The sequence below is a fragment of the Oncorhynchus keta genome, chromosome 10 (genome assembly GCF_023373465.1).
Source record: "Oncorhynchus keta strain PuntledgeMale-10-30-2019 chromosome 10, Oket_V2, whole genome shotgun sequence".
NCBI lineage: Eukaryota > Metazoa > Chordata > Actinopteri > Salmoniformes > Salmonidae > Oncorhynchus > Oncorhynchus keta.
In genome coordinates, this window is record NC_068430.1 from 75624476 (window position 1) to 75696413 (window position 71938).

Consider the following 71938-nt stretch of genomic DNA (forward strand, 5'->3'; position numbering starts at 1 on the left):
CCTGGGGACTAGAGGCTGAAAACATCCCTATTGGTTATATGTGCTATATAACCTATACATTATATTAGAAATATTCCATGAATGATGTTATAGATATTGATGTTGTATTTACAGTATATACTTACTAAAGGCAAGGGAACCCGTTGGAAAACCAGGGGACGTCTCCAGCAGCACCTCAGGAGAGAAAATAAGTCAAGAAAAACAGTGAAAAGGAAAGACTGGGTTGAAGAGAAGGAAAGAGATGCTGGTTGAAGGAAAGAACAGGGGAGAACTAATGAGCTGTATCCTCATCCTCAGCCTTCTCACACCCACTGCAGAGCAGCCATCCACAGAAGGGGGAAATTGCAGAAAAATGAGAGGGGGAAATGTTTGGGGATCGAAGTTGACTTTCTGCGGTGGAACTGGAACAGAACATGAATCTTGTAAAGGCTAGAGGAGAGGAGAAAACATGGCTCAACCAACCAGAGGTCACAGTCAGAGTTCTACTGTTGCCCCGGGAGACCGGAACCAGAGGAATCCATTTCGGACAGGGAGTGGAAGACACAGGGGTCAAGATCTTAGGAGCAGACAGGGGGAAGCAATACCAAAGTAGGGTGGGTGGGTCTGTCTGTCTGTCTGTCTGTCTGTCTGTCTGTCTGTCTGTCTGTCTTTGTCTTCCTATTTCTACTCCTCATTTAAACAAAGCATAGCACATAACTAATGAAATTACAGTTCATGAAAATGTGCTCTTAATCCAGTATAAACTAATGTACAGAATTTGTTATAGAAGAGACACAATTCACAGATTCTACAGCACAAGGTCAGAGTCATGTCTTAAGTGCAAAACTAACAGTAGCTTTTTTATTCAAGCCTTCTGGAAGTCCTGTAAAGTTGTAAAGTTGGCTGTCAGAAGTTGTACAATATAAATGTACTTTGAATCTGTCTATCTGCATACTTCAAGACATGGCATATGAAGGTGTGGTGAGACAGCCGATGGGTTTGACTGTACATTTTTCCTCAATCATTCTGGAAAAACTTTGCTTAAAAACTGAGAATCTAACGACCCTCCATCGTTAAGATAGTGGATGAATCAATTGCATTATTATCTAAATATTGAGCAAATGTGGGCTACAGAGAGAGGCAGGATAGTGCAGTTTGAGAAATGAGAAAGTATGTTGGGAAACAGCAGGATGGGAGAGGTTACAGTGAGAACGTGGTTCTGTGTGAGGACATTAATGATTGTTGAAGTGTGTGTATGCTTGTCTATTGTTTTTGTTTTGTAAAAAAGTTCAATCAAATCTCTCTTTCTCTCCTCAAGTTTCCTCCCTTCCCTCCTTCCTCCCTCCCCTCCCTCCTTCCTTCCTTCCTTCTCCTTCCTCCATCCCTTGATGTCTCAGTGCTCTACATTGCCGTGGGTAACTCACCTCGTCCATCATCAATGTGTATCCACCTTGTAAAACAGAACAATAACCACATAACAATAGAGACTAACTACAATATGCACTGACATTTACAACATTATTAGATCCACTATTAAACATGCTGTGATGAACAGAGAGGGAGACGGACACATCTATCTCTCTCTCTCTCCCTCTCACTGTGTGTGTGTGTGTGTGTGTGTGTGTGTGTGTGTGTGTGTGTGTGTGTGTGTGTGTGTGTGTGTGTGTGTGTGTGTGTGTGTGTGTGTGTGTGTGTGTGTGTGTGTGTGTGTGTGTGTGTGTGTGTGTGTGTGTGTGTGTGTGTGTGTGTGTACTCCGTCCTACAGCTAAAAACAATAGCCATTATTCAAGTCTGTACAAACACACACATCATTCTGTACATTATACAGCTTCTTCTTCAAACAGAAGGTTTCCACTGGTTCTTCTGACAGGACGGATGGGATGTCTGTAACAGTGAATTCTACAGCAGGATGGGATGTCTGTAACAGTGAATTCTACAGCAGGATGGGATGTCTGTAACAGTGAATTCTACAGCAGGATGGGATGTCTGTAACAGTGAATTCTATATAATAATAATATATGCCATTTAGCTGACGCTTTTATCCAAAGCGACTTACAGTCATGTGTGCATACATTCTACGTATGGGTGGTCCCGGGAATTGAACCCACTACCCTGGCGTTACAAGCGCCATGCTCTACCAACTGAGCCACAGAAGGACCACTACAGCAGGATGGGATGTCTTTAACAGTGAATTCTACAGTAGGATGGGAGGTCTGTAACAGTGAATTCTACAGCAGGATGGGATGTCTGTAACAGTGAATTCTACAGCAGGATGGGATGTCTGTAACAGTGAATTCTACAGCAGGATGGGATGTCTGTAACAGTGAATTCTACAGTAGGATGGGATGTCTGTAACAGTGAATTCTACAGCAGGATGGGATGTCTGTAACAGTGAATTCTACAGCAGGATGGGATGTCTGTAACAGTGAATTCTACAGCAGGATGGGATGTCTGTAACAGTGAATTCTATATAATAATAATATATGCCATTTAGCTGACGCTTTTATCCAAAGCGACTTACAGTCATGTGTGCATACATTCTACGTATGGGTGGTCCCGGGAATTGAACCCACTACCCTGGCGTTACAAGCGCCATGCTCTACCAACTGAGCCACAGAAGGACCACTACAGCAGGATGGGATGTCTTTAACAGTGAATTCTACAGTAGGATGGGAGGTCTGTAACAGTGAATTCTACAGCAGGATGGGATGTCTGTAACAGTGAATTCTACAGCAGGATGGGATGTCTGTAACAGTGAATTCTACAGCAGGATGGGATGTCTGTAACAGTGAATTCTACAGTAGGATGGGATGTCTGTAACAGTGAATTCTACAGCAGGATGGGATGTCTGTAACAGTGAATTCTACAGCTAGCAGGATGGGATGTCTGTAACAGTGAATTCTACAGCCGGATGGGATGTCTGTAACAGTGAATTCTACAGCCGGATGGGATGTCTGTAACAGTGAATTCTACAGCAGGATGGGATGTCTGTAACAGTGAATTCTACAGCAGGATGGGATGTCTGTAACAGTGAATTCTACAGCCGGATGGGATGTCTGTAACAGTGAATTCTACAGCAGGATGGGATGTCTGTAACAGTGAATTCTACAGCAGGATGGGATGTCTGTAACAGTGAATTCTACAGCAGGATGGGCAACGCGTTGGTTAGGGCAATAGAATGTGATGATATGCAATCGACACGTACACACGTATACACGGCATCTCTGGGCATGACTTAGTAAATATTCCCCGTGTGTCTTAGTAAATACTGTCAGCTTGTAGTAGTTAGGATGTCCGTCTGTGTAAACTGTGTAGTTGATAATAGAGCCATTCATTGCATATTCCCACCCTGATAGGCAGGACAAATCATTAAGGTCATTACAGTAGCTATGTGAATGGATAGAGAATAGAGAGGAGAGAGATGTCCATTACAGTAGCTATGTGAATGGATAGAGAATAGAGAGGAGAGAGAGATGTCCATTACAGTAGCTATGTGAATGGATAGAGAATAGAGAGGAGAGAGAGATGTCCATGACAGTAGCTATGTGAATGGATAGAGAATAGAGAGGAGAGAGATGTCCATTACAGTAGCTATGTGAATGGATAGAGAATAGAGAGGAGAGAGAGATGTCCATTACAGTAGCTATGTGAATGGATAGAGAATAGAGAGGAGAGAGAGATGTCCATTACAGTAGCTATGTGAATGGATAGAGAATAGAGAGGAGAGAGAGATGTCCATTATAGTAGCTATGTGAATGGATTGAGAATAGAGAGGAGAGAGATGTCCATTACAGTAGCTATGTGAATGGATAGAGAATAGAGAGGAGAGAGATGTCCATTACAGTAGCTATGTGAATGGATTGAGAATAGAGAGGAGAGAGATGTCCATTACAGTAGCTATGTGAATGGATTGAGAATAGAGAGGACAGAGAGATGTCCATTACAGTAGCTATGTGAATGGATAGAGAATAGAGAGGAGAGAGATGTCCATTACAGTAGCTATGTGAATGGATAGAGAATAGAGAGGAGAGAGATGTCCATTACAGTAGCTATGTGAATGGATTGAGAATAGAGAGGAGAGAGATGTCCATTACAGTAGCTATGTGAATGGATAGAGAATAGAGAGGAGAGAGATGTCCATTACAGTAGCTATGTGAATGGATAGAGAATAGAGAGGAGAGAGATGTCCATTACAGTAGCTCATTAGAGAGAGAGAGCGAGGGAGAGAGACGGAGAGACAGAGAGACAGAGGGCACGGAACACTAGGCACAGAATAAGCCACACTATCTATCTACTGAATGGTTGTGGCAATGACTCGACCCTCTACATCGGGTCTAGTCTGGATAGAGGCCAACCAACCACAGACCTACTCTAAAGAACATGAAAATATGACTTTCCCTCCCGGCAGGCAGCACAAAATTACCACTGCATAAAACCCCCTGAGTCGGTCAGATTTGAGGCAGGGGGACATAAAGAGCCAATGAAAAGATTACTTATTTATAAGAATGGTTGGAGGAGAGGAGGAAAGGCGAATCAGCAATGCCTGTGAGGATGGGATGGTGTGTGTTTTCTGATTAGTTGCATTGCGACCTGGCAGCTCTACTTTAATGGAAGGACTCTGTTCCTATGCAGGTAGCCAGCTGTCTGCTGTCTAATTGGTGTTTTCCTGAATAACAGTGTGAACTTTTTCTTTATCGCCCAGCCTGGGCCAGAAAGCCCCAAAGTTACTCCTGTTTGGTCTGAAAAAACAATGGATGCCACAGACCAAATGTCAGGCACTAATTCTCAGTTAATGAATTGGCAGGGAGAGCAGTGAAGGGCTCGCTCTCAGTCTGCCTGACTGCCTGCCTGCCTGCCTGCCTGCCTGCCTGCCTGCCTGCCTGCCTGCCTGCCTGCCTGCCTGCCTGCCTGCCTGCCTGCCTGCCTGTCTGTCTGCCTGTCTGTCTGTCTGTCTGTCTGTCTGTCTGTCTGTCTGTCTGTCTGAGAGAGGAGAGGTCATGAGCAGATGAGCACCTGCATTTTTCAGCATGTACTATAAAAAATATAAATTTAGAGTTAGATAAACTTGGATTTTTTTTGTCAGGAACATATACAGGATGCTACCCTCTACAACATAACACTCCAAATCAAAACTCAAAACCTACAGCCTGATTTTGGATGGAATTACAGAATCACCTGGAAGGCTTCAAACTAAATATTTTTATTCCACAGCAATACAGCAAATTCTCTGGAAAACAACAGAAACCTGAAAACACCATCCAACCTGGAACTGAGTGAGTTATGTTTAATCTGAAGCTATGTTTTGTTTCCCAAAAGCCAAGAAGACAAATACATGACATTACTTTATAAGGACTGAATGCTAAATTAAGACTACCAAGCATGATACAACTTCAATTAGCACTGACGGGTCAAGAGAGAGGTGTCAAAGCCCAACAATGGCAGTCCACTCCAACCAAATGAGAGGTGTCAAAGCCCAACAATGGCAGTCTACTCCAACCAAATGGAGAGGTGTCAAAGCCCAACAATGGCAGTCTACTCCAACCAAATGAGAGGTGTCAAAGCCCAACAATGGCAGTCTACTCCAACCAAATGAGAGGTGTCAAAGCCCAACAATGGCAGTCTACTCCAACCAAATGGAGAGGTGTCAAAGCCCAACAATGGCAGTCTACTCCAACCAAATGAGAGGTGTCAAAGCCCAACAATGGCAGTCTACTCCAACCAAATGGAGAGGTGTCAAAGCCCAACAATGGCAGGCTACTCCAACCAAATGAGAGGTGTCAAAGGCAGTCTACTCCAACCAAATGAGAGGTGTCAAAGCCCAACAATGGCAGTCTACTCCAACCAAATGGAGAGGTGTCAAAGCCCAACAATGGCAGTCTACTCCAACCAAATGAGAGGTGTCAAAGCCCAACAATGGCAGTCTACTCCAACCAAATGGAGAGGTGTCAAAGCCCAACAATGGCAGTCTACTCCAACCAAATGAGAGGTGTCAAAGCTCAACAATGGCAGTCTACTCCAACCAAATGGAGAGGTGTCAAAGCCCAACAATGGCAGTCTACTCCAACCAAATGAGAGGTGTCAAAGCCCAACAATGGCAGTCTACTCCAACCAAATGAGAGGTGTCAAAGCTCAACAATGGCAGTCTACTCCAACCAAATGAGAGGTGTCAAAGCCCAACAATGGCAGTCTACTCCAACCAAATGAGAGGTGTCAAAGCTCAACAATGGCAGTCTACTCCAACCAAATGGAGAGGTGTCAAAGCCCAACAATGGCAGTCTACTCCAACCAAATGAGAGGTGTCAAAGACCAACAATGGCAGTCTACTCCAACCAAATGAGAGGTGTCAAACCTCAACAATGGCAGTCTACTCCAACCAAATGAGAGGTGTCAAAGCTCAACAATGTCAAACCAAATGAGAGGTGTCAAAGCCCAACAATGGCAGTCTACTCCAACCAAATGAGAGGTGTCAAAGGCAGTCCAACCAGTCTGGCAGTCTACTCAACCAAATGGTCAAAGACCAACAATGGCAGTCTACTCCAACCAAATGAGAGGTGTCAAACCTCAACAATGGCAGTCTACTCCAACCAAATGGAGAGGTGTCAAAGCTCAACAATGGCAGTCTACTCCAACCAAATGGAGAGGTGTCAAAGCCCAACAATGGCAGTCTACTCCAACCAAATGGAGAGGTGTCAAAGCCCAACAATGGCAGTCTACTCCAACCAAATGGAGAGGTGTCAAAGCTCAACAATGGCATTCTACTCCAACCAAATGAGAGGTGTCAAAGCCCAACAATGGCAGTCTACTCCAACCAAATGAGAGGTGTAAAAGCTCAACAATGGCATTCTACTCCAACCAAATGAGAGGTGTCAAAGCCCAACAATGGCAGTCTACTCCAACCAAATGAGAGGTGTCAAAGCCCAACAATGGCAGTCTACTCCAACCAAATGGAGAGGCATTAGAAGCTGCCTCACATTGTTCAGAGGTAATTAAAATACAGTACACTGTGTATGTAAAGAATGATAAGACAAGAAAAGAGCACAAAATGAAGCTCCTTATGGAAAATCAAAAGACACTTTTGCTGACTATTACAAAAATGTGAACATCAGCAACCTCATCTTTTACGCAGACCATCCCCTGGTACAGTGCTATATTAACCAGACCATCCCCTGGTATGGTACAGTGCTATATTAACCAGACCATCCCCTGGTACAGTGCTATATTAACCAGACCATCCCCTGGTACAGGGCTATATTAACCAGACCATCCCCTGGTACAGTGCTATATTAACCAGACCATCCCCTGGTACAGTGCTATATTAACCAGACCATCCCCTGGTACAGTGCTATATTAACCAGACCATCCCCTGGTACAGTGCTATATTAACCAGACCATCCCCTGGTACAGTGCTATATTAACCAGACCATCCCCTGGTACAGTGCTATATTAACCAGACCATCCCCTGGTACAGTGCTATATTAACCAGACCATCCCCTGGTACAGTGCTATATTAACCAGACCATCCCCTGGTACAGTGCTATATTAACCAGACCATCCCCTGGTACAGTGCTATATTAACCAGACCATCCCCTGGTACAGTGCTATATTAACCAGACCATCCCCTGGTACAGTGCTATATTAACCAGACCATCCCCTGGTACAGTGCTATATTAACCAGACCATCCCCTGGTACAGTGCTATATTAACCAGACCATCCCCTGGTACAGTGCTATATTAACCAGACCATCCCCTGGTACAGTGCTATATTAACCAGACCATCCCCTGGTACAGTGCTATATTAACCAGACCATCCCCTGGTACAGTGCTATATTAACCAGACCATCCCCTGGTATGGTACAGTGCTATATTAACCAGACCATCCCCTGGTACAGTGCTATATTAACCAGACCATCCCCTGGTACAGTGCTATATTAACCAGACCATCCCCTGGTACAGTGCTATATTAACCAGACCATCCCCTGGTACAGTGCTATATTAACCAGACCATCCCCTGGTACAGTGCTATATTAACCAGACCATCCCCTGGTACAGTGCTATATTAACCAGACCATCCCCTGGTACAGTGCTATATTAACCAGACCATCCCCTGGTACAGTGCTATATTAACCAGACCATCCCCTGGTACAGTGCTATATTAACCAGACCATCCCCTGGTACAGTGCTATATTAACCAGACCATCCCCTGGTACAGTGCTATATTAACCAGACCATCCCCTGGTACAGTGCTATATTAACCAGACCATCCCCTGGTACAGTGCTATATTAACCAGACCATCCCCTGGTACAGTGCTATATTAACCAGACCATCCCCTGGTACAGTGCTATATTAACCAGACCATCCCCTGGTACAGTGCTATATTAACCAGACCATCCCCTGGTATGGTACAGGGCTATATTAACCAGACCATCCCCTGGTACAGTGCTATATTAACCAGACCATCCCCTGGTACAGTGCTATATTAACCAGACCATCCCCTGGTACAGTGCTATATTAACCAGACCATCCCCTGGTACAGTGCTATATTAACCAGACCATCCCCTGGTACAGTGCTATATTAACCAGACCATCCCCTGGTACAGTGCTATATTAACCAGACCATCCCCTGGTACAGTGCTATATTAACCAGACCATCCCCTGGTATGGTACAGGGCTATATTAACCAGACCATCCCCTGGTACAGTGCTATATTAACCAGACCATCCCCTGGTACAGTGCTATATTAACCAGACCATCCCCTGGTACAGTGCTATATTAACCAGACCATCCCCTGGTACAGTGCTATATTAACCAGACCATCCCCTGGTACAGTGCTATATTAACCAGACCATCCCCTGGTACAGTGCTATATTAACCAGACCATCCCCTGGTACAGTGCTATATTAACCAGACCATCCCCTGGTACAGTGCTATATTAACCAGACCATCCCCTGGTACAGTGCTATATTAACCAGACCATCCCCTGGTACAGTGCTATATTAACCAGACCATCCCCTGGTACAGTGCTATATTAACCAGACCATCCCCTGGTACAGTGCTATATTAACCAGACCATCCCCTGGTACAGTGCTATATTAACCAGACCATCCCCTGGTACAGTGCTATATTAACCAGACCATCCCCTGGTACAGTGCTATATTAACCAGACCATCCCCTGGTACAGTGCTATATTAACCAGACCATCCCCTGGTACAGTGCTATATTAACCAGACCATCCCCTGGTACAGTGCTATATTAACCAGACCATCCCCTGGTACAGTGCTATATTAACCAGACCATCCCCTGGTACAGTGCTACCATTAACCAGACCATCCCCTGGTACAGTGCTATATTAACCAGACCATCCCCTGGTACAGTGCTATATTAACCAGACCATCCCCTGGTACAGTGCTATATTAACCAGACCATCCCCTGGTACAGTGCTATATTAACCAGACCATCCCCTGGTACAGTGCTATATTAACCAGACCATCCCCTGGTACAGTGCTATATTAACCAGACCATCCCCTGGTACAGTGCTATATTAACCAGACCATCCCCTGGTACAGTGCTATATTAACCAGACCATCCCCTGGTACAGTGCTATATTAACCAGACCATCCCCTGGTACAGTGCTATATTAACCAGACCATCCCCTGGTACAGTGCTATATTAACCAGACCATCCCCTGGTACAGTGCTATATTAACCAGACCATCCCCTGGTACAGTGCTATATTAACCAGACCATCCCCTGGTACAGTGCTATATTAACCAGACCATCCCCTGGTACAGTGCTATATTAACCAGACCATCCCCTGGTACAGTGCTATATTAACCAGACCATCCCCTGGTACAGTGCTATATTAACCAGACCATCCCCTGGTACAGTGCTATATTAACCAGACCATCCCCTGGTATGGTACAGTGCTATATTAACCAGTGCTATATTAACCAGACCATCCCCTGGTACAGTGCTATATTAACCAGACCATCCCCTGGTACAGTGCTATATTAACCAGACCATCCCCTGGTACAGGTACAGCTATATTAACCAGACCATCCCCTGGTACAGTGCTATATTAACCAGACCATCCCCTGGTACAGTGCTATATTAACCAGACCATCCCCTGGTACAGTGCTATATTAACCAGACCATCCCCTGGTATGGTACAGTGCTATATTAACCAGACCATCCCCTGGTATGGTACAGGGCTATATTAACCAGACCATCCCCTGGTACAGTGCTATATTAACCAGACCATCCCCTGGTATGGCACAGTGCTATATTAACCAGACCATCCCCTGGTATGGTACAGTGCTATATTAACCAGACCATCCCCTGGTACACAGTGCTATATTAACCAGACCATCCCCTGGTATGGTACAGTGCTATATTAACCAGACCATCCCCTGGTATGGTACAGTGCTATATTAACCAGACCATCCCCTGGTACAGTGCTATATTAACCAGACCATCCCCTGGTACAGTGCTATATTAACCAGACCATCCCCTGGTACAGTGCTATATTAACCAGACCATCCCCTGGTATGGTACAGTGCTATATTAACCAGACCATCCCCTGGTACAGTGCTATATTAACCAGACCATCCCCTGTTATGGTACAGTGCTATATTAACCAGACCATCCCCTGGTATGGTACAGTGCTATATTAACCAGTCCATCCCCTGGTATGGTACAGTGCTATATTAACCAGACCATCCCCTGGTATGGTACAGGGCTATATTAACCAGACCACCCCCTGGTATGGTACAGTGCTATATTAACCAGACCATCCCCTGGTACAGTGCTATATTAACCAGACCATCCCCTGGTATGGTACAGTGCTATATTAACCAGACCACCCCCTGGTATGGTACAGTGCTATATTAACCAGACCATCCCCTGTTATGGTACAGTGCTATATTAACCAGACCATCCCCTGTTATGGTACAGTGCTATATTAACCAGACCATCCCCTGGTATGGTACAGGGCTATATTAACCAGACCATCCCCTGGTACAGTGCTATATTAACCAGACCATCCCCTGGTACAGTGCTATATTAACCAGACCATCCCCTGGTACAGTGCTATATTAACCAGACCATCCCCTGGTACAGTGCTATATTAACCAGACCATCCCCTGGCATGGTACAGTGCTATATTAACCAGACCATCCCCTGGTACAGTGCTATATTAACCAGACCATCCCCTGGTATGGTACAGTGCTATATTAACCAGACCATCCCCTGGCATGGTACAGTGCTATATTAACCAGACCATCCCCTGGTATGGTACAGTGCTATATTAACCAGACCATCCCCTGGCATGGTACAGTGCTATATTAACCAGACCATCCCCTGGTATGGTACAGTGCTATATTAACCAGACCATCCCCTGGTATGGTACAGTGCTATATTAACCAGACCATCCCCTGGTATGGTACAGTGCTATATTAACCAGACCATCCCCTGGTATGGTACAGTGCTATATTAACCAGACCATCCCCTGGTATGGTACAGTGCTATATTAACCAGACCATCCCCTGTTATGGTACAGTGCTATATTAACCAGACCATCCCCTGGTATGGTACAGGGCTATATTAACCAGACCATCCCCTGGTACAGTGCTATATTAACCAGACCATCCCCTGGTATGGTACAGTGCTATATTAACCAGACCATCCCTGGCATGGTACAGTGCTATATTAACCAGACCATCCCCTGGTATGGCACAGTGCTATATTAACCAGACCATCCCCTGGTATGGTACAGTGCTATATTAACCAGACCATCCCCTGGCATGGTACAGTGCTATATTAACCAGACCATCCCCTGGTATGGTACAGTGCTATATTAACCAGACCATCCCCTGGCATGGTACAGTGCTATATTAACCAGACCATCCCCTGGTATGGTACAGTGCTATATTAACCAGACCATCCCCTGGTATGGTACAGTGCTATATTAACCAGACCATCCCCTGGTATGGTACAGTGCTATATTAACCAGACCATCCCCTGTTATGGTACAGTGCTATATTAACCAGACCATCCCCTGGTATGGTACAGTGCTATATTAACCAGTCCATCCCCTGGTATGGTACAGTGCTATATTAACCAGACCATCCCCTGGTATGGTACAGACCATCCCCTGGTATGGTATATTTAACCAGACCATCCCCTGGTATGGTACAGTGCTATATTAACCAGACCATCCCCTATGGTACAGTGCTATATTAACCAGACCATCCCCTGGTATGGTACAGTGCTATATTAACCAGACCATCCCCTGGTATGGTACAGTGCTATATTAACCAGACCATCCCCTGGTATGGTACAGTGCTATATTAACCAGACCATCCCCTGGTATGGTACAGTGCTATATTAACCAGACCATCCCCTGGTATGGTACAGTGCTATATTAACCAGACCATCCCCTGGTATGGTACAGTGCTATATTAACCAGACCATCCCCTGGTATGGTACAGTGCTATATTAACCAGACCATCCCCTGGTGGCACAGTGCTATATTAACCAGACCATCCCCTGGCATGGTACAGTGCTATATTAACCAGACCATCCCCTGGTATGGTACAGTGCTATATTAACCAGACCATCCCCTGGTATGGCACAGTGCTATATTAACCAGACCATCCCCTGGTATGGTACAGGCTATATTAACCAGACCATCCCCTGGTGGTACAGTGCTATATTAACCAGACCATCCCCTGGTATGGTACAGTGCTATATTAACCAGACCATCCCCTGGTATGGTACAGTGCTATATTAACCAGACCATCCCCTGGTTATGGTACAGTGCTATATTAACCAGACCATCCCCTGGTATGGTACAGTGCTATATTAACCAGACCATCCCCTGGTACAGTGCTATATTAACCAGACCATCCCCTGTTATGGTACAGTGCTATATTAACCAGACCATCCCCTGGTATGGTACAGTGCTATATTAACCAGACCATCCCCTGGTATGGTACAGTGCTATATTAACCAGACCATCCCCTGGTATGGTACAGTGCTATATTAACCAGACCATCCCCTGGTATGGTACAGTGCTATATTAACCAGACCATCCCCTGGTACAGTGCTATATTAACCAGACCATCCCCTGGTATGGTACAGTGCTATATTAACCAGACCATCCCCTGGTATGGTACAGTGCTATATTAACCAGACCATCCCCTGGTACAGTGCTATATTAACCAGACCATCCCCTGGTACAGTGCTATATTAACCAGACCATCCCCTGGTACAGTGCTATATTAACCAGACCATCCCCTGGTATGGTACAGTGCTATATTAACCAGACCATCCCCTGGTACAGTGCTATATTAACCAGACCATCCCCTGGTACAGTGCTATATTAACCAGACCATCCCCTGGTATGGTACAGTGCTATATTAACCAGACCATCCCCTGGTATGGTACAGTGCTATATTAACCAGACCATCCCCTGGTATGGTACAGTGCTATATTAACCAGACCATCCCCTGGTATGGTACAGTGCTATATTAACCAGACCATCCCCTGGTATGGTACAGTGCTATATTAACCAGACCATCCCCTGGTATGGTACAGTGCTATATTAACCAGACCATCCCCTGGTACAGTGCTATATTAACCAGACCATCCCCTGGTGGTACAGTGCTATATTAACCAGACCATCCCCTGGTATGGTACAGTGCTATATTAACCAGACCATCCCCTGGTATGGTACAGTGCTATATTAACCAGACCATCCCCTGGTATGGTACAGTGCTATATTAACCAGACCATCCCCTGGCATGGTACAGTGCTATATTAACCAGACCATCCCCTGGTATGGTACAGTGCTATATTAACCAGACCATCCCCTGGTATGGTACAGTGCTATATTAACCAGACCATCCCCTGGTATGGTACAGTGCTATATTAACCAGACCATCCCCTGGTATGGTACAGTGCTATATTAACCAGACCATCCCCTGTTATGGTACAGTGCTATATTAACCAGACCATCCCCTGGTATGGTACAGTGCTATATTAACCAGACCATCCCCTGGTATGGTACAGTGCTATATTAACCAGACCATCCCCTGGTATGGTACAGTGCTATATTAACCAGACCATCCCCTGGTACAGTGCTATATTAACCAGACCATCCCCTGGTATGGTACAGTGCTATATTAACCAGACCACCCCCTGGTATGGTACAGTGCTATATTAACCAGACCATCCCCTGGTATGGTACAGTGCTATATTAACCAGACCATCCCCTGGTATGGTACAGTGCTATATTAACCAGACCATCCCCTGGTGGTACAGGGCTATATTAACCAGACCATCCCCTGGTATGGTACAGTGCTATATTAACCAGACCATCCCCTGGTATGGTACAGTGCTATATTAACCAGACCATCCCCTGGTATGGTACAGTGCTATATTAACCAGACCATCCCCTGGTATGGTACAGTGCTATATTAACCAGACCATCCCCTGGTACAGGGCTATATTAACCAGACCATCCCCTGTTATGGTACAGTGCTATATTAACCAGACCATCCCCTGGTATGGTACAGTGCTATATTAACCAGACCATCCCCTGGTATGGTACAGGGCTATATTAACCAGACCATCCCCTGGTACAGTGCTATATTAACCAGACCATCCCCTGGTACAGTGCTATATTAACCAGACCATCCCTGGCCTGGTGCTATATTAACCAGACCATCCCCTGGTACAGTGCTATATTAACCAGACCATCCCCTGGTATGGTACAGTGCTATATTAACCAGACCACCCCCTGGTATGGTACAGTGCTATATTAACCAGACCATCCCCTGGTATGGCACAGTGCTATATTAACCAGACCATCCCCTGGTATGGTACAGTGCTATATTAACCAGTCCATCCCCTGGTATGGTACAGGGCTATATTAACCAGACCATCCCCTGGTATGGTACAGTGCTATATTAACATTTACATTTACATTTACATTTAAGTCATTTAGCAGACGCTCTTATCCAGAGCGACTTACAAATTGGTGCATACACCTTATGACATCCAGTGGAACAGCCACTTGCATCTAAATCTTTTTTTTGGGGGAGAAGGGGGTGAGAAGGATTACTTACCCTTACTTACCCTATCCTAGGTATTCCTTGAAGAGGTGGGGTTTCAGGTGTCTCCGGAAGGTGGTGATTGACTCCGCTGTCCTGGCGTCGTGAGGGAGTTTGTTCCACCATTGGGGGCCAGAGCAGCGAACAGTTTTGACTGGGCTGAGCGGGAACTGTACTTCCTCAGTGGTAGGGAGGCGAGCAGGCCAGAGGTGGATGAACGCAGTGCCCTTGTTTGGGTGTAGGGCCTGATCAGAGCCTGGAGGTACTGAGGTGCCGTTCCCCTCACAGCTCCGTAGGCAAGCACCATGGTCTTGTAGCGGATGCGAGCTTCAACTGGAAGCCAGTGGAGAGAGCGGAGGAGCGGGGTGACGTGAGAGAACTTGGGAAGGTTGAACACCAGACGGGCTGCGGCGTTCTGGATGAGTTGTAGGGGTTTAATGGCACAGGCAGGGAGCCCAGCCAACAGCGAGTTGCAGTAATCAAGACGGGAGATGACAAGTGCCTGGATTAGGACCTGCGCCGCTTCCTGTGTGAGGCAGGGTCGTACTCTGCGGATGTTGTAGAGCATGAACCTACAGGAACGGGACACCGCCTTGATGTTAGTTGAGAACGTCAGGGTGTTGTCCAGGATCACGCCAAGGTTCTTAGCGCTCTGGGAGGAGGACACAATGGAGTTGTCAACCGTGATGGCGAGATCATGGAACGGGCAGTCCTTCCCCGGGAGGAAGAGGAGCTCCGTCTTGCTGAGGTTCAGCTTGAGGTGGTGATCCGTCATCCACACTGATATGTCTGCCAGACATGCAGAGATGCGATTCGCCACCTGGTCATCAGAAGGGGGAAAGGAGAAGATTAATTGTGTGTCGTCTGCATAGCAATGATAGGAGAGACCATGTGAGGTTATGACAGAGCCAAGTGACTTGGTGTATAGCGAGAATAAGAGAGGGCCTAGAACAGAGCCCTGGGGGACACCAGTGGTGAGAGCGCGTGGTGAGGAGACAGATTCTCGCCACGCCACCTGGTAGGAGCGACCTGTCAGGTAGGACGCAATCCAAGCGTGGGCCGCGCCGGAGATGCCCAACTCGGAGAGGGTGGAGAGGAGGATCTGGTGGTTCACAGTATCGAAGGCAGCCGATAGGTCTAGAAGGATGAGAGCAGAGGAGAGAGAGTTAGCTTTAGCAGTGCGGAGCGCCTCCGTGATACAGAGAAGAGCAGTCTCAGTTGAATGACTAGTCTTGAAACCTGACTGATTTGGATCAAGAAGGTCATTCTGAGAGAGATAGCGGTAGAGCTGGCCAAGGACGGCACGCTCAAGAGTTTTGGAGAGAAAAGAGAGAAGGGATACTGGTCTGTAGTTGTTGACATCGGAGGGATCGAGTGTAGGTTTTTTCAGAAGGGGTGCAACTCTCGCTCTCTTGAAGACGGGAGGGACGTAGCCAGCGGTCAGGGATGAGTTGATGAGCGAGGTGAGGTAAGGGAGAAGGTCTCCGGAAATGGTCTGGAGAAGAGAGGAGGGGATAGGGTCAAGCGGGCAGGTTGTTGGGCGGCCGGCCGTCACAAGACGCGAGATTTCATCTGGAGAGAGAGGGGAGAAAGAGGTCAGAGCATAGGGTAGGGCAGTGTGAGCAGAACCAGCGGTGTCGTTTGACTTAGCAAACGAGGATCGGATGTCGTCGACCTTCTTTTCAAAATGGTTGACGAAGTCATCTGCAGAGAGGGAGGAGGGGGGGGGATTCAGGAGGGAGGAGAAGGTGGCAAAGAGCTTCCTAGGGTTAGAGGCAGATGCTTGGAATTTAGAATGGTAGAAAGTGGCTTTAGCAGCAGAGACAGAGGAGGAAAATGTAGAGAGGAGGGAGTGAAAGGATGCCAGGTCCGCAGGGAGGCGAGTTTTTCTCCATTTCCGCTCGGCTGCCCGGAGCCCTGTTCTGTGAGCTCGCAATGAGTCGTCGAGCCACGGTACAGGGCTATATTAACCAGACCATCCCCTGGTACAGTGCTATATTAACCAGACCATCCCCTGGTATGGTACAGTGCTATATTAACCAGACCATCCCTGGCATGGTACAGTGCTATATTAACCAGACCCATCCCCTGGTATGGCACAGTGCTATATTAACCAGACCATCCCCTGGTATGGTACAGTGCTATATTAACCAGACCATCCCCTGGCATGGTACAGTGCTATATTAACCAGACCATCCCCTGGTATGGTACAGTGCTATATTAACCAGACCATCCCCTGGCATGGTACAGTGCTATATTAACCAGACCATCCCCTGGTATGGTACAGTGCTATATTAACCAGACCATCCCCTGGTATGGTACAGTGCTATATTAACCAGACCATCCCCTGGTATGGTACAGTGCTATATTAACCAGACCATCCCCTGTTATGGTACAGTGCTATATTAACCAGACCATCCCCTGTTATGGTACAGTGCTATATTAACCAGACCATCCCCTGGTATGGTACAGTGCTATATTAACCAGACCATCCCCTGGCATGGTACAGTGCTATATTAACCAGACCATCCCCTGGTACAGTGCTATATTAACCAGACCATCCCCTGGTATGGCACAGTGCTATATTAACCAGACCATCCCCTGGTATGGTACAGTGTTATATTAACCAGACCATCCCCTGGTATGGTACAGTGCTATATTAACCAGACCATCCCCTGGCATGGTACAGTGCTATATTAACCAGACCATCCCCTGGTATGGTACAGTGCTATATTAACCAGACCATCCCCTGGTATGGTACAGTGCTATATTAACCAGACCATCCCCTGGTATGGCACAGTGCTATATTAACCAGACCATCCCTGGTATGGTACAGTGCTATATTAACCAGACCATCCCCTGGTATGGTACAGTGCTATATTAACCAGACCATCCCCTGGTATGGTACAGTGCTATATTAACCAGACCATCCCCTGGTATGGCACAGTGCTATATTAACCAGACCATCCCTGGTATGGTACAGTGCTATATTAACCAGACCATCCCCTGGTATGGTACAGTGCTATATTAACCAGACCATCCCCTGGTATGGTACAGTGCTATATTAACCAGACCATCCCCTGGTATGGTACAGTGCTATATTAACCAGACCATCCCCTGGTATGGTACAGTGCTATATTAACCAGACCATCCCCTGGTATGGCACAGTGCTATATTAACCAGACCATCCCCTGGTATGGTACAGTGCTATATTAACCAGACCATCCCCTGGTATGGTACAGTGCTATATTAACCAGACCATCCCCTGGTATGGTACAGTGCTATATTAACCAGACCATCCCCTGGTATGGTACAGGGCTATATTAACCAGACCATCCCCTGGTACAGTGCTATATTAACCAGACCATCCCTGGTATGGTGGTACAGTGCTATATTAACCAGACCATCCCCTGGTATGGTACAGTGCTATATTAACCAGACCATCCCTGGTATGGTACAGTGCTATATTAACCAGACCATCCCCTGGTATGGTACAGTGGTATGGTACTATATTAACCAGACCATCCCCTGGTATGGTACAGTGCTATATTAACCAGACCATCCCCTGGTATGGTACAGTGCTATATTACCAGACCATCCCCTGGTATGGTACAGTGCTATATTAACCAGACCATCCCCTGGTATGGTACAGTGCTATATTAACCAGACCATCCCTGGCATGGTACAGTGCTATATTAACCAGACCATCCCCTGGTATGGTACAGTGCTATATTAACCAGACCATCCCCTGGTATGGTACAGTGCTATATTAACCAGACCATCCCCTGGTATGGTACAGTGCTATATTAACCAGACCATCCCCTGGTATGGTACAGTGCTATATTAACCAGACCATCCCCTGGTATGGTACAGTGCTATATTAACCAGACCATCCCCTGGTATGGTACAGTGCTATATTAACCAGACCATCCCCTGGTATGGTACAGTGCTATATTAACCAGACCATCCCCTGGTATGGTACAGTGCTATATTAACCAGACCATCCCCTGGTATGGCACAGTGCTATATTAACCAGACCATCCCCTGGTATGGTACAGTGCTATATTAACCAGACCATCCCCTGGTATGGTACAGTACAGTCCCCTGGTACTATATTAACCAGACCATCCCCTGGTATGGCACAGTGCTATATTAACCAGACCATCCCCTGGTATGGCACAGTGCTATATTAACCAGACCATCCCCTGGTATGGCACAGTGCTATATTAACCAGACCATCCCCTGGTATGGCACAGTGCTATATTAACCAGACCATCCCCTGGTATGGCACAGTGCTATATTAACCAGACCATCCCCTGGTATGGCACAGTGCTATATTAACCAGACCATCCCCTGGTACAGTGCTATATTAACCAGACCATCCCCTGGTATGGCACAGTGCTATATTAACCAGACCATCCCCTGGTATGGTACAGTGCTATATTAACCAGACCATCCCTGGTATGGTACAGTGCTATATTAACCAGACCATCCCCTGGTATGGTACAGTGCTATATTAACCAGACCATCCCCTGGTATGGCACAGTGCTATATTAACCAGACCATCCCTGGTATGGTACAGTGCTATATTAACCAGACCATCCCCTGGTATGGCACAGTGCTATATTAACCAGACCATCCCTGGTATGGTACAGTGCTATATTAACCAGACCATCCCCTGGTACAGTGCTATATTAACCAGACCATCCCCTGGTATGGTATGGTACAGTGCTATATTAACCAGACCATCCCCTGGTATGGTACAGTGCTATATTAACCAGACCATCCCCTGGTATGGTACAGTGCTATATTAACCAGACCATCCCCTGGTATGGTACAGTGCTATATTAACCAGACCATCCCCTGGTATGGTACAGTGCTATATTAACCAGACCATCCCCTGGTATGGTACAGTGCTATATTAACCAGACCATCCCCTGGTATGGTACAGTGCTATATTAACCAGACCATCCCCTGGTATGGTACAGTGCTATATTAACCAGACCATCCCCTGGTATGGTACAGTGCTATATTAACCAGACCATCCCCTGGTATGGTACAGTGCTATATTAACCAGACCATCCCTGGTATGGTACAGTGCTATATTAACCAGACCATCCCCTGGTATGGTACAGGGCTATATTAACCAGACCATCCCCTGGTATGGTACAGTGCTATATTAACCAGACCATCCCTGGTATGGTACAGTGCTATATTAACCAGACCATCCCCTGGTATGGTACAGTGCTATATTAACCAGACCATCCCTGGTATGGTACAGGGCTATATTAACCAGACCATCCCCTGGTATGGTACAGTGCTATATTAACCAGACCATCCCCTGGTATGGTACAGTGCTATATTAACCAGACCATCCCTGGTATGGTACAGGGCTATATTAACCAGACCATCCCCTGGTATGGTACAGTGCTATATTAACCAGACCATCCCCTGGCATGGTACAGTGCTATATTAACCAGACCATCCCCTGGCATGGTACAGTGGTATATTAACCAGACCATCCCTGGCATGGTACAGTGGTATATTAACCAGACCATCCCCTGGTATGGTACAGTGCTATATTAACCAGACCATCCCCTGGCATGGTACAGTGCTATATTAACCAGACCATCCCCTGGTATGGTACAGTGCTATATTAACCAGACCATCCCCTGGCATGGTACAGTGCTATATTAACCAGACCATCCCCTGGCATGGTACAGTGGTATATTAACCAGACCATCCCTGGCATGGTACAGTGGTATATTAACCAGACCATCCCCTGGTATGGTACAGTGCTATATTAACCAGACCATCCCCTGGTATGGTACAGTGGTATATTAACCAGACCATCCCCTGGTATGGTACAGTGGTATATTAGCACACTACCCCTCTGTACCGAGGGGTGGAAACTCAGGATACTTGACAGCGAGGACTCTAATATAAATCTCTATACGTCTGGAACAGTATTGGTACAAAGAATTTCAGCTGGACTTTCACCTAATCAAAGAATTAGCTCAGCAGGAGAAGCTCTCCCTTGAGAAAGATACCCCCACCCCGAGCGGGTCAGACCAGACCTCTTCATTATATAACCCCACAGAACAACCCCAAGTGGAAAGTCAACCTCCCAGCACAGAGTACTACTCCCTCATTGAAATGAAGGATACATTGACCCAGCTGGAGGTAAGGCAGGTGGAGCTGGAACAGCAGGTGAACACACTCCAGTCAGCACAGACCCAGACAACAGTCCAGCACAACAACACCCCCTTAACCAGACCCGGAGAGCTGGAGGTGGACAGAGACATATCTGCACTCTGGACTGTGGTGAGACAACTTCAACAGGAGAAAAAGCAGGAGGAGGAGAAGAACAGAGCACTAGAGGAGAGGATCAGACTGCTGGAGGAGAGCGTGAGGGGGATGGTGTGTGACAGAGAACAACCCACCAGAGAGCTGGCCACCCTCGTAGAGAAGCCAGCAGAACAGCCCACCTCAGCTCCTGACCACGTCGACATCACAGCGGGACAGACAAATGAAGAACCCCAAGCCCAGGGAATCTCACCTCCTTTGAGCACCTCCCTGTCAGCCACCCTGATAGCCCTCCTGACACCCCCTGAGGACAGACACAAGACACAGATTATACTCCATATGGTCTCAAATGGGAAGTATATACAAGAAAACCTTTTTCCCAAACACAGTGTGTCTAAACTCTGTTGTCCAAACACCCAGGCACCCTAGACCTTATGTCTGATGACCAACTAGGATCACTTAGCCATATAATAATACACACAGGCACAAACGACCTGAGAGCACAGCAGGAAAGGGTGGCCACAGCACTCAAAGGAGTGATAGAAAAAGCTTTTTCTACTTTCCCCAACGCACAAGTGGTTATCTCCACCCTGCTACCATGAAAAGACTTCCACCCTGCTTACATACAGCGGGTAGACACAAGTATTTCCTGTGACTGTGCCTCAAAACCAAATGTTTTCCTGGTCCACCACTCCACCCTGAACTTGAACAGCCTCTATGACCAAGTTCTCTCATGTCACCCCGCTCCTCCGCTCTCTCCACTGGCTTCCAGTTGAAGCTCGCATCCGCTACAAGACCATGGTGCTTGCCTACGGAGCTGTGAGGGGAACGGCACCTCAGTACCTCCAGGCTCTGATCAGGCCCTACACCCAAACAAGGGCACTGCGTTCATCCACCTCTGGCCTGCTCGCCTCCCTACCACTGAGGAAGTACAGTTCCCGCTCAGCCCAGTCAAAACTGTTCGCTGCTCTGGCCCCCCAATGGTGGAACAAACTCCCTCACGACGCCAGGACAGCGGAGTCAATCACCACCTTCCGGAGACACCTGAAACCCCACCTCTTTAAGGAATACCTAGGATAGGATAAAGTAATCCTTCTCACCCCCCCCCCCTTAAAAGATTTAGATGCACTATTGTAAAGTGGCTGTTCCACTGGATGTCATAAGGTGAATGCACCAATTTGTAAGTCGCTCTGGATAAGAGCGTCTGCTAAATGACTTAAATGTAAATGTAAAATGTAAATGACCAGGTCCACCTATACAAGTCAGCAGTGCCCACCTTTGCCCGGACCCAAAAGGACATTGCTCTCATATGCAGCCCCAACACTTCACAGGAGCAACAGATCAATAGACACCCCGCCCAGATCTCACGGAGATCTCCAAATCTCACGATACATGGCCCCATTCATTCTTTCCTTTACACGGATCAGTCGTCCTGGTCCCTTTGCAGAAAAACAGCCCCAAAGCATGATGTTTCCACCCCCATGCTTCACAGTAGGTAGTGTGTTCTTTGGATGCAACTCAGCATTCTTTGTCCTCCAAACACGACGAGTTGAGTTTTTACCAAAACGTTATATTTTGGTTTCATCTGACCATATGACATTCTCCCAATCTTCTTCTGGATCATCCAAATTCTCTCTACCAAACTTCAGACGGGCCTGAACATTTACTGGCTTAAGCAGGGGGACACGTCTGGCACTGCAGGATTTGAGTCCCTGGCGGCGTAGTTTGTTACTGATGGTAGTCTTTGTTACTTTGGTCCCAGCTCTCTGCAGGTCATTCACTAGGTCCCCCCGTGCGGTTCTGGGATTTTTGCTCACCGTTCTTGTGATCATTTTGACCCCACGGGGTGAGATCTTGCGTGGAGCCCCAGATCGAGGGAGATTATCAGTCTTCCATTTCCTGATAATTGCTCCCACAGTTGATTTCTTCAAACCAAGCTGCTTAGCTATTGCAGATTCAGTCTTCCCAGCCTGGTGCAGGTCTACAATTTTGTTTCTGGTGTCCTTTGACAGCTCTTTGGTCTTGGCCATAGTGGAGTTTGGAGTATGACTGTTTGAGGTTGTGGACAGGTGTCTTTTATACTAATAACAAGTTCAAACAGGTGCCATTAATACAGGTAACGAGTGGAGGACAGAGGAGCCTCTTAAAGAAGAAGTTACAGGTCTGTGAGAGCCAGAAATCTTGCTTGTTTGTAGGTGACCAAATACTTATTTTCCACCATAATTTGCAAATAAATCATTAAAAATCCCACAATGTGATTTTCTGGATTTTTTTTTCAAATTTTGTCTGTCACAGTTGAAGTGTACCTTTTTTGCCCCACTGTATATATCATAGAAGAGTGTAATAGTTTTTAGGAAAGCTGTTTTTAGTCAAGACTTTTGTGTTTTTAATGTCAAATGTTTTTGTTTTATTGTATGTGTGTTTATAGTGTTTAATGTTGTTAGTAAGTTGTTTTGTCTGAAACGTTGTTCCCCCTGCTGCTATTGGACCAGGTCTCTCTTGGCTGCTATTGGACCAGGTCTCTCTTGGAAAAGAGATGTTATCTCAATGAGAAAAACCTGTATAAATAAAGGTCAAACAAGCCAAAAAGAGGATCTGACTAAAAGTACTTGAATCAGTTCTAGAACCCATTGCCTGTTATGGTTGTGAGGTCTGGGGTCCGCTCACCATCCAAGAATTCACAATTAAGCCGATACCCGCGAATCATCAAAATCCAGAAAAGAGCCGTTCAATTCTACAACCACCTAAAAGGAAGCGATTCCCAAACCTTCCACAACAAAGCCATCACCTACAGAGAGATGAACCTGGAGAAGAGTCCCCTAAGCAAGCTGGTCCTGGGGCTCTGTTCATAAACACAAACAAACCCCACAGAGCCCCAGGACAACAGCACAATTAGACCCAACCAAATCATGATAATTACTTGACACATTGGAAAGAATTAACAAAAAAATAGAGCAAACTAGAATGCTATTTGGCCCTAAACAGAGAGTTCACAGTGGCAGAATACCTGACCACTGTGACTGACCCAAACTTAAGGAAAGCTTTGACTATGTACAGACTCAGTGAGCATAGCCTTGTTATTGAGAAAGGCCGCCGTAGGCAGACATGGCTCTCAAGTGAAGATGATTATGTGCACACTGCTCACAAAATATGTGTGGGTGTGTGTGTGTGAGTGAGTGAGTGAGTGAGTGAGTGAGTGAGTGAGTGAGTGAGTGAGTGAGTGAGTGAGTGAGTGAGTGAGAGAGAGAGAGAGAGAGAGACACACAGAGAGAGAGAGAGAGAGACAGAGACACAGAGAGAGAGAGAGAGAGAGAGAGAGAGAGAGAGAGAGAGAGAGAGAGAGAGACACAGAGAGAGAGTGAGAGAGAGACACAGAGAGAGAGTGAGAGAGAGAGAGAGACACAGCTAGAGAGACAGAGAGAGAGAGAGAGAGAGACACACAGAGAGAGAGAGAGAGAGAGAGAGAGAGAGAGAGAGAGAGAGAGAGAGAGACACAGCTAGAGAGACACAGAGAGAGAGAGAGAGAGAGAGAGAGAGAGAGAGAGAGAGAGAGAGAGAGAGAGAGAGAGAGATTGCTTCGTCAGGTGTAGTGGAAGTGAAACAGAAGGTGTGACATCACAGTGAGAAGACTCCAGCCAAGATGTTGAAGACTTCTTAATAAGCACAGGTGCTGCCAGCACTCTAATAACACCTGATGCTAAATGACAACCTATTCCCTATGTAGTGCACTACTCCCAGATCATAGAGATCCTAAATTACTAGAAGGGTTTATTATAATTATCATATTATACTAATGTCATGCACCTTTAAGGGGACATGAACTATCCCTTCATCCTAAATGACACCCTATTCCCCATGTAGGGTCTGGTAGGTTGTATACAAACTGAGATGTGATAAGGTCTGGTAGGTTGTATACAAAGTGAGATATGATAAGGTCTGGTAGGTTGTATACAAACTGAGATGTGATAAGGTCTGGTAGGTTGTATACAAACTGAGATGTGATAAGGTCTGGTAGGTTGTATACAAACTGAGATGTGATAAGGTCTGGTAGGTTGTATACAAACTGAGATGTGATAAGGTCTGGTAGGTTGTATACAAACTGAGATGTGATAAGGTCTGGTAGGTTGTATACAAACTGAGATGTGATAAGGTCTGGTAGGTTGTGTACAAAGTGAGATATGATAAGGTCTGGTAGGTTGTATACAAAGTGAGATATGATAAGGTCTGGTAGGTTGTATACAAAGTGAGATATGATAAGGTCTGGTAGGTTGTATACAAAGTGAGATGTGATAAGGTCTGGTAGGTTGTATACAAAGTGAGATGTGATAAGGTCTGGTAGGTTGTATACAAAGTGAGATATGATAAGGTCTGGTAGGTTGTATAACAAGTGAGATATGGTAAGGCGATAAGGGTTTAACATGACTGTAAGTCGCTTTGGATAAAAGCGTCTGCTAAATGGCATATATTATTTTATATTAACAGGACAAATGTTTAAAACACAACAGTAGTTACACATCTATTGTGTGACACACCTCACCACACACAGAGAGAGAAATAGCCGTCCACGTTTGATTCAGAGTAGCAGGTCAATAATACTTTTCCATAGTGAACCTCTTACCCTGTTTTCAAAGCTCAGCTTTCACCACTCCAGTATGAAATGGAACATCTCTCTTTAATGCAAAGACATGGATCGATGAGTGATCTGTTGAACGTAGCAGCGAGCAGAGGCTCTTCAAGGTCGTGTTGTGCGTTTCAGTACTCTCTCACCCCACCTCTCCCGCTCCTACTCACTTTACTGTGTGACAGCGTTATTTGAAAAGGGCTCCCATTTACTCAAACGTGGACGGCAATTTCTGGCTGCATCCGGTTTGGTTATTATTGGCTTCATAAAGCATTTGATGTGAAGACAATAAATCTGCAGTGACCTGAATAAACTCCTTATTCAATCATATCAAAGCCACATCCCCTTGTCACTGTTTCAAATACAACTGAAGTGTGTGTTTGTGTGGACAGTGTGTGTGTGTGTGTGTGTTTATGTGGACAGTGTGTGTGTGTGGACAGTGTGTGTGTGTTTGTGTGGACAGTGTGTGTGTTTGTGTGGACAGTGTGTGTGTGTGTGTGTTTATGTGGACAGTGTGTGTGTTTGTGTGGACAGTGTGTGTGTGTGTGTTTTGAGTGGACAGTGTGTGTGTTTGTGTGGACAGTGTGTGTGTGTGTGTTTGAGTGGACAGTGTGTGTTTGTGTGGACAGTGTGTGTGTGTGTGTTTATGTGGACAGTGTGTGTGTGTGTGTGTGTGTTTGAGTGGACAGTGTGTGTGTTTGTGTGGACAGTGTGTGTGTGTGTTTGAGTGATTGGCTATCTGTATGCAGTGTACTCACGGCAAAACTCACGACTGAAGTCAGTGGTTTCTCGGTCCTCGTTTCACCTATAAAAGGAAAGTAGGCCCCGTCCCTCAACCTTACAGCTCCCTCAGTGCTCTCTCTAAACCAAGGCCTCAGCCTAGACCTCTACCCGTATTCATAAAGCTTAGAGCAAGAGTGCTGATCTACGATCTGTTTGACTTTTAGAGCACAATCATTAAGATTACATGGAAAGGTGGAGACCTGATCCTAGATCAGCACTAGCATCTGAAGTGTGAACTGGCCCCTTATAGTAGTGCTGGCAGCCAGATGATACAACCAGTATTGACAAAACATGACCACAACATGTTGATACTCTGAAACATCTTTATTTAAAAGGATTTACAACAAACTGGCACCACTGTGTTAAGTTAAAGGGCTTTCTTTTTCTTTCGGCGCAACTTTCATTTTTTGTACATAAGATGCAGACACAAAAGTGTCACTCGGTCCATTCAAAAATAAAAATAAAAGTATACACTAATATTAGCTAAAAAAATAAAAATGGTTGTTGAATGTAGAGATCAACATCCATCATCAAAACAGAGAATAAGAAATGAAATGAGGTTACCTTTAGACCGGATCTAAGGTCAGTCGTTTCCCCCTCTAATACTAAAGGATAACATCTGTGATTGGTGTCGTAGCTGAATCAGAATTAGTTAGGTAACATTGATAAATATGTTTTATTTACTTTCAGAATATGCTTGTGAGATAGTCACTTGGGGCCCAGAGAGGGGAGAGGTCAGGATTGTCTTCATATTTGAATGTGTCTGTAACTATTCCTAAACCACGTGAAGGGCTCCACCATGTCTGTACTCCAGTCACTCCCTCCTTTTCTCATTGGGGGGAGGAGTATGGCAGTGTCTGGAACCATTGTATTACCCCTCTGATGTTGCCCTTCTCTTGACCTAGTATATGACCTAGAGGCACACTCTCCTTCGTGAGCTTGTCCAGGAGTATCTATAATTGACAATAGATATATGCCATTGGATGAGGTAATGTTTTGGTACTAGGAAGTACCAAGAACGAGAAGAAGAACCTTGTCTAAGAGACCAAACTGAACGATAATTTATAGCTAATGCTATCTGGCTATGGGATACTCCTTTTTGTAAGTAAAAAGCCCTTTGTGAAGTTGTTATGATCTGTGGTTTATCATGTCGACTAGGGGGTGGATCTTTGCTATAAAATATCTGTTGCCATTATGTTGACACTCTCAGAGAATTCATTTATAGACACTGAATTGATCTGAGAGTCACAGGGCTATGGTGAAGCTCATATTATTAAAAGATGACATTTAAGTATAACTCTGACTGGTGTGTGGTTTGTAACTCGTCATTTAGTAATACAGGAAATGACCACGACATTGGATAAACTGATCCTAGATGTGTACTAAAGTGTAACTTCTGCCTGGTGGTAACAACCAATCCAAGCCTTCCACCACTGAAACCTGTCCCAATCCAAACCCAAAATAAAAATGCTCACACCACCTGATAAAACCATATCAAAGCTTAGAAAAAATACATTTGAATCATATCAAGTATGGAAATGGATTAACGTAAAATCTTCAATCATCTTCAATCCCAAAACCCCTAGTTCCGCCAACACATTTTATAGAAGGTGTGCATGACTAGAAACTGAATGAAAACAACAAATCTTAAAACTACTATTCCGCCTGCGTTTTTGGGCTCAAACAATGTCCTTGAGAGGGTATGGAGGATAACATGGAAAACTTCTAAATCCTCCTGAAATACTTTTAAGTCGTATTAGCCTTCTTGGATTTTCCAAACCCTTTCATCTATGAAAGCCAAATAAATAATCCAACACAGAACACACTACAAGGGTAGCGGAGCAACGATTCCCAAATCTATTGAAATTAATTATAGAACAGATATGCGGTGTGTGTTTTTCAGCACGCGTCAACATTTCTGACTGCAAAAGATGGACAGAACATTGAACGAACGTTGCACCCATTTGAACAATGTAGCTCACTTAATTTCTCCAAGACCAAAATCCACTATTTAAAAAATACACAGCTTTCATAGTTTCCACTCAATGCTCTGTTTGGGCAGACATCTAAAAAGGCACACATCTAAATGATAGGTTTTGTACACCAGGTTTTCCAAGGCCCAAATTAGTTGCATTTCCTATTAAAATACAACCAGGGCAAAAATAGAACAAAACATGGACCTACAGTGAGTCCTGATCCAATGTTTCAGAACCAGTGTTTTATGTATAGTCAGATGGCAGTGTATGAGCCTAGTGAACATTGTCCTTGGGGTTGGTTAGGTAGGACTATCCCATGTCTGAACTACACCTATCCTGTTCTATTAGATTGAGTGGAGACCTTGGAGTACACTATTCCTCTCCTGTCTAAATAATGACCAATGGAATAACAAATCTAAACCTAGACTCCGATGCCATCCATGTCCGGTCTGTTAGATTTCATCTAAACCTTGTCAACGACACCATTTATTTCCTGTTAGATTAAATCTGGAGTCAGTCATTATTAGACTGGATGACGACCCCTTAAGACAACAGATCTCAGTGCCTGAACACCATTTGTTTCCTGTCTACATAATGAATCTGTAATAAAAACCTTGTTCGTTTCTATTACTACACCGTGTCTGTTAGATTGAGTCAACTGCTTCTTTCTGCTATTTTCCAGGAGCCAGTTCAGTCGTTAGTTGCCATAGTGACATTTAACAAGGTTCTAGAGCTACTCTGTAATGGTGATCTAACTAGGATGGACATGTTAAGCTGTGTCATTTAGGATTAATGCATGTTTCACTTCTCGTCCTCCTTTTCTTTGCTACATTCATTCCTTCTCCCCCAATTGGAACAAGAATGATTACAAAACAAGATGTAGAGGAGGATATAGAAGAGTGGATGTAGATGAGAGTAGCGAGAGGAGATGGTGGTGGGGGGGGGGGGTTAGGCAGTGGTGCCCACTCCTGCTGCAGCTGGTGTGTGTTGTTGTGATGTTGGTGAGGCTGTGCTGTTCAGGGCTTTTCCTCGGTGTCTCTGACCCCCTCTCCTCCTGCCTCCACCTCCTGACTTGGGCTGGAGGAGAACAGTCACAACATAACAAGTGTTACTAAATGTTAAGCCAAGCACACAATTTATGACCACCTCTTAACTTGTAGATACTTTTTTACTTTAAAAAATGAGAAATTCTCATTGAAAATTAAATGTAGCTTGTTTTTTTTATTACACAACATCAGTTCAGGTCGAAACGTCATTTTAATGTTTTCATTCAAGTAAATAACCTTTTCAGTACTTTTAGAAGTCAAAGTTCATGCTGCACAGGAAAACACTCTTTAGTGTTGGGATAAATGGAAGTCATGGCAGTACTTCTTTAAGACAAACGGCACTGGTGATTCCTCCCTCGTTCCGTTTACCTGGTTCTCTTTGTTGCCGTCTTTACATAGCGTCTCCTCCTCCCCCACTGTCTGACGCAGACAGACAACCAGACAGACGAGGGAGAGAGAGAGAAGGAGAAAGAGACGGGTGGGGAAAGTGTTGAGGAGGGGACGGGGAGACAAGTTTAATGGACGGAGGTCAGAGGGAGAGAGAGAGAGAGACGGGTGGGGAAAGTGTTGAGGAGGGGACGGGGAGACAAGTTTAATGGACAGAGGTCAGAGGGAGAGAGAGAGACGGGTGGGGAAAGTGTTGAGGGGACGGGGAGACAAGTTTAATGGACAGAGGTCAGAGGGAGAGAGAGAGACGGGTGGGGAAAGTGTTGAGGGGACGGGGAGACAAGTTTAATGGACAGAGGTCAGAGGGAGAGAGAGAGACGGGTGGGGAAAGTGTTGAGGGGACGGGGAGACAAGTTTAATGGACGGAGGTCAGAGGGAGAGAGAGACGGGTGGGGAAAGTGTTGAGGAGGGGACGGGGAGACAAGTTTAATGGACAGAGGTCAGAGGGAGAGAGAGAGACGGGTGGGGAAAGTGTTGAGGGGACGGGGAGACAAGTTTAATGGACAGAGGTCAGAGGGAGAGAGAGAGACGGGTGGGGAAAGTGTTGAGGGGACGGGGAGACAAGTTTAATGGACGGAGGTCAGAGGGAGAGAGAGACGGGTGGGGAAAGTGTTGAGGAGGGGACGGGGAGACAAGTTTAATGGACGGAGGCCCGGAAAGATGAAAGGAACGAGTGATGGGGCCGACGATAATGGAGGAGAAGAGTGAACGAAAGTGGGATGAGGAGGAAAAAAAGATGTACCGGTAAGTGGAATGAAAATTGAGAGCGGCAGAGAGGGATATTGGCAGACGAGTGTGAGGGTCAAGGAAAGGGAGGACATTTTGAAAAGAGGGATTGTGAAAGACCAGGTGATGAACAATCATAAAAGCGCGGGATAAAGAAAGAGTGAAACGAGATGGAGGGGCATCGGAAGAGAGATTAGCCAGCATATTGGAAAAGAGAAGAAAGCTGCTAGTACGACACACACACACACACCAACCTGTCCAACTTTTAGAGTACCATACGGGCACAGCATATTTTAGAGTACCATACGCACGCGCCAAATTGGGGTTACCCCCCCCGCTGTTTGTGAGTCTGATCACAAGTATAGAATTGTACCACATCAAGTCTATAAAAAGTTGAGAATACTCTTGACAGCATTCCATTTACACACATGGTAAAAGTCACTGACAATATCTCATTAGAAAGAACAAAAGGGCCATTATTCTTGGAGTAGTTTAGGTACAAACTGGACAAATGTCTCATCCACAATAAAAACTGATATGAAAAAAAAAAAAATATGTTTGAAGCAGAGCATGAAATAAACATGTTCCCCATAATAAAAACAGAAAAGCTATGATAGGAAACAGCGAGTGAGAACAAATCTGTTCGGGAAGAAATTTCCTAGACAGATTTGCCTGGTAGCTAACAGATTTAGCCATACGCAGCAGGGCATTAGGGTAGACTTCTCTGTGGCAAACAGTTCCTCTGGCAATCATTGAAACCTTCTTGGTAACAAGGGCACTCAGCATGTCTGTGGGGGCTGTGCTTTGGCAAAGTGGGTGGGATTGTATCTTTCCTGTCTAGCCCTGTCTGGGGGGTATCATCGGATGGGGCCACAGTGTCTCCTGACCCCTCCTGTCTCAGCCTCCAGTATTTATGCTGCAGTAGTTTATGTGTCGGGGGGCTAGGGTTAGTCTGTTATATCTGGAGTACTTCTGTCTTATCCAGTGTCCTGTGTGAATTTAAGTATGCTCTCTCTAATTCGCTCTTGGAGGACCTGAGCCCTAGGACCATGCCTCAGGACTACCTGGCATGATGACTCCTTGTTGTCCCCAGTCCACCTGGCCATGCTGCTGCTCCAGTTTCAACTGTTCTGCCTGCGGCTATGGAATCCTGACCTGGTCACCGGACGTGCTACCTGTCCCAGGCCTGCTGTTTTCAACTCTCTAGAGACAGTAGGAGCGGTAGAGATACTCTTAATGATCGGCTATGAAAAGCCAACTGACATTTACTCCTGAGGTGCTGACTTGCTGCACCCTCGACAACTACTGTGATTATTATTATTATTATTATTATTATTATTATTATTATTATTATTAGACCATGCTGGTCATTTATGAACATTTGAACATCTTGGCCATGTTCTGTTATAATCTCCACCCGGTACAGCCAGAAGAGGACTAGCCACCCCTCATAGCCTGGTTCCTCTCTAGGTTTCTTCCTAGGTTCTGGCCTTTCTAGGGAGTTTTTCCTAGCCACCGTGCTCCTACACCTGCATTGCTTGCTGTTTGGGGTTTTAGGCTGAGTTTCTGTACAGCACTTTGAGATATCAGCTGATGTACGAAGGGCGATATAAATACATTTGATCTGTACTGAGAGAGCTTTTTGTGACGTGGATCATGATTAGTTACACCGTACCCAAACCGGACACGAGCAAAACAATTGTCCCCCCACACCAAACGCAGGTTGAAATATCAAAATAAACGGCAAACCAATTATATGAATTTGGGGACAGGTCGAAAAACAAACATTTATTGAAATTTAGCTAGTTCTTGCTAATTTGTCCTGAGATATAAACATTGAGTTGTTATTTTACCTGAAATGCACAAGGTCCTCTACTCCGACAATTAATCCAAACATAAAACGGTCAACCGAAGCGTTTCTAGTCACCTCTCCTCCTTCCAGGCTTATTCAACTTTGAACTTATATGGCGATTGGCATCTAAACTTTCATAGTATTACTACACCGACCGGCAACATAGTCTTTCAATCACTTTCCAATGAGGAGATGGCATTACTACCACACCTGACCAATGCAACCAATGAGGAGATGGCTTTCAATCACCTGGGTTCTATAAACCAATGAGGAGATGGCACCTGCACCTGCTTCTATAAACCAATGAGGAGATGGCACCTGCTTCTATAAACCAATGAGGAGATGGCACCTGCTTCTATAAACCAATGAGGAGATGGCACCTGCTTCTATAAACCAATGAGAGATGGCACCTGCTTCTATAAACCAATGAGGAGATGGCACCTGCTTCTATAAACCAATGAGAGATGGCACGTTCTATAAACCAATGAGGAGATGGCACCTGCTTCTATAAACCAATGAGGAGATGGCACCTGCTTCTATAAACCAATGAGGAGATGGCACGTGGGCACCTGCTTCTATAAACCAATGAGGAGATGGCACGTGGGTACCTGCTTCTATAAACCAATGAGGAGATGGCACGTGGGTACCTGCTTCTATAAACCAATGAGGAGATGGCACGTGGGTACCTGCTTCTATAAACCAATGAGGAGATGGCACGTGGGTACCTGCTTCTATAAACCAATGAGGAGATGGCACGTGGGTACCTGCTTCTATAAACCAATGAGGAGATGGCACGTGGGTACCTGCTTCTATAAACCAATGAGGAGATGGCACGTGGGTACCTGCTTCTATAAACCAATGAGGAGATGGCACGTGGGTACCTGCTTCTATAAACCAATGAGGAGATGGCACGTGGGTACCTGCTTCTATAAACCAATGAGGAGATGGGAGAGGCAGGACTTGAAGCGTGATCTGCGTCAGAAATAGAAAGGAGTTCTATTTTAGCCCTTGGTGACACAGACGCTCGTTGACGAGGGCGAGCAGTGTGGGTGTAATAACTGAATAACAGGTCTCCTTGCTCGCATTGCTTTTTCAGTTCTGACCACACATTTTCTATAGGATTGAGGTCAGGGCTTTGTGTTGGCCACTCCAATACCTTGACTTTGTTGTCCTTAAGCCATTTTGCCACAACTTTAGAAGTATGCTTGGGGTCAATGTCCATTTGGAAGACACATTTGCGACCAAGCTTGAACTTCCTGACTGATGTTGAGATGTTGCTTCCAAGTATCCACATAATTGTCCTACCTCGTGATGCCATCTATTTTCTGAAGTGCACCAGGCCATCTTTTAGCAAAGCACCCTCACAACATGATGCTGCCACTTCCGTGCTTCACCGTTTGGATGGTGTTCTTCGGCTTGCGATCATCCCCCTTTTTCCTACAATCATAACAATGTTCATTATGGCCAAATGGTTCTATTTCAACAGATCAGAGGAAATTTCTCCAAAAAGTATGATCTTTGTCCCCATGTTCAGTTGCAAACCGTAGTCTGGCTTTTTTTTAATGGCGTTTTTTGAGCAGTGGCTTCTTCCTTGCTGAGCAGCCTGTCAGGTTATGTCGATATAGGAATCATTTTACTGTGGATATAAATACTTTTGTACCCATTTCCTCCAGCATCTTCACAAGGTCCTTGTTGTTCTGGGATTGATTTGCACTTTTCGCACCAAAGTACACTTCTCCATCCTGAGCGGTATGAGGGCTGCGTGGTCCCATGGTGTTTATACTTGCATACAATTGTTTGTACAGATGAACATGGTACCTTCAGTTTGGAAATTGCTCCCAAGGATGAACCAGACTTGTGGAGGTCTACAACAAAAAACATTGAGGTCTTGGCAGATTTATTTTGATTTTCCAATGATGTCAAGCAAAGAGGTACTGAGTTTGAAGGTAGGCCTTGAAATACATCCAGGTACACCTCCAATTGACTCAAATGATGTCAATTAGCTTATCAGAAGCTTCTAAAGCCATGACATCATTTTCTGTAATTGTCCAAGCTGTTTAAAGGCACAGTCAACTTAGTGTATGTAAACTTCTGACCCACTGGAATTGTGATACAGTGAATTAAAAGTGAAACAATCTGTCTGTAAACAGTTGTTGGACGAATTGTGTCATGCAAAGTAGATGTCCTAACCGACTTGCCAAAACTAGTTTGTTAACAATACATTTGTGGAGTGGTTGAAAAACAAGTTAATGACTCCAACCTAAGTGTATGTAAACTGCTGACTTCAACTGTACATCCAATATTGATGTATTAATCTCCATGTCCGTTGACACAAACTGCGTACATGTCTGTGTGGTGCAGCTCGAGAATCAGGATGTTAGTCACTCAGTGGATGGATTTTTTATTAAAATTTAAAAAATAAAATTCAGGCCCCATTCATTTCTGTGTACTATTAACTCAGATCTCTTACATGGACAGAGAATGCTGTATGTTGGCAGGTCTGCACACACACACCATTCAGTCACTCAACACACAATGCAGAGTTGAACTTTCCTCCTACTCTTCTCACAAGTCATTATTTGACCTCTTACTTCAGGATGTTCTAACACACTCCCTTAGTTAGAAATAGTTTGTGTAGAACAGATTATTGTCTGTCATGCAGAATTGGGAATCATGTCAGCTCTACTCATTACATCTCTATCCAAGACCCTCCCTCCTCCAGGTGTTGTTTCTAAGCCTCTGCCTCCCGGTAGGTGAGCAGTAGCTGTCCTGTGTCGTGGCTGTACACAACTGTTCTGTCTAAGCTCCTCCTTCATGTCTAATGCTGCATTCATAACCAAGTGGGAAAGCGTTCATTGCCAGTTGTGAAGTCGTAAATACCAGTTGGATGCATTCACGTGCTTTGAACTTGGTGAGAAAAGCTGATTGGCTAATGGCCAACAAGCTGCATCAACCATAATCTTGCTTGTAAACCAAGTCATATTAAAAAAAAACATATTAATAGATACACTATTTTTTTATAAATAATGTTTTGTTGTTGCCTTTAACTGCCAAAAATGCTGTTAGAGATCATTTCCTTAGTAGGTGGCATCAGAGGTCAGCATGTGGGAGAAGTCAGAGCTCAGGGATGATAGATGAGTTTCCCCACTAGTAATAACCAGTAGGAGGGGTGTTCAAGTGGATTTTTCCCAGTCCTATGTGGTAAATACCACCTTCCCACTCGGTTATGAACGCAGGGTCGTCCCTTTTTTCACCAGTTGTTCAGTCTAAGCCCCTCCCTACCCCAGTAGCTCACCGGTAGCTGTCCTGCGTTGGGGCTGTCAGGACGCGGTGCGGATCCTGCCTCCTCATTGGCTGACGTGGTGCCCTTCTTAGTGGACTGCATCTTGGCCTGCTGGGCCTTGGTGACTGACTGGAGCAGCTGGAGAGACACACGTACAGGTGGAGTTAGTCTGGGACGCTTTAGAATAAAGGATGGTGAAGAGACAGTGAGTTATTGTAACATTGTGAAATGTTTCTAAGGGGGTTTAATGCTCCATGACCTTTTATAAACATATGACCATTCATAACCCCTTACAACTAGTTATAACCCCATACCTTGGTAATGGTGCCCACAGCCTTGGTGCGTCCCTCTCTGAACACCAGTCTCTGGTCTGTGTGGAGGTACTCTGGGGTCTTGATGAATCTGAAGTGGACTGAGGCCTTGTCCCCAGTACGTAGACAGTCTCTGTTCATGGTCAGAATGGTGGCTGTCTGTCTGATGCTGCCACAGTGCACTGAGGGAGAGAAAGTCAGAAAAATAACAATTGACATACCAGTGGCATAGCAACTCTGGACGGGTCCCATTTGATTGTAGGAGAGACAAAGACCTAATATGAATATAGCTGACACTTTAATGCTAAATTGAGCATCGCCACAGTATACAAGCAACCATGAACACACCCACACGTTTGAAAGCCGCTCACCCATAGCCTGGTATCGTGGGGATATGGTGGTGGGGTGGTGCAGGACCAGTATCTCAGCCATGAACTCCCAGGTAGCCTGAGGTGTTAGTCTGGGAGAGATCATCACCATCCCCTTCCTGATGGAGGAACGCTTGATCTGGAGGAGAAGAAAGAGGGAGGGAGAGGGGTGAAAAAGGGGCCAGGGGGAGAGGAAAGAAACATTAGGACAGACTGTCAGAAATGTGCTGATTGAGGATGTTTTTTTCCCCAATGGGAGTCATCCATTGATGGATTATGGACAGAGAATTTTCTGGAGAAAAACAAAAAAAGGTCCATCTTTTTACATCTGCAACTTATTTGAAAGTTTCTGACTTGAGCTGATCTTTTGACACAAAAGCAATTCATGAACGCATGAACAACTTCATCTGTGTTATTGTGTGTCTGTGTGGTTGTAGCCTTAACGCGGAAAACACACCTTTTTCAGCGCGAAGGAGGCGGTCTGTCCCCCCCGGACCTCTTTGACAGGCATCCTCTTGCGGTGGATAGATTTGACAGCGATGGAGAGGAAACTGCCCAGGGGGTCTGGGCCGAGCAGCAGCGTGTCATTCAGTCGTATCAATCCACGTAACGTAGTGCCGGATACTACTGTGCCCACACCCTGAGGACAGATAGGAGAAGTCACTACAACACAGCTTGTTAAATGAATAGTGTGTGTGTGTGGTGCTGATGGTTGTGTGTGTGTGGTGTGTACTAACCGGTACTGAGTAGGTGTCATCGATCTGGAACTCGGCAGGCTCATCTTCTCTATAGGAGGTTTTAGAAGACAGCAGGTTGAGGAACATCTTCAGAAGATCCATGTTGTCTCCTGTTACATTAGAGACCTGGAAGATTGGACACATCCTAGGGGGAGAGACACAGAGAGAGAGAGGGGAGGAGGGAGAAGAGAAAGGAAAGGAGATCCATGTTGTCTCCTGTTACATTGGAGACCTGGAAGATTGGACACATCCTAGGGGGAGAGACACAGAGAGAGAGGGGAGGAGGGAGAAGAGAAAGGAAAGGAGATCCATGTTATCTCCTGTTACATTGGAGACCTGGAAGATTGGACACATCCTAGGGGGAGAGACACAGAGAGAGAGGGGAGGAGGGAGAAGAGAAAGGAAAGGAGATCCATGTTGTCTCCTGTTACATTGGAGACCTGGAAGATTGGACACATCCTAGGGGGAGAGACACAGAGAGAGAGGGGAGGAGGGAGAAGAGAAAGGAAAGGAGATCCATGTTGTCTCCTGTTACATTAGAGACCTGGAAGATTGGACACATCCTAGGGGGAGAGACACAGAGAGAGAGGGGAGGAGGGAGAAGAGAAAGGAAAGGAGATCCATGTTGTCTCCTGTTACATTAGAGACCTGGAAGATTGGACACATCCTAGGGGGAGAGACACAGAGAGAGAGGGGAGGAGGGAGAAGAGAAAGGAAAGGAGATCCATGTTGTCTCCTGTTACATTAGAGACCTGGAAGATTGGACACATCCTAGGGGGAGAGACACAGAGAGAGGGGAGGAGGGAGAAGAGAAAGGAAAGAAAGACAGAGGGAAAGAGTGGAGGATTAAGGCAACATACGTTACCCATAAATCAATTCAAATGTTATTTGTCACATACAAAAACAATGAGCAGATGTTATTGCGGGTGTAGTGAAATGCTTGTGTTCCTAGCGCCAACAGTGCAGTAGTATCTAACAATTCACAACATTACACACAAACCTCAAAATAAAAGAATGGAATTAAGAAATATATAAATATTAGGATGAGCAATGTCAGAGTGGCATTGAGTAGAATACAGTATATTAACATATGAAATGGGTACAACATTATGTAAACATTAACATGACTAGTGATTCCATGTCTATGTGTATAGGGCAGCAGCCTCTAAGGTGCAGGGTTGAGAAACCGAGTGGTGGCCAGCTAGTGACAGTGACTAAGTTCAGGGAAGATCTTTTTGGCCTTCCTGTGACGTCGGGTGCTGTAGGTGTCCTGAGAGCAGGCAGTGGTTCCCCGGTGAGGCGTTGGGCAGACCGTACCACCCTATGGAGAGCTCTGTGGTTGTGGGCAGTGGTTCCCGGGTGACTCGTTGGGCAGACCGCGCCACCCTATGGAGAGCTCTGTGGTTGTGGGCAGTGGTTCCCCGGTGACGCGTTGGGCAGACCGCACCACCCTATGGAGAGCTCTGTGGTTGCAGGCAGTGGTTCCCCGGTGACGCGTTGGGCAGACCACACCACCCTATGGAGAGCTCTGTGGTTGCAGGCAGTGGTTCCCCGGTGACTCGTTGGGCAGACCGCACCACCCTATGGAGAGCTCTGTGGTTGGAGTCAGTGGTTCCCCGGTGACGCGTTGGGCAGATCGCACCACCCTATGGAGAGCTCTGTGGTTGGAGTCAGTGGTTCCCCGGTGACTCGTTGGGCAGACCGCACCACCCTATGGAGAGCTCTGTGGTTGGAGTCAGTGGTTCCCTGGTGACTCGTTGGGCAGATCGCACCACCCTATGGAGAGCTCTGCGGTTGGAGGCAGTGGTTCCCTGGTGACTCGTTGGGCAGACCACACCACCCTATGGAGAGCTCTGTGGTTGCAGGCAGTGGTTCCCCGGTGACGCGTTGGGCAGATCGCACCACCCTATGGAGAGCTCTGTGGTTGTGGGCAGTGCAGCTGTGAGGTTCTTAGGGGGTGAAGCCAAATTTCTTCAGCTTCCTATGTTTCAAGAGGTGCTGTTACGCTGCCTTCGCCACACTATCTGTGTGGGTGGACCATTTCAGATTGTCAGTGATGAGTACGCTAAGGAACCGAGGACAGAGAGCAGGGAGAGCGTTTCACCTTCTCCAATGCGTTCCTGTTGATGTGAATGGGAGGAGTGCTCCTCGTCTCCTGAAGACCACGATCAGCTCCTTTGTTTTGTTGAGGTGATTTCCCTAGCACCACTCCGCCAGGGCCCTCACCTCCTCCTCATGAAACATATACCTCCGCCTTCCTTCTTCCAGGAGAGTTCCTTATTCCCGTCTGCGCAATGTACTGAGAACCCAGCTGGCTGTATGGACCGGGACAGTATATCTGGAGAGCCATGATTCCGTGAAACAGAGTAATATACCGTCCCTGAGCTCATCAACTTTATTGTCCAGGGACTGAACATTAGCGAGTAATATACCGTCCCTGAGCTCATCTACTTTATTGTCCAGGGACTGAACATTAGCGAGTAATATACAGTCCCTGAGCTCATCTACTTTATTGTCCAGGGACTGAACATTAGCGAGTAATATACAGTCCCTGAGCTCATCTACTTTATTGTCCAGGGACTGAACATTAGCGAGTAATATACAGTCCCTGAGCTCATCTACTTTATTGTCCAGGGACTGAACATTAGCAAGTAATATACAGTCCCTGAGCTCATCTACTTTATTGTCCAGGGACTGAACATTAGCAAGTAATATACAGTCCCTGAGCTCATCTACTTTATTGTCCAGGGACTGAACATTAGCGAGTAATATACAGTCCCTGAGCTCATCTAGTTTATAGTCCAGGGACTGAACATTAGCGAGTAATATACAGTCCCTGAGCTAATCTACTTTATTGTCCAGGGACTGAACATTAGCGAGTAATATACAGTCCCTGAGCTCATCTACTTTATTGTCCAGGGACTGAACATTAGCGAGTAATATACAGTCCCTGAGCTCATCTACTTTATTGTCCAGGGACTGAACATTAGCGAGTAATATACAGTCCCTGAGCTCATCTACTTTATTGTCCAGGGACTGAACATTAGCAAGTAATATACAGTCCCTGAGCTCATCTACTTTATTGTCCAGGGACTGAACATTAGCGAGTAATATACTCGCAAACAAGGATGCAATTCAGAAAAGTCTAATTTCTGTTTGGGTCGCTGGTGAGTTATCGCCGCTCTGATATCCAAAAGTTGTCCGGCTGTATGTAATAACACAAAAAACATTCTGGGCCAATAACAAACCCCAACAAAAATACTGCAAATTTGCTTAGGAGCTAGAAGCAGAGCTGCCGTGCCTGTCGGCGCCGTCTTACACACAAACTGTTCAGATGAAATGAGGAAAAGGACCAAAACCACAAGGAAACTGTTAATTCACTGCTATTTACCTCTCTGAGCTGAAGTTGGATGCAGTGACGATAACGTCATCTTTGTTTTGAACCAGTACGGGGATCTTTCTACATCCTGGGGACTTCAGTAACCTCTGTAACAGATGCAGTGTCTCTGGGAAATACACACAATTATTAACACACATTGTGTGTGTTCATTTGTTAACCAAACAGACTAATGGGGAGGAACTTGTGTTTTCCAAAAAAATTAAAAATAAAGAAGAAGTTACATTTCACTACGATTATCATGTTTTAATGATTTGAACAGGGCCATGTTCCACAGTCCATCTCTCACCTGCTAGGATATTGGCTGGACACATGTCTATCTTGGTGACCACTACAAAGACTGGTACATTCAGGGCTAGAGCCAAACCTAGATGCTCCTTGGTCATCCCTACAATACCTGCATTACTGCCCACCTAGAGAGAGAGATAGAGGAAAGGAAAGAGAGAGAGATGTAGAAGAGTGAGCGAGAGAAAGAGGATGAGCAAAGTCACTGACACAGTAAATGTCTGGTGATAAGCAACTGACCATGTGTGAGCGAAAACACAAACACACCACCCCCGTCTCTCACCATGAGCATACAGAAGTCTGGTAGGTGTCCGGTCATTCCAAACACAGTGGTTTTCAGGTACTTCTCGTGGCCGGCCAGATCTATGAAGGTGATGACCTTAGAGGACCTCTCACAGATCTTAGTCCAGTCCAGACTGCCCCCGTGATTATCTGGCTTATTCACCACCTAGGAGCAGAGACCGAGAGAGGTTGGTTTAAATCAGAGTGCTGGACAACACGCTAGGGTCAAAATGGACCAGGCTCTACGTCAGCTTTGTTTACGTTTTGAATACTGCTGGTCCTGTCACTCTCTGTCTCCTGCCTATGTCATCCCTATCTAACTTAATGTCCTTAGTTAGAGACTCCTAAGTCAACCCCAAGTCATTATCTTACATGTCCCTCCTGGTCGAAGCCCAGGATGTCGTTCCCCACACTGCTGGTCCTGCCGCTCTCCATCTCGTGTTTGTGTCGGAAGAGTTTCTGCCTGGCGAACCCCCTGCCGTTGTCCAGCTCCCCGTGGGTCAACACCCCCAGCAGGGTGCTCTTACCGGCATCCACGTTACCCACCACCGCCACCCTGTATGGGAAGGGGAGAGAGAAGTTAAAGGACAGAAAGCTGTTATGTGCAACACCAAACGTTGCAGATCCTGAAAGCAAACAAACTTCTTCTCCCTCTGAGAAGACCTAAGAATAAATTGATGAATGAATGTCTGTCTCGTACTCGCCCCCCCCTCACTTCCAGGAAGTCCTCCTCTCCGACCCGTCGGCGGATGAGGTAGTCTCGTACCCCCCTGCTTCTCACCTCACTTCCAGGAAGAAGTCCTCTCCGACCCGTCTGCGGATGAGGTAGTCTCGTACTCCCCCCTCACCTCACTTCCAGGAAGAAGTCCTCTCCGACCCGTCTGCGGATGAGGTAGTCTCGTTCTCCCCCCCCCCCCTCCTCACCTCACTTCCAGGAAGAAGTCCTCTCCGACCCGTCTGCGGATGAGGTAGTCTCGTACTCCCCCCCCGCCCCCCTCCTCACCTCACTTCCAGGAAGAAGTCCTCTCCGACCCGTCTGCGGATGAGGTAGTCTCGTACTCCCCCTGCTTCTCACCTCACTTCCAGGAAGAAGTCCTCTCCGACCCGTCTGCGGATGAGGTAGTCTCGTACTCCCCCCCCGCCCCCCTCCTCACCTCACTTCCAGGAAGTCCTCCTCTCCGACCCGTCGGCGGATGAGGTAGTCTCGTACTTTCCCCCCTGCGTCGGTACGTTCTCTCAGCAGGATCATGTCTGCCTCTATCTGCTCACAGAGGGATTGAACCGTGGCCACTGACGCCTCCATGTCCCCCTCGTCCAGACCATAGTCACCTCCGTCTGATGATGAAACGGGGGGTGGATGTAAGGAGATAGAAACCACACTGCCCATTACTCTGAGAACACCCTGCTGTGTCTTTACCCAGACATAAGGCTTAATTACTCTGAGAACGCCCTGCTGTGTCTTTACCCAGACATAAGGCCTTAATTACTCTGAGAACACCCCTGCTGTGTCTTTACCCAGACATAAGGCCTTAATTACTCTGAGAACACCCTGCTGTGTCTTTACCCAGACATAAGGCCTTAATTACTCTGAGAACACCCCTGCTGTGTATTTACCCAGACATAAAGCCTTAATTACTCTGAGAACACCCCTGCTGTGTCTTTACCCAGACATAAGGCCTTAATTACTCTGAGAACACCCCTGCTGTGTCTTTACCCAGACATAAGGCCTTAATTACTCTGAGAACACCCCTGCTGTGTCTTTACCCAGACATAAGGCCTTAATTACTCTGAGAACACCCTGCTGTGTCTTTACCCAGACATAAGGCCTTAATTACTCTGAGAACACCCTGCTGTGTCTTTACCCAGACATAAGGCCTTAATTACTCTGAGAACACCCCTGCTGTGTCTTTACCCAGACATAAGGCCTTAATTACTCTGAGAACGCCCTGCTGTGTCTTTACCCAGACATAAGGCCTTAATTACTCTGAGAACACCCCTGCTGTGTCTTTACCCAGACATAAGGCCTTAATTACTCTGAGAACGCCCTGCTGTGTCTTTACCCAGACATAAGGCCTTAATTACTCTGAGAACACCCCTGCTGTGTCTTTACCCAGACATAAGGCCTTAATTACTCTGAGAAGACCCCTGCTGTGTCTTTACCCAGACATAAGGCCTTAATTACTCTGAGAACGCCCTGCTGTGTCTTTACCCAGACATAAGGCCTTAATTACTCTGAGAACACCCCTGCTGTGTCTTTACCCAGACATAAGGCCTTAATTACTCTGAGAAAGCCCTGCTGTGTCTTTACCCAGACATAAGGCCTTAATTACTCTGAGAACACCCCTGCTGTGTATTTACCCAGACATAAAGCCTTAATTACTCTGAGAACACCCCTGCTGTGTCTTTACCCAGACATAAGGCCTTAATTACTCTGAGAACACCCCTGCTGTGTCTTTACCCAGACATAAGGCCTTAATTACTCTGAGAACACCCTGCTGTGTCTTTACCCAGACATAAGGCCTTAATTACTCTGAGAACACCCTGCTGTGTCTTTACCCAGACATAAGGCCTTAATTACTCTGAGAACACCCCTGCTGTGTCTTTACCCAGACATAAGGCCTTAATTACTCTGAGAACACCCCTGCTGTGTCTTTACCCAGACATAAGGCCTTAATTACTCTGAGAACACCCCTGCTGTGTCTTTACCCAGACATAAGGCCTTAATTACTCTGAGAACGCCCTGCTGTGTCTTTACCCAGACATAAGGCCTTAATTACTCTGAGAACACCCTGCTGTGTCTTTACCCAGACATAAGGCCTTAATTACTCTGAGAACACCCCTGCTGTGTCTTTACCCAGACATAAGGCCTTAATTACTCTGAGAACACCCTGCTGTGTCTTTACCCAGACATAAGGCCTTAATTACTCTGAGAACACCCTGCTGTGTCTTTACCCAGACATAAGGCCTTAATTACTCTGAGAACACCCCTGCTGTGTCTTTACCCAGACATAAGGCCTTAATTACTCTGAGAACGCCCTGCTGTGTCTTTACCCAGACATAAGGCCTTAATTACAGGGTACTTGACTGCATTCCCAGTTTACATCAGGTAATGTAACTATAGTAGTTCCATTCAAGTTTGGGCAAATTAAAGGAACAATGGAGCAGAAGTTGGAGGCTTGACGTTTTGCCAACTGACCATTAAAGGGTTAAATCAGGATAAACAAGTTAGCCAGTGTTTCTCAGACTTAACTGGCTAAGGATGTTACATACACCGATATGCATCGGTTCCCAATTCAAGTGTTTAAGATACAAGTAAATCGCTCAGCGGACTCCAGACCGATCCAAATGTAGCATGAATCGGTAAAGAAAAACCAGTAAAAAAAAAATGTGTTGTTACTTATACTACATTCTACCATCTGAAAATACCTCTTATATTGTGACAACTGATGCACCCGCTCTGTGTTGAACTGCATGTAGGTTCAACTAACCCCAGGCCAACTAACCCCAGGCCCCCAGGCCAACTAACCCCAGGCCAACTAACCCCAGGCCCCCAGGCCAACTAACCCCAGGCCAACTAACCCCAGGCCAACTAACCCCAGGCCAACTAACCCCAGGCCAACTAACCCCAGGCCAACTAACCCCAGGCCAACTAACCCCAGGCCAACTAACCCCAGGCCAACTAACCCCAGGCCAACTAACCCCAGGCCAACAACCCCAGGCCAACTAACCCCAGGCCAACTAACCCCAGGCCAACTAACCCCAGGCCAACTAACCCCAGGCCAACTAACCCCAGGCCAACTAACCCCAGGCCAACTAACCCCAGGCCAACTAACCCCAGGCCAACTAACCCCAGGCCAACTAACCCCAGGCCAACTAACCCCAGGCCAACTAACCCCAGGCCAACTAACCCCAGGCCAACTAACCCCAGGCCAACTAACCCCAGGCCAACTAACCCCAGGCAATACGAGTAGCCTAGTCAACCTGCGCACGAGTAGCCTAGTCAACCTGCGCACGAGTAGCCTAGTCAACCTGCGCACGAGTAGCCTAGTCAACCTGCGCACGAGTAGCCTAGTCAACCTGCGCACGAGTAGCCTAGTCAACCTGCGATCAGCCTGACTGGTCCCAGATCTGTTTGTGTTTAAACAACTGACACAAAGCACAACTGATCTGGGACATCAGGTCTGTGTTCTGTAAGGGGGTCACCATTGATCTGTGTTTATTGGGGATGTTTACACATGAGCACCATGTGTTCTGTTGTGTGGTTTAGGTATATGGCCCGAAAATAAAAAGGTAGGAAAGTGGGTTATCCCTTCTCACCTGAGCCCACTCCCACCACATAAATGGTCTCCCCACATCCTTCATCCATCCTCTCTCGGAGTTGCCGTAGTAACGAGTCATACTGTTCTCCTGTGGGGCTGACCAGAGTCAGCTAGGAAAGAGAAAATATATGTTTAGGTTCATTCACTGGTGTTATAGTTGTTTGATAATTGACTTAGACTTAGATAAGTGTTTACAATAACATTTTATTGTAAACTGGACTCTGTGATACATCTAAATTTACAACGTAAATAAAAAAACATAACATTACAGTTTATGTCCAGTAGAGGACAGGGCAGAATAACACTAACAAAACAAAGTAAGAACGGCCAGACAGACAGCATGCAAATATTGAAGCAAGTAGCTAGAAGCTAGGCCTGGGTCGTTTGTTGACGTTACAATGACGTAGCCTAGTTTCTGGCAAGCCTGACCAAGTTGTAAATGTGCACATGCATGATGATTCATGCAATTATGAACATACAGATGTTTAATTCACACTTTATTATTTGAAATAAATTATATTTGCAAGATAAATATAGGTTTCAGGCCTGATTGATGTCATTTTTGCCCCCCAGCTAACACGCCTGACTCCAATAATCAACTAATAATAGTCTTCAGTTTAGAATACAATTAGTTTAAATCAGCTGTGTTTGCTAGGGATGGAGGAGAAAAGTGTGGCACCAAATCAGGCCCCCGAGGACTGGAGTTGCCCAGGCCTAAATCTGGTCAAATCATCTTTGGTTGTTTCGCCAACTGTTGTGTCTACACAGAGTGGCACCTATATACGTGTCATTCATTCACCATAGCATGTTTTGGTGGGTACTGGTCACCCGAAAAGATACATGTCCGGTCATACTTCAACCAAATTACATGTCATTATACAATTGTCATTTTCATAAAAATAAAAATAAAACATTTTTGTTAAAGCTGATGTCAAATTGAAATCCACGCATGCATATGCCATGTAGCTAGCTTTAGCTGAGTCGAGAGCAGGGCCTACCTTGCTAGTAAAGTCTAAATGATCCTCGGACTCGCCGTTAACATTCTCTCCGTCTTCGAAGCACTCTGCCCCTGAAAGGTCATCCCCACAGTCCGGTGCGAATATAGAAACTGGTACTACGGATTGCTCTTTCGGTAATGTCCCCGGGCTTAGCCCTGGCTCTATTGCTGCCAACGACGCCATCTCCCCAAACCTTCAGAAAAAGTAATTCAATTGCAAACTGCTAGCATAACATAGCTAAGCTAACATTAGCTCACAAATCAAGCTTGCTACTGACACCAACATATTATGATGCAATGCATGCAACAATTGTGTACAGCAACTGCTTACGGTTTAAATTAGGCTAAAACGTTCCTTACGTAGCAATTCATGTTATATTAGTACTGTTAAGTAAACATATAAATGCAACATACCAGAAGTAGCAGTGTACATAGAAGGTTTGCTTTAGATAGCCTATATGAGTGTGGCCCGCCCCTATGTTAAATACAGAAACAGGATTGGCTACCCTCCGTTCTTGAACGTTGACAGGTGTTCAACACAGAATGGAATTATTTCACTGAAACAGAAAATCAATACATTTTTCTCTTAATAAGAGTTTTGACTCTCTTTCAAACTGTCATATGCACACGTAATATAGTGTGTGCACGATTATAGAAACGCCTTACAGCAAATATTTGAATAAAGTATTAAAATACTGTATGGTAAGTAATGAGTGTAGTAACTATATTTACCACTAGATCGCAGTTTCATTGGTCAAAATACAGTGGATGGACACCTACATTGACTGTACTCGAAAGGATCAAATGAATCACTAAAATGTCCAGTTTTGTTGTGTAAGACTCAGAAACACCCTACTACAGGCTGGAAGGGAGAAGAATGAAACGAGAAAGAATGAAAAATCAAATAGATAGAACCCTCCACCCTGTTGAGAAATATGTTCCAAATGGCACCTTTTTCCCTACATAGTGCACTATTTTTGACCAGAGCTCTATGGGCCCTGATAAAAAACAAATATGTACACTATATAGATAATATGGTGCCATTTGGTACATTGTCTGGCAAATCACTCCAAATATATGTGACTATCTTCCAGGGGAGGCTGGATTGGTTTCCATGTGGTTGATACCATTCCATTGACTCCATTCCAGTCATTACTATGAGCCGTCCTCCCCTCAGCAGCCTTCACTGCTTCCTTCTATTGCGTGGTTGGAAATGTAGGCTAGTGATATAATTGGCCCTGATTGGTCACTCCTTCTCTTATTGGCTAGTACACAATTCTAAACCCTGCCCTTTCTACAATACCAGACTGTAAAATGAAAACTTTGTCACTTTTCAGGCTTTTTCTGCTCAGATTTCATTGAGAAGTCCGCCAAGATGGTATGTATGACTGTAATTCATTCAGAACTATTCTTTTATCAACTTTCTCTGCTTTCAAACTATCTACACACTACAGCATATCAGATACATTGTTTAAACACCTCCCTTTCAAAGGCAAATCAATACAAGGTAGAGGGACAGGGAGTTAAGATAGTTAGCTGGTAGAGTTTGTGTGCAGCTCCTGAAATGTATGTTTTGCTTTGATACTGTGTTATGATTATTATTATCACAGTACAAATAACCTTGGGACAAATGGAATTTAATATGAGTCTGTGATTAAATGACTTTCATTGCCGATATGATTTATTCTACTACAGGGGCAGTCCATAAAATCCATATGTGATTCTTTGTAGTCTTTTGCAATAGTGTTCCTTATCTTGATGTACTTTGAATTACTGTGAGTGGTGAGTCTGGAGATTAGTTGGATTCAGGGTTGTAAAAAGTAAGAGGATGACACCTGTATATTATACAGCCTTTAGATCAGGGCTCTCCAACCCTGTTCCTGGAGAGATACCCTCCTGTAGGTTTCCACTCCAACCCTGTTCCTGGAGAACTACCCTTCTGTAGGTTTTCACTCCTACCCTGTTCCTGGAGAGCTACCCTCCTGTAGGTTTCCACTCCAACCCTGTTCCTGGAGAACTACCCTTCTGTAGGTTTTCACTCCTACCCTGTTCCTGGAGAGCTACCCTCCTGTAGGTTTCCACTCCAACCCTGTTCCTGGAGAGCTACCCTCCTATAGGTTTTCACTCCAACCCTGTTCCTGGAGAGCTACCCTCCTGTAGGTTTTCACTCCAACCCTGTTCCTGGAGAGCTACCCTCCTGTAGGCTTTCACTCCAACCCTGTTCCTGGAGAGCTACCCTCCTGTAGGTTTCCACTCCAACCCTGTTCCTGGAGAGCTACCCTCCTGTAGGTTTCTACTCCAACTCTGTTCCTGGAGAGCTACCCTCCTGTAGGTTTTCACTCCAACCCTGTTCCTGGAGAACTACCCTCCTGTAGGTTTCTACTCCAACCCTGTTCCTGGAGAGCTACCCTCCTGTAGGTTTCTACTCCAACTCTCTTCCTGGAGAACTACCCTTCTGTAGGTTTTCACTCCAACCCTGTTCCTGGAGAGCTACCCTCCTGTAGGTTTTCACTCCAACCCTGTTCCTGGAGAGCTACCCTCCTGTAGGTTTCTACTCCAACCCTGTTCCTGGAGAGCTACCCTCCTGTAGGTTTCTACTCCAACCCTGTTCCTGGAGAGCTACCGTCCTGTAGGTTTCTACTCCAACCCTGTTCCTGGAGAGCTACCCTCCTATAGGTTTTCACTCCAACCCTGTTCCTGGAGAGCTACCCTCCTGTAGGTTTCTACTCCAACTCTCTTCCTGGAGAACTACCCTTCTGTAGGTTTTCACTCCAACCCTGTTCCTGGAGAGCTACCCTCCTGTAGGTTTTCACTCCAACCCTGTTCCTGGAGAGCTACCCTCCTGTAGGTTTTCACTCCAATCCCAGTTGTAACTAACCTGATTCAGCTTATAAACCAGCTCATTATTAGAATCAGGTGAGCTAGATTAGGGTTGTAGACCGTAGGATACCCAATAGTTCAGCAGTCTAGAAATATTCTGTGTCACAATATAAATGTGTCTAACTTTGTTGCTTTGAACCACAAGAAATGTACAACGTCAATGGATTCTATCCCCAACGAATTACGGAGTTTTTGAGAATTGACTGGAGACTCCACCTGTTTGATGATTAACGTCATTATTGATCTGAGATATAGAGACAGGTGATGCAGTGTTCCAAGGTGCGGCCCAGGTATAGGGTCTAACTACCATATCTTCTACGTGACTATTACCATGTGATACCAGGGACATTGACCCACTGATACAGAGGACACAATGACTACCATTTATTAGATCCAACCAATGATTGTTTGAAGGGAGGTATTATGTGAATCTCAATAGCATCATTGGCGATGCAGTGTCACACACACACACGCACGCACACACACACACACACACACACACACACACACACACACACACACACACACACACACACACACACACACACACACACACACACACACACACACACACACACACACACACACACACACACACACACACACACACACACACACACACCACGGATTGTAGTACAGACAGAGGGTGTGGTAGGGTCTTAGCTCGTCTTTGAATCACCAGTTTTATCCTCTATTTTGTTTAGTCTCAGTGTTGTAAACCATTTATGACTTTACTGTCTCCTTGTGACCTCTTCCTGACCATCTCAACGGTCAAACAGCATTCAAACAACGTTTAGGTCCTGTTTTGCTGCTTTTATGACCCTGTGTTCGGTATTTTATGACTGATCCCAGATATGATTGTGCAAACATGGCGTGACAATGACCGTAGGAGTCGCCTAGTACAAACAGATCTGGGACCAGGATATGGTTTTACTACCCATGGGTGTTTCACTCACTACCCCAATAAGGTTGATCATTAACACTGAACAAGATAACCTGACCATAGGTTCTGTTACCGTGGTTCCATGTGCACCACAGAAATGCTGATATGAATCTGGAAAACACAGGTGGCTGGTGGCATCTTAACAGGGGAGGACGGGCTCATAGTAATGACTGGAACTGAATGAATGGAGTGGTATGGAACTCATCATGGTTTTCCACGTGTTTGATACTTTTCCATTCACTCCATTCCAGCTGTAATTATGAGATGTCCTCCCCTCAGCAGCCTCCTGAGCTGTAACGTTTATGCAGTAGTACATGCCAGTTATGGATAACAACGTTTTCAAAAACACAAAGGTCATACAACGTTCATACTGATGTCATTGACACTTAAGGATGATCAACTAAAGGTTCATTGCTCCATCGTCATGTCAACTCCATCGTCATATCAACTGGGCCTAGATGAACATTATCCCTGTTATGCGGAACCAAACTCTGCAGACCAATGAGTTTTATTTTCCCCACTTCTCATTTACTCTTTTCTTTTCTATGAGCTCAGTGCAGTAAGACGCTTATTACTGTGTATCCCATTTGTTAACCCCTTAGTTGTCTAATTTCTCCTTCCTAGACGTTCCGTGTGGAAAACATGTCCTTCAAGCAGGGTCAGGAGATGACATTCACAGGGAAAACCAAGTCTGGAGCCTCTAAGTAAGATCCTGACACTTCACCTTTCAACCCAAACCAAACACAGTGTTTCCCCTAACATTAGTCCTAGAGACACTCCTAGTGCCTCACTCACTTCTCACTCCCAAGATTTAGCAGAACCCTGACACTCTTGGTTTCAATTAAATGTTTTGGTGCTTGTAGCCCTGATTGTACTTTTCAGGTATTTCGCAGCCCACCAAGTGTATATGGGAAACACTGCAAACAGTGCACATACAAGTCACTATTGGTTTCAACTATTGGTTTCAACTAACTATTGGTTTCAACTATTGGTTTCAACAATTGGTTTCATCTATTGGTTTCAACTATTGGTTTCAACTATTGGTTTCAACTATTGGTTTCAACTATTGGTTTCAACTACTGGTTTCAACTATTGGTTTCAACTACTGGTTTCAACTACTGGTTTCAACTACTGGTTTCAACTACTGGTTTCGACTACTGGTTTCGACTGCTGGTTTCAACTATTGGTTTCAACTACTGGTTTCGGTGTTTGTAGCCCCGGATGTCACATTGGGGGCCTTTGCAGCCCACAATATACATACCAAAAGGTTGTCATGGTTATTGACATGATTTCAATTCAATTTGGCTAAGCAAAAACAAACCACGCTCATGGAGAATTTATTGTGTTACTTTTTTTGGACTGAATGATCATATCTCATTTCCTGTTTCATTTTATTTTATCTCCCCATCTCTCCCTCTCTTTCTCTCACTCTCTCTAAATATACCCCCCCCATAGTTTCACCATCAACATCGGCCACGACAGTGACAACTACGCCCTCCACTTCAACCCTCGTTTCAACCACGGACACATCGTGTGTAACTCTCTGTCTGGAGGAAGCTGGGGAGACGAACTCATGGAAGGTCACTTCCCCTTCCAGGATGGAGAGCAGTTCAAGGTGTGTGTGTGTGTGTGCTTGCATGTGTGTGTGATAAGGTAATAATCACCAGTCTAACATTTGGTCATAGGTCAGTCTGGTCACACAGTCTGTTGACTCTAACTGCAAAAATAATATGTAACAGTTATAGAGTCCACAGTTAGTCTACACTGGTGATTATAACGGCATCTATTGTTTAAGTACATCTGATAGAGGAGATACAGGTTTTATAGTTTAGTAATCTCAATGGCTCATAGATTTGTCTCACTAGGAAGCCTGCCTAACTGTTGAATTGAATCATTACAAATAAGTCATTAACCAGGAGCCATTCAAATAAAGTCTACAGAAATTAAGCAGTGGATCATTATAAAGATTCTAGCCTCCCATGCCTGACTGCTACAGACTGCAGACTACAAGACACATGGCTGGTAAATTAGATTCTAAACATTTCTCTCTCTCTCTCTCTCTCTCTCTCTCTCTCTCTCTCTCTCTCTCTCTCTCTCTCTCTCTCTCTCTCTCTCTCTCTCTCTCTCTCTCTCTCTCTCTCTCTCTCTCTCTCTCTCTCTCTCTCTCTCTCTCTCTCTCTCTCTCTCTCTCTCTCTCTCTCTCTCTCTCTCTCTCTCTCTCTCTCATCCCTCCGTCCAGCTGGTCCTCAACTTCACCAATGAGCAGTTCTACATCAAGCTGCCAGACGGTCACATGATGGACTTCCCCAATCGCCTTGGCGACTGCAAGTACAAACACATCATGGTTGACGGAGATGTCAAGGTCATCAGCTTCAAAATCAAATAGAGGTTGACCTTTAACCTCTGACAGTTGTCTAAATCCTTTGAAACAATACCTGTGAATTTATTTATACCAACTCTGAGCTCTTATTGTGTACGTTGTGTAGTGAGAGGAAAACCCACTAGGTGGCGCCACTGTCAAACACACTTCTACCAGAAACCTGTGGAGAGACCATTCCAGATGTGTTAATAAAACCTCCGTGAAAGCAAACAATGTTTTCAATATCTTTATATGGCCTTTGTATAATCTTTGAATACTTTTGATGTGTCCTTAACGAGAGTCCGAATCTTTATTTCCTTATTCACTAGTATTCAAATCTGTGTACGCAACCAATAAACTTCGATTTGATTTAGTGTATTCTCTTTTTCTCTTTCCCTCTCTCTCTCTCAACCCCCCCATACTCGTACAGCGGTCAGTCATGACATCATCAGAGCGAGACAAATTACTGTTTATTAGACTGTAGCCTGAGTGGACTGAACTCACACTTGGCCTTCTAGAAATTTTAGTAGCTTTTTAGTAGTAGTGGTTGATACCAATTCAATGCTAACTCTCTTTACGAAAGATGTTAATCTATGCTGAGTCATGACTAAGGCTAAGCAACAAGCTATCAAGGATGGCTGGCAGCCTAGTGGTTAGGGCGTAGGTCCCGTAACCAAAACGTTACTAGTTCTAATCCCAGAGCCGTCAAGGTGAAACATCTGTTGATGTGGCCGTGAGCAAGGCACTTAACCCGAGTTGCTCCAGGGTTGTCCTTGATTATTGGCTGTGACCTCTGTCACTCTCTATGAGTGTCTCGGGGGGAGTTGGGTAAAAAAACACTTATCCATTTCACACGTGTATAGGACAATTATGTACAATAGGACAAATATAATTCAGATAACAGGGGACCAGCTTTTGATTAGATATTGATTGACAAACTGGACTCAAGTAACTAACTTTCAGTTAAAGTAATTAAGTAACTGTCAGTTGAATGACAATTAATATCAATCAACTCAAGTTATTCAGACCAAATGGTTCGTATACAGTTGAAGTCGGAAGTTTACATACACCTTAGCCAAATACATTTAAACTCTGTTTTTCACAATTCCTGACATTTAATCCTAGTAAATATTCCGTCTTAGGTCAGTTAGGATCACCACTTTATTTTAAGAATGTGAAATGTCAGAATAATAGTAGAGTGATTTATTTCAGCTTTCATCACATTCCCAGTGGGTCAGAAGTTTACGTGCGCTATATTAGTATTTGGTAGCACTACCTTTAAATTGTTTAAAACTTGGGTCAAATGTTTCAGGTAGCCTTCCACAAGCTTTCCACAGTAAGCTGGGTACATTTGGGCCGTTCCTCCAGGCAGAGCTGCTGTAACTGAGTCAGATTTGTAGGCCTCCTTGCTCGCACACACTTTTTCAGTTCTGCCCACAAATTTTCTATAGGTTTGAGGTCAGGGCTTTCTGGTGCCACTCCAATACCTTGACTTTGTTATCCTTAAGCAATTTTGCCACAACTTTGGTTGGGGTCATTGTCCATTTGGAAGACCCATTTGTGACCAAGCTTTAACTTCCTGACTGAGGTCTTGAGATGTTGCTTCAATATATCCACATAATTGTCTTTCCTCATGATGCCATTTATTTTGTGAAGTGCACCAGTACCTCCTGTAGCAAAGCACCCCCATAACATGATGCTGACACCCCTGTGCTTCACAGTTGGGATGGTGTTCTTCAGATTGCAAGCCTCCCCTTTTTTCCTCCAAACAGTTCTATTTTTGTTTCATCAGATCAGAGGACATTTCTCCAAAAAATACGATCTTTGTCCCCATGGCGGTTTGGAGCAGTGGCTTCGTCCTTGCTGAAAGGCATTTCAGGTTATGTTGATATAGGACTTGTTTTACTGTGAATATAGATATTTTTGTACCTGTTTCCTCCAGCATCTTCACAAGGTCCTTTGCTGTTGTTCTGGGATTGATTTACACTTTTTGCACCAAAGTACGTTAATCTCTAGGAGACAGAACACTTCTCCATCCTGAGCGGTATGACGGCTGCGTGGTCCCATGGTGTATATACTTGTTTGTACAGATCAACGTGGTACCTTCAGTTTGGAAATTGCTTTGGAAATTGCTCCCAAGGATGAACCAGACTCGTGGAGGTCTACATTTTTTTCTGAGGTCTTGTCTGATTTCTTTTGATTTTCCAATGACGTCAAGCAAAGAGGCACTGAGTTTGAAGGTAGGCCTTGAAATACATCCACAGGTACACCTTCAATTGACTCAAATTATGTCAATTAGCCTATCAGAAGCTTCTAAAGCCATGACATCATTTTCTGGAATTTTCCAAGCTGTTTAAAGACACAGTGAACTTAGTGACCCATGGAATTTCCGACTCACTGGAATTGTTATACAGTGAATTATAATCTGTTTGGAAAAATGATTTGTGTTATGCACAAAGTAGATGTCTTAACCGACTTGACAAAACTATAGTTTAACAAGACATCTGTGGAGTGGTTGAAAAACGAGTTTTAATGACTCCAACCTAAGTGTATGTAAACTTCCGACTTCAACTGTAATCTGTATCCAAGCAGTCCAGTCTGTGTTGTGGTTCTGTAGGTCCTGTTAGTATTAACATCAATCAACTAAAGTTATTCAGACCAAATGGCTCATATAATCTGTATCCACGCTGTCCAGTCTGTGTTGTGGTTCTGTAAGTCCTGTTAGTCTATTTTGGCAGGATGAATAACGCTAGACATTCTTGAGAGACAATTTACAGGACAACACGAAGAGACCTGCCTCAAGGCTTTGGAATGTTGCATGGTGGGACCACATTCCCTGGTGAGAGGCCGCGGTCTGGAGAGTGTGTGTGGGGGGAAGGTAGGGGTAGGTGTGGGGGGTAGGAGTGGGGGTGTAGGGGTAGGTGTGTGTGTGGGGGGGGATTAGGGGTAGGTGTGTGTTGGGGGGGATAGGGAATGTGTGTGTGTGTTAACGGGGGGGGGGCGGAGGTAGGGGTAGGTGTGTGTGTGTGTGTGTGTGTGTGTGTGTGTGTGTGTGTGTGTGTGTGTGTGTGTGTGTGTGTGTGTGTGTGTGTGTGTGTGTGTGTGTGTGTGTGTGTGGGTCAGTGGGGTCCATCATAGACACATAGAGTGAGGAAACTAGCCACCAACAGGACACACAGTGCATTCTTACAATCGCTGATAAATGTGATGGCATGATTGCCACACATTACACTGGATGTGAAAGTTAACTCTGTTGCCAGCAGAGGGCAATATCGTAGTCATTTTACCTCTAAATCAATCTGTCAAAACTTTATTAGAACAATCATGTAATAAAATAATACAAGATGAGAAAAACCAACCAAGAACATTATCTTGACACATTTTTGGCAATATGACAACAAAGTCGAAGTAAGAAACAAAAGACTGATATCATGACATGTCAATATGTCACAAGAAATACACAGTGACTGATTTCATGACATGTCAATATGTCACAAGAAATACACAGTGACTGATTACATGACATGTCAATATGTCACAAGAAATACACAGTGACTGATTACATGACATGTCAATATGTCACAAGAAATACACAGTGACTGATTACATGACATGTCAATATGTCACAAGAAATACACAGTGACTGATTACATGACATGTCAATATGTCACAAGAAATACACAGTGACTGATTACATGACATGTCAATATGTCACAAGAAATACACAGTGACTGATTACATGACATGTCAATATGTCACAAGAAATACACAGTGACTGATTACATGACATGTCAATATGTCACAAGAAATACACAGTGACTGATTACATGACATGTCAATATGTCACAAGAAATACCCAGTGACTGATTACATGACATGTCAATATGTCACAAGAAATACCCAGTGACTGATTACATGACATGTCAATATGTCACAAGAAATACACAGTGACTGATATCATGACATGTCAATATGTCACAAGAAATACCCAGTGACTGATTACATGACATGTCAATATGTCACAAGAAATACACAGTGACTGATTACATGACATGTCAATATGTCACAAGAAATACCCAGTGACTGATTACATGACATGTCAATATGTCACAAGAAATACCCAGTGACTGATTACATGACATGTCAATATGTCACAAGAAATACACAGTGACTGATATCATGACATGTCAATATGTCACAAGAAATACCCAGTGACTGATTACATGACATGTCAATATGTCACAAGAAATACCCAGTGACTGATTACATGACATGTCAATATGTCACAAGAAATACACAGTGACTGATTACATGACATGTCAATATGTCACAAGAAATACACAGTGACTGATTACATGTCAATATGTCACAAGAAATACACAGTGACTGATTACATGACATGTCAATATGTCACAAGAAATACACAGTGACTGATTACATGACATGTCAATATGTCACAAGAAATACACAGTGACTGATTACATGACATGTCAATATGTCACAAGAAATACCAGTGACTGATTACATGACATGTCAATATGTCACAAGAAATACACAGTGACTGATTACATGACATGTCAATATGTCACAAGAAATACCCAGTGACTGATTACATGACATGTCAATATGTCACAAGAAATACCAGTGACTGATTACATGACATGTCAATATGTCACAAGAAATACACAGTGACTGATATCATGACATGTCAATATGTCACAAGAAATACCCAGTGACTGATTACATGACATGTCAATATGTCACAAGAAATACCCAGTGACTGATTACATGACATGTCAATATGTCACAAGAAATACACAGTGACTGATTACATGACATGTCAATATGTCACAAGAAATACCCAGTGACTGATTACATGACATGTCAATATGTCACAAGAAATACACAGTGACTGATATCATGACATGTCAATATGTCACAAGAAATACCCAGTGACTGATATCATGACATGTCAATATGTCACAAGAAATACCCAGTGACTGATATCATGACATGTCAATATGTCACAAGAAATACACAGTGACTGATTACATGACATGTCAATATGTCACAATAAATACCCAGTGACTGATTACATGACATGTCAATATGTCACAAGAAATACACAGTGACTGATATCATGACATGTCAATATGTCACAAGAAATACCCAGTGACTGATATCATGACATGTCAATATGTCACAAGAAATACCTAGTGACTGATATCATGACATGTCAATATGTCACAAGAAATACCCAGTGACTGATTACATGACATGTCAATATGTCACAAGAAATACACAGTGACTGATTACATGACATGTCAATATGTCACAAGAAATACACAGTGACTGATTACATGACATGTCAATATGTCACAAGAAATACACAGTGACTGATTACATGACATGTCAATATGTCACAAGAAATACACAGTGACTGATTACATGACATGTCAATATGTCACAAGAAATACCCAGTGACTGATTACATGACATGTCAATATGTCACAAGAAATACCCAGTGACTGATTACATGACATGTCAATATGTCACAAGAAATACACAGTGACTGATTACATGTCAATATGTCACAAGAAATACACAGTGACTGATTACATGACATGTCAATATGTCACAAGAAATACACAGTGACTGATTACATGACATGTCAATATGTCACAAGAAATACCTAGTGACTGATTACATGTCAATATGTCACAAGAAATACCCAGTGACTGATTACATGACATGTCAATATGTCACAAGAAATACCCAGTGACTGATATCATGACATGTCAATATGTCACAAGAAATACACAGTGACTGATATCATGACATGTCAATATGTCACAAGAAATACACAGTGACTGATTACATGTCAATATGTCACAAGAAATACACAGTGACTGATTACATGTCAATATGTCACAAGAAATACACAGTGACTGATTACATGACATGTCAATATGTCACAAGAAATACACAGTGACTGATTACATGACATGTCAATATGTCACAAGAAATACACAGTGACTGATTACATGTCAATATGTCACAAGAAATACACAGTGACTGATTACATGACATGTCAATATGTCACAAGAAATACACAGTGACTGATTACATGACATGTCAATATGTCACAAGAAATACCAGTGACTGATTACATGTCAATATGTCACAAGAAATACACAGTGACTGATTACATGACATGTCAATATGTCACAAGAAATACACAGTGACTGATTACATGACATGTCAATATGTCACAAGAAATACCTAGTGACTGATTACATGACATGTCAATATGTCACAAGAAATACCAGTGACTGATTACATGACATGTCAATATGTCACAAGAAATACACAGTGACTGATTACATGACATGTCAATATGTCACAAGAAATACACAGTGACTGATTACATGTCAATATGTCACAAGAAATACACAGTGACTGATTACATGACATGTCAATATGTCACAAGAAATACACAGTGACTGATTACATGTCAATATGTCACAAGAAATACCCAGTGACTGATTACATGACATGTCAATATGTCACAAGAAATACCCAGTGACTGATTACATGACATGTCAATATGTCACAAGAAATACACAGTGACTGATTACATGTCAATATGTCACAAGAAATACACAGTGACTGATTACATGTCAATATGTCACAAGAAATACCCAGTGACTGATTACATGTCAATATGTCACAAGAAATACACAGTGACTGATTACATGTCAATATGTCACAAGAAATACACAGTGACTGATTACATGTCAATATGTCACAAGAAATACACAGTGACTGATTACATGTCAATATGTCACAAGAAATACACAGTGACTGATTACATGACATGTCAATATGTCACAAGAAATACACAGTGACTGATATCATGACATGTCAATATGTCACAAGAAATACACAGTGACTGATTACATGTCAATATGTCACAAGAAATACACAGTGACTGATTACATGACATGTCAATATGTCACAAGAAATACACAGTGACTGATTACATGACATGTCAATATGTCACAAGAAATACACAGTGACTGATTACATGTCAATATGTCACAAGAAATACACAGTGACTGATTACATGTCAATATGTCACAAGAAATACACAGTGACTGATTACATGTCAATATGTCACAAGAAATACACAGTGACTGATTACATGACATGTCAATATGTCACAAGAAATACACAGTGACTGATTACATGACATGTCAATATGTCACAAGAAATACCCAGTGACTGATTACATGTCAATATGTCACAAGAAATACCCAGTGACTGATTACATGACATGTCAATATGTCACAAGAAATACACAGTGACTGATTACATGACATGTCAATATGTCACAAGAAATACACAGTGACTGATTACATGACATGTCAATATGTCACAAGAAATACCCAGTGACTGATTTCATGACATGTCAATATGTCACAAGAAATACACAGTGACTGATTACATGACATGTCAATATGTCACAAGAAATACACAGTGACTGATTTCATGACATGTCAATATGTCACAAGAAATACACAGTGACTGATTACATGACATGTCAATATGTCACAAGAAATACCCAGTGACTGATTTCATGACATGTCAATATGTCACAAGAAATACCCAGTGACTGATTTCATGACATGTCAATATGTCACAAGAAATACACAGTGACTGATTACATGACATGTCAATATGTCACAAGAAATACACAGTGACTGATTACATGACATGTCAATATGTGACAAGAAATACACAGTGACTGATTACATGACATGTCAATATGTCACAAGAAATACCCAGTGACTGATTACATGACATGTCAATATGTCACAAGAAATACACAGTGACTGATTACATGACATGTCAATATGTCACAAGAAATACACAGTGACTGATTACATGACATGTCAATATGTCACAAGAAATACACAGTGACTGATTACATGACATGTCAATATGTGACAAGAAATACACAGTGACTGATTACATGTCAATATGTCACAAGAAATACACAGTGACTGATTACATGACATGTCAATATGTGACAAGAAATACACAGTGACTGATTACATGTCAATATGTCACAAGAAATACACAGTGACTGATTACATGTCAATATGTCACAAGAAATACACAGCCGACATGATGAATGCAAACTGGAATCCCCTGGCAAAATATATGTCAAACAGCTATTGCTGCAGATGTAGGATCTTAATCTGATCACTCTGTTGCAGGACAACTTTCCTGTAATGTGTGAAATTAAACAATTAGAGGTTTGAGGTTTAACAAGGCTTTGAGTTATAAAAATGTTTCTTAAATCTGTAATTTCCAGTTTGACATTTCAGACTTGATTTTCACTTACGGAAAAACTATCAATCCCTACAGAAAACGTCCATTAATTATAATCCACATAATAATTCACTTTTCCTGTTGCTGCAGGATTATTTTCCTGCTGTAGCAAACTGGCACAAATTAAGATCCAACACCTGTATAACTATATACCAATAATATTCAGATGATGTAAAAATACAAAAACTACTGAGTTTAGAGTAAGCCATGTGGTTAGGTCAAGTTTATGCTGCACTAACTACTCAAAAAACGTTTGTTTTGGAGGCTGCTCTTGCCCCAACAGCTATAAAGAAATGTCCTCATGTTTTCACCAAATCCAAGGTGCTCCTCAGAGTGAAAAGATAAAAATGCTGTATCAGAAATGCTTTGGCAATAGTGCTCTTGTCAGAATAACTTCCCCTCTTTTATAGTTCCTGCATGGATGACCTATCCTCCCCAGGACAAAAAGGATTTAAGTCAAGTATAATAGTTCCTACTTGTGTCACGTCAAAATACTTTCCCCCTCTTCTCCTATATTTCCTGTAGGGGTGCTCCGGCTGCTGATCCCAGGTCACCTCTACTCTGATTATAGATCCTGTAGGGGTGCTCCGGCTGCTGATCCCAGGTCACCTCTACTCTGATTATAGATCCTGTAGGGGTGCTCCGGCTGCTGACCCCAGGTCACCTCTACTCTGATTATAGATCCTGTAGGGGTGCTCCGGCTGCTGACCCCAGGTCACCTCTACTCTGATTATAGATCCTGTAGGGGTGCTCCGGCTGCTGACCCCAGGTCACCTCTACTCTGATTATAGATCCTGTAGGGGTGCTCCGGCTGCTGACACCAGGTCACCTCTACTCTGATTATAGATCCTGTAGGGGTGCTCCGGCTGCTGACCCCAGGTCACCTCTACTCTGATTATAGATCCTGTAGGGGTGCTCCGGCTGCTGACCCCAGGTCACCTCTACTCTGATTATAGATCCTGTAGGGGTGCTCCGGCTGCTGACCCCAGGTCACCTCTACTCTGATTATAGATCCTGTAGGGGTGCTCCGGCTGCTGACACCAGGTCACCTCTACTCTGATTATAGATCCTGTAGGGGTTCTTTGGCAGCTGACCCCAGGTCACCTCTACTCTGATTATAGATCCTGTAGGGGTGCTCCGGCTGCTGACCCCAGGTCACCTCTACTCTGATTATAGATCCTGTAGGGGTGCTCCGGCTGCTGACCCCAGGTCACCTCTACTCTGATTATAGATCCTGTAGGGGTGCTCCGGCTGCTGACCCCAGGTCACCTCTACTCTGATTATAGATCCTGTAGGGGTGCTCCGGCTGCTGACCCCAGGTCACCTCTACTCTGATTATAGATCCTGTAGGGGTGCTCCGGCTGCTGACACCAGGTCACCTCTACTCTGATTATAGATCCTGTAGGGGTGCTCCGGCTGCTGACCCCAGGTCACCTCTACTCTGATTATAGATCCTGTAGGGGTGCTCCGGCTGCTGACCCCAGGTCACCTCTACTCTGATTATAGATCCTGTAGGGGTGCTCCGGCTGCTGACCCCAGGTCAACTCTACTCTGATTATAGATCCTGTAGGGGTGCTCCGGCTGCTGACCCCAGGTCACCTCTACTCTGATTATAGATCCTGTAGGGGTGCTCCGGCTGCTGACCCCAGGTCACCTCTACTCTGATTATAGATCCTGTAGGGGTGCTCCGGCTGCTGACCCCAGGTCACCTCTACTCTGATTATAGATCCTGTAGGGGTGCTCCGGCTGCTGGCCCCAGGTCACCTCTACTCTGATTATAGATCCTGTAGGGGTGCTCCGGCTGCTGACCCCAGGTCACCTCTACTCTGATTATAGATCCTGTAGGGGTGCTCCGGCTGCTGACCCCAGGTCACCTCTACTCTGATTATAGATCCTGTAGGGGTGCTCCGGCTGCTGACCCCAGGTCAACTCTACTCTGATTATAGATCCTGTAGGGGTGCTCCGGCTGCTGACCCCAGGTCATCTCTACTCTGATTATAGATCCTGTAGGGGTGCTCCGGCTGCCGGGTCTCCCCTACTTGACCCTGTGCTCTGACCCTTCTGAGCCAGATAGTCCTTATAGTTCCGGGTCAGGAGGGTGTACAACAGAGGATTAATACAGCTATTCCCATAGGTCAGACACGTTACAAAGTAATTCATGTAACTGTGAGTGGCAGGAGACAGAGCCCTGAGGGACTGCGGGGAAAATAACTGTGCCAACTGCCACCCCCAGAAAGGCAGGAAACACACCCAGTACGCTACAATGATACAAAAAATCATTGTTACTACCTTTTGTTTTAAGCCTCGTCTTCTCGCTGAACGGCTGCTTCCTCCCAAGCTAGCCTGAGCGGTCCAATAGCGACGTGCTAGGCCAGCGTAGAGACCAACAATGACTAAACCGGGTACGAGGACGCTGGTCAGGAACAGGACGGTGAGGTAGGCCTTGAAGGCCTCTTGGGTCCACGTCGGGTAACAGATCCGCTTGACGTTCCCGGCCGCGTTTGACTTCCCTTCCCTCAGCCGTATCATAATCATCATGGGTAGTGTCAGGACAAACGCCGCGAACCAGATGACAGCCGCCACAACCTTCCGTCCCCGCGTGCTGGATCGCCGGGCGTCAAACGGCTTCGCCACGGCCCGGTAGCGCTCCAACGACATGGCGACCAGGACAAAGATGCTGGCGTGCATGGTGAGGAGATCGAAACTCAGGAGGACCCGGCAACCGGCCTCGCCGAACAACCAATCGTGAGCAAAGTAGGTGCAGATGACGAATGGGATCGTAGAGAGGTAGAGGAGGTCGGCGAGGGCAAGGTTGAGTATATAGACGTACATAGAGCCGGATCGGCGGAGAGCCGCGGAACGCATGATGAAGAGGGTGTAGATGTTGCCCGCCACGCCCATGGCGAGCATGATTAGGAGGGTAGCGCCGAGGAGAGAGGTCACCCACAAACCCCCACCCCCGGAGCTACCCCCTCCAGAGACAGCGCCCGAGTCCCCAGAACCATGCCCTGACTGGGGGGAGATGGAGGTCACGATGGGTGTCTGGCTCTGGTTCATCGTTGGGGAAAGGTTTGAGTTCATAAATAAGGCCAGCAGTTCCCTAAAATGAAGTGATCACTTTACTGGGATAAACTGTTGTTACTATTAGTATTCAGAAAGATTTTAAAGAGTTGCTTATGGATTCCAAATGGATTTTAAATAGTTGCTTATGGATTCCAAATGGATTTGAAAGAGTTGCTTATGGATTCCAAACTGATTCTTAAAGAGTTGCTTATGGATTCCAAACGCATTTTAAAGAGTTGCTTATGGATTCCAAACGGATTTTAAAGAGTTGCTTATGGATTCCAAACACATTTTAAAGAGTTGCTTATGGATTCCAAACGGATTTTAAAGAGTTGCTTATGGATTCCAAACGGATTTTAAAGAGTTGCTTATGGATTCCAAATGGATTTTAAAGAGTTGCTTATGGATTCCAAACGGATTTTAAAGAGTTGCTTATGGATTCCAAACACATTTTAAAGAGTTGCTTATGGATTCCAAACGGATTTTAAAGAGTTGCTTATGGATTCCAAACACATTTTAAAGAGTTGCTTATGGATTCCAAACGGATTTTAAAGAGTTGCTTATGGATTCCAAACACATTTTAAAGAGTTGCTTATGGATTCCAAACGGATTTTAAAGAGTTGCTTATGGATTCCAAACGGATTTTAAAGAGTTGCTAATTGATTCCAAACAGATTTTAAAGAGTTGCTTATGGATTCCAAACAGATTTTAAAGAGTTGCTTATGGATTCCAAACTGATTCTTAAAGAGTTGCTTATGGATTCCAAACGCATTTTAAAGAGTTGCTTATGGATTCCAAACGGATTTTAAAGAGTTGCTTATGGATTCCAAACGCATTTTAAAGAGTTGCTTATGGATTCCAAACGGATTTTAAAGAGTTGCTTATGGATTCCAAACGGATTTTAAAGAGTTGCTTATGGATTCCAAATGGATTTTAAAGAGTTGCTTATGGATTCCAAATGGATTTTAAAGAGTTGCTTATGGATTCCAAATGGATTTTAAAGTGCTCCATGTTGGAGTGAATAGAGAATCATTAAGACTTTGCGCACTGCATAAGATCCAGTGAAAAACAGACAGAACCAGACAAAAACAACAACTGTTCTGCATTGTTGAGGGAGATAGCACGTTGTTCTGCATTGTTGAGGGAGATAGCACTTTGTTCTGCATTGTTGAGGGAGATAGCACGTTGTTCTGCATTGTTGAGGGAGATAGCACTTTGTTCTGCATTGTTGAGGGAGATAGCACGTTGTTCTGCATTGTTGAGGGAGATAGCACTTTGTTCTGCATTGTTGAGGGAGATAGCACGTTGTTCTGCATTGTTGAGGGAGATAGCACGTTGTTCTGCATTGTTGAGGGAGATAGCACGTTGTTCTGCATTGTTGAGGGAGATAGCACGTTGTTCTGCATTGTTGAGGGAGTTAGCACATTGTTCTGCATTGTTGAGGGAGATAGCACGTTGTTCTGCATTGTTGAGGGAGATAGCACGTCAGCATGCCACTGCACCTTTTAAACCTGCTGGAAACTGTGTATGTGACAAGTAACATTTGACTTGAAAACACATAAATCTTCTTTGGCCTTCTGACTGTTTATCTAAATTGAATCTAAATCCAATAGGAAAACAGGCCGTGTGTAGTGATGCTTCAACAGTGGCTTCAGTTCCACTACGACTGTTAACCTGCAGCTTTAAGGTGAACCAGGACATGGCTGACAAGTCCACCCTATCGAGTGTCTCTTATCTCCCGATGTTTTCACGTCCCTGCTCCAGCTCCTCCAAGCTCCCATGATCCTTTCCTTCCCGCGGGTACCGGACGAAGCCCAGGCGATACAGAAGAACAGACAGACGCTTCAGTTTCTAGTGGACTTGAACCACACCGGTGACTTGGGAGTAGCTTGATGTCCTGAGTTGACAGTGTGTTGTCGTTGGTCAGTTTGTGGTGATTCAGAAGCTCTCAGACTGTATCCAGAGGTTAGGTTGTGTTGTGTTCTCAGCTGGCACGGTGGAGGGTCATTGTTGGTATCTCTCAGAAGGTCAATGTTGGGGTGTTCCAATAGAGTAACTGGGGCCCCTTCTCGTCTTTCATTCCAGAGCTCTTCATAGGTGTTTTATTGTGTCCGTCTTCTTCTTTCCTTCAACTGCTGTCCTCTATTCTCTTTCCTTCTCTCTGTCCTCTGACCCCTTTCCTTCTTCCTCTTTGTCCCCTTTACCTCTCTCTTGCTCTGTTTCTCCTCTCTCTCTCCCCCCGTCCCCCTCACTCTCTCTCTCTCCCCGTCCCCCTCACTCTCTCTCTCCCCCCGTCTCTCTCTCTCTCTCATATAGGTGTAACCCAGGATGACTCTATGGATTTATGAGTCCTGCTCTCTTTAAACACCTGGGTGCAGTTTTAAACACCCCTGGTTTGCTGGCGCTAAAACACACACACACACACACACACACACACACACACACACACACACACACACACACACACACACACACACACACACACACACACACACACACACACACACACACACAATGCAATTGACACACACACAAACGCAGGTACGCACACATGCATGCACAAGGATGCATACAACCAAGCATACATAAACACACACACGCACTGACATATCATTCAACCTCTATATCTCACACATGAACTCTTTAGAAGTCATTTTCAAATCATTTACATATTTAAGACAAGAGGAGACCAATGTATGGATTTATAAAAATAGTTTGTAGTACCTCAAACATGAACATTTACAACCAATCTTCTTTTATATTGGAAAACACCCTTGATAACAAGAATAAAAGCACGACATGGGATGAATGACAAGTATGTATCAATCAATGATATTCTTTGCATGTCTCCTCAGTCTAAATATGTTGTCTAATACCTTCAAATATCTTCGGTCATACATGATATGTAGAAAGAGAGATCTGGCATATTCCTGAAACACCACAAAATGGCACTATAAAAAACCCCACTAACTGTTTATACACAACCACAAGAGGGTTGAACATTATCCATAGTTATATTCAAATGTATATCTTTGCATATCTCCTAACCAAACTCACCCATCAAAAATGTCAATTTCTAACATATTAATAGGGAACTTTAAAAGTAAACATTTAAATCACATTGATCTGAGAGATTAAAGTAATGACATAGTGTAAGGCACAGTGGTTGACCATGATGACAGGTCCTGCTGCAGTCTAGTGTGTTTGTACATCTGTCTTTCTTAGGCAAGGACAGCCTAACCTAACTCAAACGTCTTGGTGATCTCCAGGATGGGCAGAGGAGAGGAGGAGAGAGGAGGAACAGAAGACGGGTAGAGGAGAGGAGGAGAGAGGAGGAACAGAAGACGGGTAGAGGAGAGGAGGAGGAGAGGAGGAAAAGAAGACGGGTAGAGGAGAGGAGGAGAGGAGGAACAGGAGACGGGTAGAGGAGAGGAGGAGAGAGGAGGAACAGAAGACAGGTAGAGGAGAGGAGGAGAGGAGGAACAGAAGAGGGGTAGAGGAGAGGAGGAGAGAGGAGGAACAGAAGACGGGTAGAGGAGAGGAGGAGAGAGGAGGAACAGAAGACGGGTAGAGGAGAGGAGGAACAGAAGACGGGTAGAGGAGAGGAGGAGAGAGGAGGAACAGAAGACGGGTAGAGGAGAGGAGGAGAGAGGAGGAACAGAAGACGGGTAGAGGAGAGGAGGAGAGAGGAGGAACAGAAGACGGGTAGAGGAGAGGAGGAGAGAGGAGGAACAGAAGACGGGTAGAGGAGAGGAGGAGAGAGGAGGAACAGAAGACAGGTAGAGGAGAGGAGGAGAGAGGAGGAACAGAAGACGGGTAGAGGAGAGGAGGAGAGAGGAGGAACAGAAGACGGGTAGAGGAGAGGAGGAACAGAAGACGGGTAGAGGAGAGGAGGAGAGAGGAGGAACAGAAGACGGGTAGAGGAGAGGAGGAACAGAAGACGGGTAGAGGAGAGGAGGAGGAGAGGAGGAACAGAAGACGGGTAGAGGAGAGGAGGAGAGAGGAGGAACAGAAGACGGGTAGAGGAGAGGAGGAGAGAGGAGGAACAGAAGACGGGTAGAGGAGAGGAGGAGAGAGGAGGAACAGAAGACGGGTAGAGGAGAGGAGGAACAGAAGACGGGTAGAGGAGAGGAGGAACAGAAGACGGGTAGAGGAGAGGAGGAGGAGAGGAGGAACAGAAGACGGGTAGAGGAGAGGAGGAGAGAGGAGGAAAGGAAGACGGGTAGAGGAGAGGAGGAGGAGAGGAGGAACAGAAGAGGGGTAGAGGAGAGGAGGAGAGAGGAGGAACAGAAGACGGGTAGAGGAGAGGAGGAGGAGAGGAGGAACAGAAGACGGGTAGAGGAGAGGAGGAGAGAGGAGGAACAGAAGACGGGTAGAGGAGAGGAGGAGAGAGGAGGAACAGAAGACGGGTAGAGGAGAGGAGGAGAGAGGAGGAACAGAAGACAGGTAGAGGAGAGGAGGAGAGAGGAGGAACAGAAGACAGGTAGAGGAGAGGAGGAGAGAGGAGGAACAGAAGACGGGTAGAGGAGAGGAGGAGAGAGGAGGAACAGAAGACGGGTAGAGGAGAGGAGGAGGAGAGGAGGAACAGAAGACGGGTAGAGGAGAGGAGGAACAGAAGACGGGTAGAGGAGAGGAGGAGGAGAGGAGGAACAGAAGACGGGTAGAGGAGAGGAGGAACAGAAGACGGGTAGAGGAGAGGAGGAGGAGAGGAGGAACAGAAGACGGGTAGAGGAGAGGAGGAACAGAAGACGGGTAGAGGAGAGGAGGAACAGAAGACAGGTAGAGGAGAGGAGGAGAGAGGAGGAACAGAAGACGGGTAGAGGAGAGGAGGAGGGAGGAGGAACAGAAGACGGGTAGAGGAGAGGAGGAACAGAAGACGGGTAGAGGAGAGGAGGAACAGAAGACGGGTAGAGGAGAGGAGGAGGAGAGGAGGAACAGAAGACGGGTAGAGGAGAGGAGGAACAGAAGACGGGTAGAGGAGAGGAGGAGGAGAGGAGGAACAGAAGACGGGTAGAGGAGGAGGAGGAGACAGAAGAACAGAAGACGGGTAGAGGAGAGGAGGAGGAGAGGAGGAACAGAAGACGGGTAGAGGAGAGGGAGGAGAGGAGGAGGAGGAGGACAGAAGAGGGGTAGAGGAGAGGAGGAGAGGGAGGAACAGAAGACGGGTAGAGGAGAGGAGGAGAGAGGAGGAACAGAAGGAACAGAAGACGGGTAGAGGAGAGGAGGAACAGAAGACGGGTAGAGGAGAGGAGGAGGAGAGGAGGAACAGAAGACGGGTAGAGGAGAGGAGGAACAGAAGACGGGTAGAGGAGAGGAGGAACAGAAGACAGGTAGAGGAGAGGAGGAGAGAGGAGGAACAGAAGACGGGTAGAGGAGAGGAGGAACAGAGAGGAGGAACAGAAGACGGGTAGAGGAGAGGAGGAACAGAAGACGGGTAGGGAGAGGAGGAACAGAAGACGGGTAGAGGAGAGGAGGAGGAGAGGAGGAACAGAAGACGGGTAGAGGAGAGGAGGAACAGAAGACGGGTAGAGGAGAGGAGGAGGAGAGGAGGAACAGAAGACGGGTAGAGGAGAGGAGGAGAGAGGAGGAACAGAAGACGGGTAGAGGAGAGGAGGAACAGAAGACGGGTAGAGGAGAGGAGGAGGAGAGGAGGAACAGAAGACGGGTAGAGGAGAGGAGGAACAGAAGACGGGTAGAGGAGAGGAGGAGGAGAGGAGGAACAGAAGACGGGTAGAGGAGAGGAGGAGAGAGGAGGAACAGAAGACGGGTAGAGGAGAGGAGGAACAGAAGACGGGTAGAGGAGAGGAGGAACAGAAGACGGGTAGAGGAGAGGAGGAACAGAAGACGGGTAGAGGAGAGGAGGAGGAGAGGAGGAACAGAAGACGGGTAGAGGAGAGGAGGAACAGAAGACGGGTAGAGGAGAGGAGGAACAGAAGACGGGTAGAGGAGAGGAGGAGGAGAGGAGGAACAGAAGACGGGTAGAGGAGAGGAGGAACAGAAGACGGGTAGAGGAGAGGAGGAGGAGAGGAGGAACAGAAGACGGGTAGAGGAGAGGAGGAGAGAGGAGGAACAGAAGATGGGTAGAGGAGAGGAGGAACAGAAGACGGGTAGAGGAGAGGAGGAACAGAAGACAGGTAGAGGAGAGGAGGAGAGAGGAGGAACAGAAGACGGGTAGAGGAGAGGAGGAGAGAGGAGGAACAGAAGACGGGTAGAGGAGAGGAGGAACAGAAGACGGGTAGAGGAGAGGAGGAACAGAAGACGGGTAGAGGAGAGGAGGAGGAGAGGAGGAACAGAAGACGGGTAGAGGAGAGGAGGAACAGAAGACGGGTAGAGGAGAGGAGGAGGAGAGGAGGAACAGAAGACGGGTAGAGGAGAGGAGGAGAGAGGAGGAACAGAAGACGGGTAGAGGAGAGGAGGAACAGAAGACGGGTAGAGGAGAGGAGGAGGAGAGGAGGAACAGAAGACGGGTAGAGGAGAGGAGGAACAGAAGACGGGTAGAGGAGAGGAGGAACAGAAGACAGGTAGAGGAGAGGAGGAGAGAGGAGGAACAGAAGACGGGTAGAGGAGAGGAGGAGAGAGGAGGAACAGAAGACGGGTAGAGGAGAGGAGGAACAGAAGACGGGTAGAGGAGAGGAGGAACAGAAGACGGGTAGAGGAGAGGAGGAACAGAAGACGGGTAGAGGAGAGGAGGAGGAGAGGAGGAACAGAAGACGGGTAGAGGAGAGGAGGAACAGAAGACGGGTAGAGGAGAGGAGGAGGAGAGGAGGAACAGAAGACGGGTAGAGGAGAGGAGGAGAGGAGGAACAGAAGAGGGGTAGAGGAGAGGAGGAGAGGAGGAACAGAAGACGGGTAGAGGAGAGGAGGAGAGAGGAGGAACAGAAGACGGGTAGAGGAGAGGAGGAACAGAAGACGGGTAGAGGAGAGGAGGAGGAGAGGAGGAACAGAAGACGGGTAGAGGAGAGGAGGAACAGAAGACGGGTAGAGGAGAGGAGGAGGAGAGGAGGAACAGAAGACGGGTTGAGGAGAGGAGGAGAGGAGGAACAGAAGAGGGGTAGAGGAGAGGAGGAGAGGAGGAACAGAAGACGGGTAGAGGAGAGGAGGATGGGAGGAGGAAGGGTCCATCAATGCTTGTGTCTGAACATCGCCTCCACTGCAAAACACAAACATGAGGTCAGACGTTAATAAACACTTTATAACCAAACAATAACAGCAATATATGTTTATAAACCCTTTATAAATAGTAAAACATGGTCCTCTCTTACTGGAGTCCTCCTGAGGGGACATCGGTATGCTTATAAACACACATAGATGTTAATACCCTTAACCCTTAATAAGAGGTTGTAATCTCTTACTGGAGTACTCCTGAGGGGACATCTGGATGCTGATGACATCATTGAAGTGTTTCAGCCAATCCTGTTGCTCAACTTCCGTCTCGCAGGTAAACAGGAAGCTGCGCTCGGGTGTTACTATG

The 71938-nt window shown here is 45.3% G+C and overlaps 4 protein-coding genes and 3 long non-coding RNA genes across 67 annotated transcripts in view; 4 read left to right on the top strand and 3 right to left on the bottom strand.

Moving 5' to 3' along the window:
• Positions 1-27108: 27108 nt before the first annotated feature.
• On the bottom strand, positions 27109-47382 carry LOC118380493 (GTP-binding protein 1-like). Of its 9 annotated transcripts, none has more exons than XM_052527954.1 (17): positions 47240-47382; positions 46827-47019; positions 45827-45938; positions 42664-42844; positions 41882-42065; positions 41511-41675; positions 41232-41355; positions 40937-41051; positions 38106-38212; positions 37882-37985; positions 37546-37671; positions 37266-37448; positions 36812-36947; positions 36444-36622; positions 36142-36267; positions 30191-30241; positions 27109-29852 (listed from the first exon to the last, which is right to left on the bottom strand). In XM_052527954.1, the coding sequence occupies exons 2-17, from the start codon at positions 47007-47009 to the stop codon at positions 29724-29726; spliced, it is 2205 nt and encodes a 734-aa protein (XP_052383914.1). In that variant the 5' UTR covers positions 47010-47019; positions 47240-47382; the 3' UTR covers positions 27109-29723. The 9 variants fall into 9 exon arrangements, with proteins under 9 accessions (XP_052383914.1, XP_052383915.1, XP_052383919.1 ...); XM_052527955.1 differs by lacking the exon at positions 47240-47382 and adding an exon at positions 47157-47232; XM_052527959.1 differs by lacking the exons at positions 37882-37985; positions 38106-38212 and adding an exon at positions 37778-37796.
• LOC127932371 (uncharacterized) lies at positions 30200-31069 on the top strand. Of its 2 annotated transcripts, none has more exons than XR_008144982.1 (4): positions 30200-30349; positions 30567-30707; positions 30778-30847; positions 30919-31069. It is a non-coding gene; the product is annotated as an uncharacterized LOC127932371 (long non-coding RNA). The 2 variants fall into 2 exon arrangements; XR_008144983.1 differs by lacking the exon at positions 30567-30707 and adding an exon at positions 30427-30566 and having other exon boundaries at positions 30236-30349; positions 30708-30847.
• Positions 47383-48114: 732 nt separating the features above from the next.
• lgals2b (lectin, galactoside-binding, soluble, 2b) lies at positions 48115-53385 on the top strand. Its single transcript, XM_052527963.1, has 4 exons — positions 48115-48203; positions 51273-51352; positions 52104-52263; positions 52888-53385. Exons 1-4 carry the CDS (start codon positions 48201-48203, stop codon positions 53032-53034), a joined length of 390 nt encoding a protein of 129 aa, XP_052383923.1. The 5' UTR covers positions 48115-48200; the 3' UTR covers positions 53035-53385.
• Positions 48210-50322, top strand: LOC127932370 (uncharacterized). 3 transcript variants are annotated; one of them, XR_008144979.1, is made up of 2 exons: positions 48210-48813; positions 48943-50322. It is a non-coding gene; the product is annotated as an uncharacterized LOC127932370 (long non-coding RNA). The 3 variants fall into 3 exon arrangements; XR_008144980.1 differs by having other exon boundaries at positions 48210-48727; XR_008144981.1 differs by lacking the exon at positions 48210-48813 and adding an exon at positions 48873-48899.
• A 9778-nt stretch (positions 53386-63163) lies between the features above and the next one.
• Positions 63164-64641, bottom strand: uts2r4 (urotensin-2 receptor 4). The gene has a single exon (XM_035770239.2). It carries the CDS (start codon positions 64483-64485, stop codon positions 63400-63402), a length of 1086 nt encoding a protein of 361 aa, XP_035626132.1. The 5' UTR covers positions 64486-64641; the 3' UTR covers positions 63164-63399.
• A 2480-nt stretch (positions 64642-67121) lies between these two features.
• LOC127932374 (uncharacterized) lies at positions 67122-71125 on the top strand. Of its 50 annotated transcripts, none has more exons than XR_008145024.1 (6): positions 67122-68172; positions 68247-68523; positions 68914-69283; positions 69798-69834; positions 70602-70767; positions 70989-71104. It is a non-coding gene; the product is annotated as an uncharacterized LOC127932374 (long non-coding RNA). The 50 variants fall into 50 exon arrangements; XR_008144991.1 differs by having other exon boundaries at positions 67123-68523; positions 68914-69192; positions 69247-69283; XR_008145009.1 differs by having other exon boundaries at positions 67123-68523; positions 68914-69154; positions 69247-69283.
• zgc:92360 (uncharacterized protein LOC436988 homolog) overlaps positions 71001-71938 on the bottom strand; it is a 34450-nt gene continuing 33512 nt past the window's right edge. Inside the window, 2 exon segments of the mRNA XM_052527964.1 lie at positions 71001-71617; positions 71820-71938. The exon segment at positions 71820-71938 is cut by the window's right edge and continues 113 nt beyond it. Coding sequence (XP_052383924.1) covers positions 71589-71617; positions 71820-71938 — 148 coding nt within the window. The 3' untranslated portion in view covers positions 71001-71588.

Bases quoted from the DNA above. Each gene is read 5' to 3' on its own strand.
- uts2r4 (XM_035770239.2), bottom strand. From the start codon at position 64,485: ATGAACTCAAACCTTTCCCCAACGATGAACCAGAGCCAGACACCCATC.
- LOC118380493 (XM_052527954.1), bottom strand. From the start codon at position 47,009: ATGGCGTCGTTGGCAGCAATAGAGCCAGGGCTAAGCCCGGGGACATTA. The intron at 42,845-45,826 runs GTGAGAAGGGAT...TTTCATCATCAG, and splicing joins TGTGGTGGGAGTGGGCTCAG to ACGGAGGTGACTATGGTCTG. The intron at 38,213-40,936 runs GTAAATAGCAGT...CTCTCCCCCTAG, and splicing joins TCCAACTTCAGCTCAGAGAG to GATGTGTCCAATCTTCCAGG.
- lgals2b (XM_052527963.1), top strand. The intron at 51,353-52,103 runs GTAAGATCCTGA...CCCCCCCCATAG, and splicing joins ACCAAGTCTGGAGCCTCTAA to TTTCACCATCAACATCGGCC. The intron at 52,264-52,887 runs GTGTGTGTGTGT...CCCTCCGTCCAG, and splicing joins AGGATGGAGAGCAGTTCAAG to CTGGTCCTCAACTTCACCAA.